This window comes from Macaca mulatta, chromosome 11 (genome assembly GCF_049350105.2).
Source record: "Macaca mulatta isolate MMU2019108-1 chromosome 11, T2T-MMU8v2.0, whole genome shotgun sequence".
NCBI lineage: Eukaryota > Metazoa > Chordata > Mammalia > Primates > Cercopithecidae > Macaca > Macaca mulatta.
The window spans coordinates 15,035,584-15,107,672 of record NC_133416.1 but is presented as its reverse complement, the minus strand read 5'-3'; the positions used below and the strand labels follow the sequence as shown (position 1 = coordinate 15,107,672).

The window sequence follows — 72,089 nt, the reverse complement described above, 5'->3', positions numbered from 1 at the left end:
TCTTTATTTAACAAATACTTAAGAAAGTTCTTGCTGATGTGCAAGGCACTCTTCTAAGCACAAACAGTCATTGAATCCTTATAAAAACCCTTTGAGGAAGGTTTTATTACCCACATTTTAGAGATGAAGAAACAGAGGCACAGAGAAGTTAGGGAACTTTCCCAAGGTCACACAGCTAGCAAATAGTAGAAATAGAACTTGGACCTATGAAGCTTGACCCCAAAGCCCATGCTCTTAACCACTGAGCTATGCTGCTTGCCTCCTCATATTATTTCAAACGATGTCAGCAGTCAATTTGGCTTCAAATTTCGTTCAACTGATGCTACTAGAAGATTGAATCAGCTTGCTTTGCTAAAACAGATCCCCAGAGAAATCTATATTTAATCTTAAATTATCCCTGTGGTCACATTCTGTACCCCCAAGTAACCCAGTAAGTAATTGCTGTTCTGTTTCCCTTGTGCTGTATAGATCTCTGTAGTAAAATGCTATGTTACTATGGTGACCAATTGATGTCTAAAGAAAAAGAAATCTAGAATTATGTCATGGGTTTTTTAAAAAATCGAACCTAGAAACACTCTTCCATCCTCAGAACCCAGCAAGGCCAACCTAAGCATGTTGTCTTTAAAAGCACCTACCTAGTTCTCAAAATAAAATAAATAGATTAAAAACTTCTAAAACTATGTATATAAACTGTAATATCAAACTGACTAGATTTATTGTTTTACAATGATATTATACCTTAAAATAAGGGAATAGGTTTCTTTTGCAAATTATTTTAGGTTTTTAAGGGTAAAAGAGGGGTTTGCTAATAACTTTTTTTAACTGCTAGAAATTTCTGAGATATAAAGATTTCCGTTTTTGATCTGTGTGGATTTCCTTCTGGCCTTTGATAATAAAAGATGACTGATCTGATTCCTATAAGCTATGGAAAAACTAAAAAGTTACTAGTTCCCTTCAGGGTTTCATTGCGCAGTACTTTAAAAAGTAATTGTGTCCTCCACAATATTGAACTTTAGTCTTTTAGCTTAAGCCTTTGATCCCTGCTGAAATCTACGTTTCCCTGGGACCAGTAACACTTTTATGCTATTATAGTCACATGAGTGAGCTTCTTGAGGGACGGTATCCTTTCCTCTTTGGATTTCTAGCACTTAATCACTAGGCCTGATTTATGGTGAGCTCTCAATATACTCTTGTGAATGAAGTCTGAGAAGACTCAAAACAATGACAGTATTCTGCTGGTGCCAATTTGGGAGTCCATGCCTGTTTCATTTTGCATGTATTTATAGGGAGGACAGTGAGGAGACACATGTGTAGTAAGAACTTGGTAACAGTCAAAATTATGCCTGAAGTTTATATAGTTAGACTGCCCCTGGAGCAGCAGCAAATTAGAGTTTAGAAAGTATACATAAATTATTTCCTGGAGATCACCATTCCCCCTGACATTTTTATTTACATTTAGAATGAAGTTCTGCTGATATTTTTATTCATATCTAGATGGAAGCACCCCAACAGTCTTATTTTCCTCTGATGCTTTGCGTGGTCCCATCTCCAAGTGTTGAAACAGTTCAACTCAGTTTGAGAGTGAATGTCTTGAGAAGTCAACTCCTGCCCCAGGCAATTCTCTCCTAATTCAGTCTGGCTCCCAGTGCTTAGAACTCTGTATAGAAAGCTCACAGGACTGCAGGACTCTTTCCTAGGGAACTCTGGGATCTTGAGGGTCAGTGTGGGTTAGGATCAGACTGCCTTTCCCAAACCATGGCATGACTGAAGAAGATTGTTCTGAATGAAGAAGATTGTCCTGGGGCATTTTGAAAGCTTGGTCAGGATTTAAATTCAAGTTAGCAAGATAGTAAGGCTTAAAATAGTCACCCTCCTGATAATATACACAAATATAACCCATGATTTTTCCATCTAATTAAATCATTAAGGGGTTATGGATAAGGTGTGGGTCCTTGAATTCTACAGCTCATGCTGCTCACCTCAAGCATTACCTGCTGAGCAAGCTGCACAAAAGAGACAACAGCCCTGATGGAAGCACAAACCAGCTGGCAAGTGCTACATGCCCCCACACATGCAGGGCTTCTCAGATAAGCAGGGCTAGCACACACATGAGGCATGGATCTGGAAGCCTAGCTGCGCTTCCTACGCATCCTTCTGGAATCTAAAAGGGGGCAACCTACTCAACCAGCTAAATGGGAGGATAGAACAGAGGGAGAGAAAGTGGAGAGGCTTCCCCTAGAGGAGAGGCCTTGCCAAGTATGATTTCAACCTAGAGGTGAAGGGTGAAAGCAGAAATAAGAAGAGGGACAATGAGCATGGGTGAAGAATATGAGAAAGTGATACCTGAGTCCTGCCTTTCAGACACAACAGCTTGCCTGCAAGTAAACCCTGCCAAATGAGTCAGGGCCTGCCAGGGGAATGATCAAATCCGTTCCTAGGGTGTATATAGGGAGGGGAGAGGAGAGCGAAGGACCAGAGTGTGGACACAGTTTCTTCTCTATCAGCCAAGGCAAAAAATTGGATGACATGGGAGTTGTGATCTCTGAGAGGATGGTTTAAAAAGGAAAAGGGAGGCTGAGTGCCATGACTCATGCCTGTAATCCCAGTACTTTGGGAGGCTAAGGCGGGAGGATTGCTTGAGCCCAGGAATTTGAGACCAGCCTAAACATAGGGAGACCTTAGGCCAGACATGGTTGCTCATGCCTGTAATACCAGCAGTTTGGGAGGCCGAGGCGGGCAGAACACTTAAGGTCAGGAGTTCTAGGCCATCCTGGCCAACATGCTGAAACCCCATCTCTACTAAAAATACAAAAATTAGCTGGGCATGGTGGCAGGTGCCTGTAATCCCAGCTACTCGGGAGGCTGAGGCAGGAGAATTGCTTGAACCCGGGAGGTGGAGGTTGCAGTGAGCTGAGATTGTGCCACTGCACTCCAGCCTGGGTGACAGAGCAAGACTCCGTCTCAAAAACAAAAACAAAACAAAACAAAACAAAAAAACAGGGAGATCTACAAAAATAGCTGGGTGTGGAGGCACGCACCTGTGGTCCCAGCTCCTCAGGAAGCTGAGGTGGGAAGATTGCATGGGCCTGGGAGGTTGAGGGTGCAGTGAGCGGTGATCGCTCCACTGCACTCCAACCTGGGTGACAAAGCAAGACCCTATCTCAAAAACCAAAAAATAAAAGGCAAAAGGGGAGTTACCATCATTAATATATTTCCCTGTTTGTAGAGTCATTTTCCCTTGACCAAACCTTTAAAGCAGTCATCTCCTGGAGCCTTTCATTCAGTATACTCTTCCAGACACTGCATGTCTGTCATGTTTAATTCTCATAGCAACTCTCTATGATATGCATTATTAGCCCCAATTTTCGCTGAGGAAACTGAAGCTCAAAGAGATTAACTTACCTGTTCAATGTCCACAGACGGCAGGTAGAGTCAGGATCTGAATCTAGGTCTTTTTAAATTCTGTGCTTTTTTTACTATATCGCAAGTAAAGTTCTTTTGTCTGCATTCTTTTAAAACATGTTTTTGGATATTAGATTAATACAAATATCATTCTAGAAAATTTGGAAAATATAAAGCAGTATAAAAAGATAATGACAATAAAAATCAGTCATGATCTTGCCACCTAGAAACAATCACTGTTAAAATTTTGGTGTATTCTCAATTTTTTTTCAATGCATATAATGATAACAAAAGCAAACATTTATTGAGCACTTGCTTTGTTCCAGACATTGTCCTTAGCTCCTTTCTTGTGTAATTTATTTTATTATCATAAAAAATCAATAAAATGAATATTGTTATTATTTATTCTAATTTTATTTTTTTATTTATTATTATTTTTTTTGAGACAGAGTCATGTTCTGTCGCCCAGGCTGGAGTGCAGTGGCACTATCTCAGCTCACTGCAAGCTCTGCCTCCCAGGTTCACACCATTCTCCTGCCTCAGCCTCCCAAGTAGCTGGGACTTCAGGTGCCCGCCACCACGCCCAGCTAATTTTTTGTATTTTTAGTAGAGATGGGGTTTTACTGTGTTATCCAGGATGGTCTCGATCTCCTGACCTTGTGATCCACCTGCCTTGGCCTCCCAAAGTGCTGGGATTACAGGCGTGAGCCACCATGTCCGGCCTTATTTATTCTAATTTTATTGTTGAAGACACTCAATAAGCACAAACATGTAAAATAATTTACCAACAGCTATACAGATTATAAGTGACTTGAACCCCAGGCAGGCTGACTCTAGACCAGGCTTTCTCAACCTTAGCACTGTTGGCATTTGGGGCCAGATAATTCTTTGTCATGGTGGGGGTCGGGGACTGTCCTTGTCATTGTAGTGTTTTGGGTTTGTTTGTTTTCCAGAGACAAGGTTTCACTCTGTCACCCAGTCTTGAGTGCAGTGGTACAATCGTGGCTCACTGCAGCCTAAAGCTCCTAGGCTCAAACTCCTAGGGCCCAACATGCCCTGTCTTCTGCGTGTTAGTTTTTTCCCTTTAGGTCTATGATGGTCCCACCTCAACCTTCCACGGAGCTGGAACTGTAAGCATGCACCACTATGCCCAGCTATTTTTTTTTTTTTTTGATAGAGACAGGGACTCACTATGTTGCCCAGGCTTGTCTTAAACTTCTGGCCTCAAGTGATCCTCCCACCCCAGCCTCCCAAAATCCCAAAGTGCTGGGATTACAAGCATGAGCCACTGTGCCCAACCCATTGTAGAATGTTTAGCAGCATCCGTGGCTTCTACCTACCGGGTGTCAGTAACACTTCCCTCTCCCAGATATGACAACCAAAAATGTCTCTAGACATTTCCAAATGTTCACTATGAGGCAGAATTATCTCTGATGGAGAACCACTAGTCTAGAACCTGTGCTCTCAGCCACTATACTGTATAGCCTCTTCATATTTAAAATGCACATAAAGAGCCAGACGCGGTGGCTTCTGCCTATAATCCCAGTAGTTTGGGAGGCCGAGGTGGGCAGATCACTCCAGGTCAGGAGTTTGAGAGCAGCCAGGGCAACATGGTGAAACCCCATCTCTACAAAAAATACAAAAGTTAGCTGGGCATGGTGGCATGCGCCTGTAATTCCAGTTACTCAGGAGGCTGATGCACAAGAATCTCTCCAACCCAGGTGGCAGGGGCTATAGTGAGTTGAGATGACACCACTGCACTCCAGCCTGGGTAACAGGGTGCAACTCTGTCTCAAAATAAAATATTAGGTTGGTGTAAAAGTAATTGCAGTTTTTGCCATTACTTTTCATTAGAAAAACTGCAATTATTTTTGCACCAACCCAATAAAGTGAAATAAAATGCACATAAAGTCATTTTGTTCTATATCCAAAGAGAGAAATAAATCTTCAAATTTGGGTGCAGGCCATGAAACTTTGCTGGAATGGCAGTGGCTTTATGGATCAAGAAAAGTAGTAGATTAGTAGATTCTTATTAAATGCTTATTAGTAGACTCGGAGAACTAGTTACAAGCTCACAGTTGCCCAGGAAAGAGAATAACTGCACTTTTCTCTCTGGTTCTCTGTGCCAAGCACCTTAGCCTTCAAGAATTTAGATTTCATGTGTACACTTGTGGCCTATCAGGACAGTGTATGTCAACAAAGGTGTCAAAATATATTGCTGTGTCTCAAACAGAGCATGTTGCAAATAACTGCTTACTAATAAATAATCATTGGTTTATTTTTTTAATTAATTCCAATAAATTTCAGGATATATACATAACAATGTTTTTTTCAGTATGATTTCTTAGATGGAGATTAAAGGGTTGGAATTACAGGTCGAGCTCCTAGAATTGCACATAATTCTGGATATATGGGGGTATATCACACATATGAACACATTTGTCATGTGCTCTGAAGAAGAAAGATTGAAAATTGCTTCATAAGTGATTTTTTTTTTTTTTTTGAGATGGAGTCTCGCTTTGTCACCCAGGGTGAAGTGCATTGGTGCGATCTTGGCTCACTGCAACCTCCACCTCCCAGCTTCAAGCAATTCTCCTGCCTCAGCCTCCTAAGTAGTTAGGATTACAGGCGCCCACCACCACGCCCAGCTAATTTTTGTATTTTTAGTAGAGACAGGGTTCACCATGTTGGTCAGGCTGGTCTCGAATTCCTGACCTCAGGTGATCCACTTGCCTCGGCCTCCCAAAGTGCTGGGATTACAGGTGTAAGCCACCCCGCCTAGCCAGCATAGGTGATTTGAATCAACCATTACTGATATGCAGAGAGAATTGAATTAAGAAGCACTGAGAAATGACCATTTATAAACTGTCTAAAAACAGATGGCACTGTATATATTATCCATGTGAAATATATGAAAATACATGTTCAGCCATGTTTTCATATAGTCACATAATTTGTCCATGAAAAAATACATGTTAATGCGATATTAAATTTAACATCTGCAGCCAGGCGCAGTGGTTTACGCCTGTAATCCCAGCACTTTGGGTGGCCAAGGCGGGTGGATCTCTTGAGGCCAGGAGTTCAAGACCAACCTGGCCAACATGGTGCAACGCAGAATTGAAAATTCTCAAATAATAGAGCAAATACACAAATATAAGTGGAAGACTTTCATTTTTCATTTTCCATGTCTACTAAAAATACAAAAATTAGCTGCACGTGGTGCACATGCCTGTAATCCCAGTTATTCGGGAGACTGAGGCACGAGAATCGCTTCAACCCAGGAGGCAGAGGTTGCAGTGAGCCAAGATCGCACTACTGCACTCCAGCCTGGGAGATAGAATGAGACTCTGTCTCAAAAAAAAAAACCAAAAACACAAAAACATCTGCTTTATAAACTTGAAGGTTGCTTTCTAGAAAACCCTGACTGAGGACAGTGGTACAGATCAAAATTTACCCGGAATGTTGATATGAATAAGATGTGAGACAGAAGGTGAATGCTCCTGAGAAACAATGCTTAGTAACTTCCTGCTCAGTGCTGATACTCGCTTCTTAACAAGTCCTTCACCTTTTCAAATAACTGTAAATCTCAACTACTTCATTGTTCTTTGCTTTGACTTTAATAAGTCTAGTCTTTGCCTCTTGATACTGAAGTCAGAACTTAGAAATGAAACCAAACATTCACCTCCAAAACAACTGGTTCCCTCTAACTCAACGAGCACACAGCAGGTGTTCAAAACATGTTTATTGTAATAAATTGAATTTAGTGAGGTGCAAATTCCTTGGTCAAATTGTTTTCTTCAGAATTTGAAAGACCTCATACTGGGAAGAATGGTGTAGAAAACTGACCAAGGACTCTCAGGGGTTCTAGAAATGTTTCTTTTCCCTGAGAGGCTTGGTATTAGATAGAATGGAAAGCAAACACAGGTGGCAGGTCCTCTTTGACCAGACCACTTCTTGCAAGGAATCTTCAGTAAGAAGTTGTTGACACATCTAGGATAGTTACTGTGAAGGCTGGGCTGGACCCTAGGGAAAATTCGTCTTTCCTTTGGAGACCCATGCTACTGATCTTTGATATCAAAAACTCTCAGTGCTGGGCCCCGGCAGCCCTAAACAACTTCCCTCTCCTCCCATCAAAATGCACTCTCAGTACAAGCTCTCTGCCAGATGAAAGTGGTCGGTTATAAATTAAATGAGCTCATCTCAGATAACAATGTCCACCTGTCACTTTTTGCTCATCGAGCTGAAATGACCTTAGAAATCACTAGGCCAACTCATGCATATTGTAGATATGGAAACAGGTTCAGGGAGATTGATGTACTTAAGGTCCTTATGCTGAAATAAAAATAAGACCGGTGTAAGGTGAGGTAGAAAGCACTTTAAGATTTTTGGTTTTCTAATATTTCAGATGCTAGTAGGGTAGAAGGTGATAGAATGGTATGAATTTTAGTACTCACATTCAATTATGTAAGAAATGCTATATTGAATTAGTTTTTATTGCTGCTGTAACAAGTTAACACAAATTTAGTGGCTTAAGATAACACTGTTTATTATCTCCCGATTCTGTAGGTCAGAAGTCTGGGTGGGTTTGGCTGAGTTCTCTGCTTAGAGTCTCCCAGGGCTAAAATCAAAATCTTAGCAGGACTGTGATCCTTTTTGGAGGCTCTGAGGTTGACTGCCCTCCCAGGCTGAGTTGGGTTGTTGGTAGAATCCAGTGCCTTGTGGTTGTAAGACTAAGATCCTATTTCCTTGATGGCTATCAGGTGGGAGCCATCATACCGCCTAGCGGCTTCATCAAGATCCTATTTCCTTGATGGCTGTCAGGTGGGAGCCATCATACCTCCTAGACGCCTCATCCTGGTCCCTCTATGTGGGCCCCTGCATCTCAGAGCCTGCAATAGCATGTCAATTCTTTCTCATGCTTGGAGTCTCTCTCTGACTTCTCCTGCTGCTGCCAGAGAAAGTTCTCTGTATTTAAGGGCTCATGTTGGGCCTACCTGGATAATCCAGGATAATCTCCCCACTTTAAGGTTCATAACCTTAATTATTACGCAGAATTCCTTTTGCTGTATAACATAACAAATTCACAGGTTCCAGGGATTAGGGCATGGATATCTTTGGGGAACCATTCTGCCTACTACTCGTATTATTTCCTTTAAATAATGGCAAGGCTCTATCCTACCAGGCTGATGGGAACATCAGTGGCAAACATTACTGAGACTCTCTCTTCCTCTTCCTAGGTCCTTTGGTTCTCACACAGAACAAAATCTATGGGGATGCTTTGTTCCTCTCAGCTCTACTTATCCCTCTTTCTCTCTAACCTGCTCCCCATGTGATAATTTAGGTGTTTTTGTCTACAAAAAAACCTCTGAATTGCGTCCAGGACAACACACCATCACAACAGTCCTAAGTCCAGGCCTCAAGGAGCCTAGAACATTGTTAAGGACCTGGAAAGTGACTGGGACCCAAGGCGGCAGTTGGCTAGACTCTCTTGTCATCTGTCAGCAGCAGGGGTCCTGGCGAGTCTACCTTAGATGAGCCATTCTTCATCATCTCTGCTGCTGCTTCCATTGCCTCCCCGACCCCAGCCCAGGGGAGGGTCCTTACCATGCTCTCTTATAGGAGCCTACTCTTTCATTGGACTTACTACAACTTAATACATTCATTTCTTCTTAGCTGTTTACTACTCTCCACCCCTCTACAACTAATTACACTATGGTCTTCATGAAGGTAGGGATACAGTTTTGTTTACCATTGTGTATCTAATTATTAACACAGCACATTCTGGAGCATAGTATGATCTTAGTGTATATTTATGGAGTGATGAATGAATTGATTCAAATGGGCACAGATTTTCAAAAGACATTTTTCCAAACGTACATATTCAGTAGCCAGCTGATATCTCTACATGGATATCTAGTGGGAATTTAACTTATCTAAAACGGTATTATTGATTTCAAGCTCCCTAAACTTTTTCTCTCTTGCTCTCAGGCTCTCAAAACTAGAAGTCATCCCCATCCCCTAACCCCATCACACATCAACTAATCTTGTTTCTGTCTCCATAATACTTTCAATGTTCATCTACTTTTCTCCACCTACACTGCCACCACCCTGGTCTAAGCCACCATCATCACTTACTTAGATTATTGTAATAGCATCTTATTTATTTAGAGACAGAGTCTCGCTCTGTCACCCAGGCTGGAGTGCAGTGGTGTGATCCTCGCTTACTGCAGCCTCAACCTCCTAGGCTCAGGCAGTTCTGCTGCCTCAGCCTCCCAAGTAGCTGGGAGCCTCCCACCATATCCAGCTAATTTTTATTTATTTATTTATTTATTTAGGTTTTGGTAGAGATAGGGTCTGACTATGTTTCCCAGGCTGTAATAGACTTTTTTTTTTTTTTTTTTTTTTTTTTTGAGACAAAGTCTAGCTGTCGCCGAGGCTGGAGTGCAGAGGTACGATCTCAGCTCACTGCAACCTCCACCTCCTGGGTTCAAGCAATTCTCCTGCCTCAGCCTTTCAAGTAACTGGGATTACAGGTGCCCACCACCATGTCGGGCTAAGTTTTATATATTTAGTAGAGACAGGATTTTGCCATGTTGCCCAGGCTGGTCTCAAACTCCTGACCTCAAGTGATCCACCTGCCTCGGCCTCCCAAAGTGCTGGGTGTAATAAATAGCCTGTTAACCATTCTCCCTGCTTCTACTCTTGGCCACCTACACAGCAACTAAAGTTGTATTTTTAAAACATAAATCTGAGTGAGGGGGTTAAAAAAATGTCATACTCATTTCACTCCTTTGCCTGAAACCTGCGATGGATTTTGTTTCAATATAATAAAACCATGCCCTACAATGCCCTGTGTAATCCTACCCTTGCCCACCTTTCCGGTTATATCAGGTATCATTTTCTTCGGCATTGATATGCTACAGCCACCTAACAAGCTCTTTCCTACACCAGGGTCTTTGCATTCATCACTTCTTCTGCTTGAATGTCATGGCGGGCTTCCTGTCATTGGGGTTTCAGATGCCCCAATGAGGGGCAGATTCTTTAGAGAACCTTTCTCTAACCGCTCCATCTAAAACCAGACCCTGTTTCAGTCAGGATGCTTTCAGAGGTGAGTAACAAAACTCAAAGTGGCTTAAGCCATAAAGACATTGATTGTATTTAGTAAATCTGGAGGTGAGTGTCCTAGCAGCACCACAGTGTCAGGGCACTGTGTCTCGGTGAGTCTCAGGACTTCCACTGACCTCAGAAGATACCACCCAGTGCCCTGACATCTTCATATGGCAGTTTACAGTGGTAAGAAGCAGAGAGGCAGCCAGGCCCATGAGAATACTCACCACACACCTCTTTCCTTTTTCCAAGGAAGAAACATTTTTCCGAGAACCTCCCAACCCCCTGCTGGGAGACTTTCTCTTGTCTCTGGCCAGAAGACGATTATATTGATGTGACCACACCTAGCTGAAAGGGATGGTGGGGAAATTATTATCTTACCTTTTTAGCCTCGTAAGTAAGGCAGGAGAGGGAGGAGTTGGGAATGGTCATTGGGTAACCAGCTAACCAGCCATCTGCCATTCCATTTCCCACCAATTCTTGGTCACCCATTCTGCTTTCTTTTTCTACATAGCACTAATCATTTCTGAATTACTGACATTTTTATTTGTTTAGCTGTTTATTATTTGTTTCCCATGTTAAAAGTAAGCACCATAAAAACAGGGATCTGGTCTGTCTGGTTATTATAACATCTGTGTCCCCAGCAATGAACACAACTCTGGCCATACTAAGTGATTTTTTAAAAAAATGGATAGATGTTATGATTGAATATGCCATCATAACAAAATGGTCACTTCTTAGGGTGAATTTTTTTTTTTTTTTTTTTTTTTTGAGATGGAATCTTTTCTGTTACCCAGGCTGGAGTGCAGTAGTGCAATCTTGGCTCACTGCAACCTCTACCTCCGGGGTTCAAGCAATTCTCCTGCCTCAGCCACCCAAATAATTGGGATTGTAGGCACCCACCACCACGTCTGGCTAATTTGTGTATTTTTAGTAGAGGTGGGGTTTCACCATGTTGGTCAGGCTGGTCTCAAACTCCTAACCTCAAGTGATTCACCCACCTTGGCCTCCCAAAGTGCTGGGATTATAGGCATGAGTTACCACACCCGGCCAGGGCGAAATTTTTTTGCACTTGTTTCTTTTACATTTTATCTTACCTTACAGATTTTGTGTGAATGTAGGGAGGTGGGGAAATTCAGTATTAAACCTGCAGCTGTATGCTGTATACAAGGAATTCTACTAAGCAGCAGTTGGGAAGAGAAATATTAGATAGTATTCTTTATACATCCATGGGGGTGATCACCCCCAAAGAGAGGCCAACATGACCTAACATTTTTTTCATGCAACATTGTTTGCAAAGAATTAGGGGAGGACTGCAGCCTATGGACAACATGTGGGGTAAAACTCAGGCTCCTTCCTGTTATATTCATTTGGGTAGGGTATCTACCCAGCGGTTATCCATTCCTTCACAAAACTGTCAAGGAGGTGAAGTTTATCTTCTTCAACTTCACCTTTCACCCTTCACCCAGCCCTTCTCATAATGACACCCCATCTTAATTCTCTCAGTTACTGATGGTCCTCATGGCTTTTGCTTTTGGCATCTCTTCTGTTCTCATTTTCTTTTCTTTCTTTTTTTTTTTTTGAGACGGAGTCTTGCTCTGTCGCCCAGGCTGGAGTGCAGTGGCCGGATCTTGGCTCACTACAAGCTCCGCCTCCCGGGTTTACGCCATTCTCCTGCCTCAGCCTCCCGAGTAGCTGGGACTACAGGTGCCCGCCACCTTGACCGGCTAATTTTTTGTATTTTTTAGTAGAGACAGGGTTTCACCGTGTTAGCCAAGATGGTCTCGATCTCCCGACCTCGTGATCCGCCCGTCTCGGCCTCCCAAAGTGCTGGGATTACAGGCTTGAGCCACCGCGCCCGGCCCTGTTCTCATTTTCACTAATCGTAGATTTCAGAGATAGAATGAATGGGTCTCAGAGATCACTACTCTACTGATAAAATGTAAAACCGAAAAAAAAAAGTACAACCAGTCTTTAAGAAACATTTATATTTTAATAGGGATCTTGACTTTAAAAAGGATGATGCTGTAATTGTGAGAGAGGGTGATATTTTTGAATTCATGTGAAGGATAAAGAAAGAGGCAAATGTGATAGGAGAGTAATAGTCCCTTAAATCTAGATAGGCAGAATTTCTGAGCCAGGAATGTTCATGGTTGTTTTAAGCTATTTTATGAAGTTAGAAGAAGCTGTTTTGAAAACAGCTCTGTTTAAAAAAAAATCATGTTACCATGAAAGCATATCCAGTTTCCAAACAAAAAGAAAATACACCCAGTCTGAGCTTGAGAAACTGCTTGATCCCAGTTAGGAAACAGTTCGAAAGGTACAGAGCTGGATTATTATGGAGGAATACTTATATATATATTGTATAAGAGGAGGAAAGGAAAAAGACCAGTAGAGAAAATTCCAGGCCTATAAGCTTGTGGCACCAGGAGTCTCAGGTGGTGGAAGCTCTGTTTTCATTGGCAGTGTGAAGTTCTTTTGCAGTTATTCAAAATATCTAATGGAAATAATTTTTTTTTTTTGAGGTGGAGTCTCACTCTTGTCTGGGTTGGAGTGCAGTGGTGCGATCTCAGCTCACTGCAACCTCTGCCTCCCAGGTTCAAGCAATTCTCCTGCCTCAGTCTCCCTAGTAGCTGGGATTACAGGCGCCAGCTGCCACACCCAGCTAATTGGTTTTTTTTTTTTGTATTTTTAGTAGAGATGGGGTTTCACCATGTTAGCCTGTCTGGTCTTGAACACCTGACCTCAGGTGATCTGCCCTCCTTGGCCTCCCAAAGTGCTGACATTATAGGCGTGAGCCACTATGCCCAGCCTCTAATGGAAATAATTTAAGCAGAATGGATTCTATGGGCTTTTGGAAAAGGCATATTCAGTCCAGTTGTATTACGTATTTTGATGTAGGAAATCTTAAAAAGTTTGATCTGGCCAACGTGTCACATAAAATCATCCCCAACTTGGAGAAAATGTGTTTATTTATTTGGGCCTCAACGATTTTCCCCTTAAAAATTCCCCTTGTAAATGATGATTAGGTACCCAGGCCCCTTCACAAAAGTCATTTACCCTTGATTATGTGACCAATGTTAGTATTATTACTATAGTATGTGATGTGTAATATGGTTACTAAAATTTGTTTGTCATATGGTTTGAAAGATTAATTTTTGAAGCAGTTGCTATATGCCAGACACAGAGCTAGGTGTTTTGTAGAACTATATCTAAAAATAACACCTGTTGCTTTCCTCATATCAGGCATATGTACATGTTTTTTTTTTTTTTTTTTTTTTTTTGAGACGGAGTCTCGCTCTGTCGCCCAGGCTGGAGTGCAGTGGCCAGATCTCAGCTCACTGCAAGCTCCGCCTCCCAGGTTCACGCCATTCTCCTGCCTCAGCCTCCGGAGTAGCTGGGACTACAGGTGCCCGCCACCTCGCCCGGCTAGTTTTTTGTATTTTTTAGTAGAGCCGGGGTTTCACCGTGTTAGCCAGGATGGTCTCGATCTCCTGACCTCGTGATCCACCCGTCTCGGCCTCCCAAAGTGCTGGGATTACAGGCTTGAGCCACCGCGCCCGGCCTCATATGTACATGTTTTAACTCATCTAAGTTCTGTGTATATTCTCTCATCTAATTATAATAATCAAATGAGATAGGAACTGACTATCCTTATTTTACAGATAAGAAAATTGGAGCTCAAGAGGGTTAGGTAACTTGGCCAAGGTCACCCAGCTAGGGAATGAGTGACAGGAATAGGATGCAACTGACTTCAAAGCCTACATACATATCTGCTTTGCAGTATGCCTACTGTGTGAGATTTAAAACATAGATTTTTTAGCAGAAGATTACATTCTGGGTGTAGGTTTGCCAGATTTAACAAATAAAAATATAGGACATCAGCAAAATGTTGCATGAGATATTGCATGGGACATACTTTTACTAAAAAATTATTTGTTATTTATCTGAAATTCACATTTACCTGGGCATCCTGTATTTTATCTAGCAACCTCATCTGAGTCGACACTGTAAGAACATGTCTCACCCTCTCTGGTTTTCCTGTTACCCCACCACAGTCATGCTGGTGGCTACCTAGCCTTATGTAGTTTTATAAGCCACTTAATGTTCATGTCAGAGTCTTATCTCAGCTGGGCATGGTGGTTCACACCCATAATCTCAGCGCTTTGGGAGGCCAAGGCAGGAGGACTGCTTGAGCCCAGGAGTTCAAGACCAGCCTGGGCAACATAGCAAGACCTCATCTCTATAAAACACACACAAGCACACATACACCAGAGTCTTATCTCAAGGCCACACAGCAAGAGAGCCACTTAGGAAGCTTCAGAAGAGCTTGTGTGGCCTCCTGAGCCATTTTTAAGTTCAGCAATGTGTGTAAGTTCAGGACTTAGAACAGGCTGCCCTGAAAGCCCTGCCCTACTGGAAGTGGTGTGCGGGTAAATGTTTAACAACTGGCTCTGCAGAGGGGGGAAAAGAAAACAAAACTTCAATTTTTGGTGTTTGCCATACTCCTACCATGGCTGATTCATGATATCAACATGATGTCTTTGAGCCTGAAGTGGGGAAGAAATGTATATACAGTTGGCTCAGGGCTCCCTATGTAAGCCAGTCCCAGCCCACTAGTGTTACAGGCATTCCCCATTTTCACATGTAAGCAAATCAAGCCTGGACAACAATGAAAGGTTTAAGATAAAATCTCCGTACCATGGTATTTCCTGAATTTAAACAACGAAAATTTATAAGATAATTTCCTAGTGGGATAATACAATTGATCAAATTTTTTCCTCACTTCGACTGAAATTGAAGTCTAGAATTCTGCTTTCATTCTGTTTAAAAGGCAACAGTTAATTATACATCATGTTGAAATTCCAATACTCTCACATTCTTTTTTCTGAAGAAAGGTTATTTCTCCAGGCCAGCATGTCTGCTGCACTTTTGATGCTAAGCTTCTGTGCGGTACATTGTGGAAGTGATCATTTTTTAAAACTGTTCACTATGTCACATATTTCTGAGATAGCATATTCAACAGATGCATCTGTGGATAGGCTCTAGGGAATAACTTTGTATTCCTCTGTTTGAATGAAGAGTCAAGAAAGACTTACCAATGTACATCCAGTTTGACTCTCTGAATTCAGCCCTCCGTGGTCTCACTGATCAGGAAACCCTGGTGGTAGTTAAGAGCAAGGGCTTTGGAGTGGCCACTTTCCAGCTGTATGACTTTGGAGAAGAACTTCAGTTTTTTTTTCATTTGTAAAACAAGGCCAGTAATTTTACCTACTTTGAAGGGTTACACATATAAAGTGCCGCACATAGTAAGCACAAAAACAAGTATTAATTCTTGGTTGTATGAATGCTATAACTACTGTCATGACTGTAATCTTACTGCTCATTAGTAAATAGCCATATGTGTCCATATAGGTCCAGCAGATACTTAGCATTCTACAAAAAATGTTTCTATTGTGTTTTTTTTTCAACCAAGTCATGTAAAACATCAACATTATAAAAATTCTTGTTTGACATTAAATTTTTAAACAAACCTCAAGAAATAAAAATGGTCTTTCTACCTTGTGAGAATATTTGTGAATCTTTATAATCACAAGAGGAGAAAAAGTTAGTTGTTAGGGTATTTTTAAGTCTAGAAATACCCCAACAACTAACTGAAAAACCTATCCAACAGTTAATGCAGAATTGTGAGGCAAAGTTTGTCGACTATGCCCCATTCCTCTCTGTGGTCCTCCACTCCCTCTTTTTAGCTTCCAGTCATTCATCCATCCATTCCATCCAACAAAGTATGATTTTCAAAAAGTTAGAATCATGACTTATACAAATATGGGATGAACATATGTTAAAGATTTATTAACATAATACCAAAGGAACCAATGAGATAATAAAGCTGGTTCCAAGAGCATTTGAAGAATGCATCTTTATAGGCATTTTTAAAAAAGAATTTCAGCATAAAATTGCTAGGTAAACACTAAACTGGCTAATGTCCTAGAGGGCAGTAAGTCCACAACCATTGGGGTTATTTTTTTCTGCTAGAAAGAAATCTACAAGTTAACATATAAATATTTTCACAGTGTCTGAGCTCTAGTTAAATATTAAATAGCAAAGTCAAGCACAGGTACATTCTCCCAGAGAATTAAATAATCCTTGGAGAGGTCCATTTAATAATGTCCCTGTATGACCTTAAAACAATATGTCCTTTTTTGCCTTATTTTCAAGTATTGGATAATTTTTACTAACATATCCACCCATTCATATATTCATTAAACCTTTTTTTTAATAGCTATATGCCCCAGGGATATAGAAGTAAAGACATAGTCCCGATCCTCAAGGAACTCATAACCTAATGGGGGAGACAAACATGCAAAATAAAAATTACAAAGCAAAGTGATAGGGTACATTCTCCTCCCAGGCGCCCCAGGATCCCATCATTACAGGGGTCCACCCAACCAGTCCCCAGTTCTTTTTTTTTTTTTTTTTTTAATTGAGATGCAGAGTCTTACTCTCGCCCAGGCTGGAGTGCAGTGGCATGGTCTCGGCTCATTGCAACCTCTGCCTCCCAGGTTCAAGCAATTCTCCTGCCTCGGCCTCCCATGTAGCTGGGACTACAGGCACGTGCTACCACGCCTGGCTAATTTATGTATTTTTAGTAGACGGGGTTTTGCCATGTTGGCCAAACTGGTCTTGAACTCCTGACCTCAGGTGATCCGCCTGCCTCGGCCACCCGGGTTACAGGTGTGAGCCACCATGCCTGGCCCCCAGTTCTGTACTATGACAACCCATCTACCTTTTTCCCCACTCGTGTATTAATCTTGAAGCCTGCGTGGATGAGAAGTAGATAATAGGATAAATGAATGATTCCTCTTTTAGATCATATACAGATAGAGATAAATAAGGGCCTTCAGTACCTCAGCCAAGGGAGTATGCCAAACGGTAGTCTCAGACCCGGCTGGGAAGGGATAGGTTGAACAGAAAAGAGGTGAAGAAGGCTTTCTTGTCCTAAAATTACTTCACATGGATAGCTCTGAAGAGAATTACTAATTAACCAGATCTTATATTTCAGAAACACCCCCTTGAAGATATATTTTTATCCAAATTAATGGAGCAGGGGAGGCCTTTTTGAAACTTTACTTTGAGACCCTTGAATTTAGTTATAATATGGCAGACCTTTTTTCTGGGAGGAAAGAGCAAGAACCTGTCTGAGGACACCTAAATTGCCTTCGCTTTCCCTGAGATGAGATATCTGTTTCATATAGCAGTTGACCTGGTAGCTTCAGTTTCACCTGCCCTGCTTTTATCAGGAGTCATGTTTTCCGCTATCACCATGGTCCCCACTGTTTCAGCTCCCTGACAATATATAATGATTTTCTATCTGCATTTAATTCTCCTAGCAGAGGCACACAGAGTAAGAGTCATTTATTTCAGCTCTCTGTCCTTACAGATCCAATTTAGTAAACATCTAATAAGCAATTATTAATGTAAAGAACTTCAGCGGAAGCTGTAGAGCACGGAGAAAAAGAATAGCATCCCCATCTCCCTACTGGAGTCCATAGTTTATTGGAGAAGACAGAAACATCGAGGTATTTCTAAAGCAGATATTCTTAATCTTGGCTACACATCAGGATCACCTGGGGAACTTTGAAACATCCAACACACAGGCTGTACTCCAGAGCAATTAAATTAAAATCCCTCAAGCTGGGACCCAGGCATCAATATGTTTTAAAGCTCCCTGGGAGACTCCAAAGTACTGTATGGCTAAGTTAGAGCAAAACAAACGGAAAATGCTGCAGTAAAGGACTAACAAGATGCTGTATGAACAAGGGTACCACAACCATTCTGGATATGCTAATGTTCTTACCCACTGTCTGACCGCATTTCTGCCCATGAATGCAGAAAATATAACCTCTCATTGTAACTAGAGGAAAAATTTAGGTCAGTTTGATTGTAGGGCATTTAGAAACTATGTACTCTGAGAGGCATGGTCTGAAGGAAACTATGTTTCTGAGGGGAAAAGGGCTCCAAAAAAGATCAACCCAGAAGAATGACCCCAAAATGAAATCCACATGCTCTCTCTCTCCCCTGGAATGTTTTATTCACTTGTCTTCCTGAAGAAGTCCTATTCATCCTCTAAGCTCCCAGCTCAAACTTCACCTCTTCTGTGAAGCCTTTGCTTTTCTTCCCCTTACCCAGGCATCCCTGTTTTTATCTTACTTAGCTCCTTGTACATAGTTCTGTTCTTAGCAGTTAATTATAATTATTATCAAATTGAGTTATAATTTGGCACACTGCTTGTTTTATGGGCCCTACGTATCTTTCTTTTCTTTATACCTAGCCCAGTTTCTCGGTTTGTTGAATGAATATTCAGAACGGCAGCAATTTTAGGTGCAGTGAGAACTCATGCCACCAGCAGAGGAAACCTAGACTCAGAAATTCCTCGGGCTCCCTCGTCCTGTTTCTGAGCATCGAGATCCTCTGCTTCCCAGTGGTCGGGCTGGGGAAATGGGCAGACATACTCATGGGTGTAAAGCAGCTGCAGCAAATGATGGATGGGCCTCCCGCCCCCAGGCTTTAGTTAAAGCGGTGAGCTTGAGTTTCATTTACAGAGTTTTGTTGTTAGAGGAAGAAAGAAACAGAAGGAAGGTCACAGGTTTTCAAGTGTGAGCATTAAGGAAAAGTGCCTGTGGACTCCTGTTTTATTCAGGCCACAGGCATCCCAGAAAAGTTAGAACAGTGTTCTGTCTGGGGAAATTGTTTGTCTGTTTTAGTTTATTTTTAAACTTTAAATCTTAAAAGATTTTTTTTTTTTAAGTTTCATAGGTTTTACACATATGAAGGCGAAAAGATGATTACAATCTTATATATATAAGGGTCATGCAGTCCAGATTTTCTAGGACAATGCTAATTTTAGATCTTATGTCCTGATTTTTTTTTTTTTTTTTTTTGGAGATGGCCTCTCACCCCATTGCCCAGCCTGGAGTACAATGGCGCGATCCTGGCTCACTGCAACCTCCATCTCCTGGGTTCAAGCGATTCTCCTGCCTCAGCCTCCTGAGTAGCTGGGACTACAGGCGCCTGCCACCACGCCTGGCTAATTTTTTGTATTTTTAGTAGAGATGGGGTTTCACGTGTTAGCCAGGTTGGTCTCGATCTTCTGACCTTGTGATCCGCCCACCTCAGCCTCCCAAAGTGCTGGGATTACAGGCGAGAGCCACCACACCTGGCCTTGATTTCTTATGTGGAAAGTATGGTTGCTGTTCTTACCATTGGCTATCATTTTCCCAGCATTCTTAAAGATCTTTTAGTGATCAGAATGTTTAATTATTTTGGCTTTCTGTGTGGCAAAAACACATTTAAAAAAATTTTTTTTAATTTTAATTATCTTACTTAAGCTTGCTTAAGTAAGGTTGCCTCATGGACAAAAAAGCCTAAAGATAACAGAACAGCATTGAGTATATTGCCTGGAGCACCAGACTTGTATTGAATGTGGCTTTTTGGTGAAGATGATATGTAGTAACACTTCTTTCTCTATCACAAATTAGTACAACCGCGGTGGCTCAAGCCTGTAATCCCAGCACTTTGGGAGGCCAAGACGGGCGGATCACGAGGTCAGGAGATCGAGACCATCCTGGCTAACCCGGTGAAACCCCGTCTCTACTAAAAATACAAAAAATTAGCCGGGCGTGGTGGCGGCGCCTGTAGTCCCAGCTACTCGGGAGGCTGAAGCAGGAGAATGGCGGGAACCCGGGAGGCGGAGCTTGCAGTGAGCCGAGATGGCGCCACTGCACTCCAGCCTGGGCGACAGAGCGAGACTCCGCCTCAAAAAAAAAAAAAAGAAAAAGAAAAAACAAGGGCCGGGTGCAGTTGCTACACCAGTAATCCCAGCACTTTGGGAGGCCGAGGCGGGCAAATCACTTGAAGTCAGAAGTTCAAGACCAGCCTGGCCAACATGGGGAAACCCGGTCTCTACTAAAAATACAAAAATTAGCCAGGCATGGTGGCGCACACCTGTAGTCCCAACTACTTGAGAGGCTGAGACACAAGAATCTCTCGAACCTGGGAGGTGGAGGTTGCATTGAGCAGAGATCATGCCACTGCACACCAGCCCAGGGGACAGAGTGAGACTCTGTCTCAAAAAAAAAAAAGAAAAAAAAAAGAAAAAATTAGTCATTAAGAATCGTCGTTTCATTATGAACTATTATTTAATCCTGGCTGTCACTTGAGAAATGTTTCTTTGTGAGGTGCAGACACAGGAGCCCACCAAGAAAGAAACTAGTGACCACTAGTAAAGCCTGTTGCTGGAGCCACATCCCCTGTGCCACAGGCCAGATGGAATCTCAGCAAAATGGTGGCAGTAACCCCACATGGGCTTTTACTTTTAGTGGACACATTCTTGAAAATATTAATGTTTATCCTTATCTCTTATGTTAATCACCATAATTGTTATGGTTATTATGGATTACATTGCTACTATTTCTCTTTTCGTTTCCTGGATTCAGACCAAATTGAACCTTTAAAATCTGTGAGCAAAATCACTTCAGTTTTAATTGAATGGCCCACAACTAGTTAATCTTTTTTGCCTGTTTAAAAAGTGTGACTTTTTTTCTCACTGAATAATACAAAAAGTATAAAATAAAGGCTAAACTTTAAAATATTCTTTTATATCTAAGAACTATAAGCTTTGTAAGCTTTTAAAAAGTGCTTAGTAATTTTAAGTTACTTTTTTTTTTTTGAGATAGGGTCTTGCTATGTTGCCCAGGCTGGATTCAAACTTCTGGGCCCAAGTGATCCTCCTGCCTCAGCCTTCTGAGTAGCTGGGACTATAGGTGTTCACCACTATGCTTAGCTAACAGTTACATTTTTTGTTGTTGTTGTTTTTAATCACCTGACTGCCACAAGGTCTCCCGTAACCTGGTTCCATTTCTTAGAGGACATCTTGTATGTTCTTCAGTCAATATTTTGTGAAACAACAACAACAGAATAGCATCAAAATATATGTCACTAGTAGGTGGCAAGCTATTAGTGCATGAACTGTGTCTTCTAGAAAAAGCAGCCTATTTTCACATGTCATTAAATTAGGAGCTATTTCTGGCTCATGTAGCAGTGTTGATTGCTCCATGTGTTACCATGATCCTTCTATGATGGAAAATCTACACTAAGTAAGGACAGCACCCTTCCCAGTAGCTAGCCAGTCTCTATTCACAGACTGCTGTTAGCTACTTCCATAGTCAAAATCTGTGTGTTTTCATCTGTCTAAACTTTCCTCTCTTGCAACCTCATGACAATTAGGAACTTCTCACATACTTGCCCAGAATGCCAGCAGATCTTCAGTTGGTGGTAACACCCTTAGTATGAGCCAGATTTGAGATTCCCTAATCCTCTGGGATCTCTGATGAGTACAGGGAAAAGGATATGTGTAGGAGTGGGGCTTGGTATTATGACTAAGGCTCAAGAGAAGGTGAGGCCAGAGAGAGCCTGAGCTGGGATCTGCTGAAACAGCTCCTAAAATGAAAACAAAATGGGGGCCAGGCTTTTTCTGGATAGTAGTTATGTTTTCCTGCCAATGCACAAGTCCTACTCATAGACAAATGACAACCAATCTAAATGTCAAATAAGATCATTCGCCTTCATAATCATAACCAACCTGTATGACACCTTTTTAACAGGAGGCCTCATTCTTCTTTTCCCCATCCAGAATTAAGAGGAAAAAAGTGAATATGGTTTTTGCTCACAGAATGGATAACAGCAAGCCACAGTTGATTATTCCTACACTTCTGGTACCACTCCAAAACCGCAGCTGCACTGCAGCAGCCACACCGCTGCCAAGCCAGTACCTGATGGAATTAGGTGAGGAGCACAGCTGGATGAGCAACCAAACACATCTGCACTATGGACTGAACCCCGGGGAAGTGGCCACAGCCAGCATCTTCTTTGGGACTCTGTGGTTGTTTTCTATCTTCGGCAATTCCCTGGTTTGTTTGGTCATCCACAGGAGTAGGAGGACTCAGTCTACCACCAACTACTTTGTGGTCTCCATGGCATGTGCTGACCTTCTCATTAGCGTTGCCAGCACGCCTTTCGTCCTGCTCCAGTTCACCACTGGAAGGTGGACACTTGGTAGTGCAATGTGCAAGATTGTGCGATATTTTCAGTATCTCACTCCAGGTGTCCAGATCTATGTTCTCCTCTCCATCTGCATAGACCGGTTCTACACCATCGTCTATCCTCTGAGCTTCAAGGTGTCCAGAGAAAAAGCCAAGAAAATGATCGCAGCATCGTGGATCTTTGATGCAGCCTTTGTGACCCCTGTGCTCTTTTTCTATGGCTCCAACTGGGACAGTCATTGTAACTATTTCCTCCCTTCCTCTTGGGAAGGCACTGCCTATACTGTCATCCACTTCTTGGTGGGCTTTGTGATTCCATCTGCCCTCATAATTTTATTTTACCAAAAGGTCATAAAATATATTTGGAGAATAGGCACAGATGGCCGAACAGTGAGGAGGACAATGAACATTGTCCCTCGGACAAAAGTGAAAACCATCAAGATGTTCCTCATTTTAAATCTGTTGTTTTTGCTCTCCTGGCTGCCTTTTCATGTAGCTCAGCTATGGCACCCACATGAACAAGACTATAAGAAAAGTTCCCTTGTTTTCACAGCTATCACATGGATATCCTTTAGTTCTTCAGCCTCTAAACCTACTCTGTATTCAATTTATAATGCCAATTTTCGGAGAGGGATGAAAGAGACTTTTTGCATGTCCTCTATGAAATGTTACCGAAGCAATGCCTATACTATCACAACGAGTTCAAGGATGGCCAAAAAAAACTATGTTGGCATTTCAGAAATCCCTTCCATGGCCAAAACTATTACCAAAGACTCAATCTATGACTCATTTGACAGAGAAGCCAAGGAAAAAAAGCTTGCTTGGCCCATTAACTCAAATCCACCAAATACTTTTGTTTAATTTCTCATTCTTTCAATTGTTATGCACCAGAGATTAAAAAGCTTTAATTATAAAAACAGAAGCTATTTACATATTTGTTTTCCCTCAACTTTCCAAGGGAAATGTTTTATTTTGTAAAATGCGTTCATTTGTTTATTGTAGTTTTTGTGGGTTTTATTTTACTTGCTTTTTATGTCTTAGGGAAAGCATTCACTTTGAGCTACAGCCAACGGTCCTTTTACTATTAATATATTAGTTACATGCATAAAAAAGAAATGCTTTCTTAACACTTATTTACTGTTGGTTCAAAAACATAAACCTAAGCCATACACACAGTCTTTGATTAATGATTCAATCTAGTTTTATTTTGTTTTGTTTTTCTCCTCCTTACTGAAGTTTTATAACTATGGGCTTCAGTTCCAAATGAAATCCTCATGTCACCTATCAGATTTATATTTCTTTCACTAGGCAACATTTATGATGAGTTAATAGTGTATAGGTTGTCACGTTACCTTCCTGCAAGTAACCACTAGCCAGATCTGCTATGGAAAGCACGTCATATATTGGAACTTGCTGGGAAGTCTTCTGTGGTTGGATTTTAATCAAGATTCTTAGGGGGGAAAAGCATAGAGTTGCCTAATTTCTCTTGCTCTTTCTCTTGTTTTTATCCTTCTAAGCAGCTGATGAAGCCTTGAAAAATGCAAAGTCAATGCAATGTTTTCCTGACATCTGTGCCCCATCTAGGCTGTGTCTAGGACATTTACCTCCCATTTTTGAGTTATATACAAGTAAATGCGCAGGTGCTGTTGCTAGCATATCTAAAAAATGCCAAAGACAGACATGACAGATGGCATTTCTCTGTACAGGCTCTGCCATTCAGGCCGAGACTTTCAGCTGCCCAGCCCTACCCCTATACACCAGGACACCAAGGGCAAGGACTGCCTTCCTCATTCTCCTAGAAACTTGAGGCCATTTCTCTAGCCAGAGCCTGGTCTCCCTCATCTCTCTCCAGGGCACAGCACCATACCCTGGCCAAACTCAAACTCTTCTTTGCCTGTGATAACTAGGGAATGTGTTTCCTCTGGTTCCCAGATCTCCATTATTTCAAATCGAGGACCAGCCAGCACATTTAAAAAATGTTTTTATTTAAACAATAAAGGGTTTAGAGACAAGACTAGTATGCATTTTCACGCCCTAGTTAACAAGAGCTGCAAATAATAACTCCAGTTGTTCAGCAATTTTACATGCATTATCTCCTTTATCCTCTCAACAATTCTCTGATATATTTATTATCATCCCTTTTATAGACGAGCAAACTGGAACTCAAAAGTTATGTGACCTGCCCAAGTTGGAATGTGACAGAGCTGGTATTCAAACTCAGGCCTCTAACCGCATGTCTGTCTGTCGCTCTTTCCTTGACATTTCGGATGTCTCCCTAGAGAACACGAGGGGCCAAACCCATCCAGGCCTTGAAGGGCTTCCTGACCACTGCCTTGGTAGAAGTCAAAGGTCTAAGAGAATTTAGCTGTTCTTTTTATTTTTATTTTTTATTTTTTGAGACGGAGTCTCACTCTGTTGTCCAGGCTGGAGTGCAATGGCGTGATCTTGGCTCACTGCAACCTCTGTCTCCCAAGTTCAAGTGATTCTCCTGCCTCAGCCTCCCAAGTAGCTGGGATTACAGGCACCTGCCACCACACCCAGCTAATTTTTGTATTTTTAATAGAGACGGGGTTTCACCATGTTGGCCAGGCTGGTCTCAAACTCCTGACCTTAGGAGATCTGCCTGCCTCGGCTTCCCAAAGTGCTGGGATTGCAGGCCTGAGCCACCGCGCCTGGCCTCTTTTTTATCTACAATTTTAAAAAATCAGCTGAATTTAAGATTCATTGGTGATTCTTAAAAAGGGTCTAGTTGAAATGTAATGAGCCGGTTCCTTGGCTGTAGATAGGTTCTTGGACTTGTGCTGCGGAATGTTTGCGATAAGGAGGGAAACCTGTACCTTCCTACCTCCCGGACACAAGGGAATGAGACAAGATTACGTTTTGATGTTTGGGACAAAGAATAACAAAATATTTAATCTACAGAACATTTACAGAGCTGATGTTTTTAAGTTGAGAGGCTTTGTTCAATCACAAATTCCAAAGATAGAAATAATATATCATGGCCGGGCGCGGTGGCTCAAGCCTGTAATCCCAGCACTTTGGGAGGCCGAGGCGGGTGGATCACGAGGTCAGGAGATCGAGACCGTCCTGGCTAACACAGTGAAACCCCGTCTCTACTAAAAAGTACAAAAAACTAGCCGGGCGAGGTGGCGGACGCCTGTAGTCCCAGCTACTTGGGGAGGCTGAGGCAGGAGAATGGCGTGAACCTGGGAGGCGGAGCTTGCAGTGAGCTGAGATCCAGCCACTGCACTCCAGCCTGGGCGACAGAGCAAGACTCCGTCTCAAAAAAAAAAAAAAAAAAGAAAAGAAATAATATATCATATTTTTCTTTCTCCCTTTTCCCCTCCTCCTCACATTCTTATCCCATCATCAAATGGCTCTAAAACAACAAAATGTGCCAGATATTTACCTCACTTAGCCCTTGAATTTCATGGTTCAGACTTGTTAAAATATAGGAGACCCCTGCCGTAGTTGTGCTGTTTGTCTTTTTATGTGAAATATTATGTTTTAGAGTTACAGTGTGAAAAGTTTAATTTGTTTCCATTTTATTTTTATGTATTTGTAGGTCTCAGTTTAAATGGAAAAGAATGACACTAGGTGATTTCTAAGCTCTATTGTGTCTAATGTTCTGGGAGTTTACTACAGTAGATGGATGTTCAGTGAGACAATGTCATACAAGCTCTTTTGTAAAGAGTTTTTTTTTTTTTTCTATTTAAAACAGAGTCTCGTTCCATTACCCAGGCTGGGGTGCAGTGGCACAATCTCAGCTCACTGCAACCTCTGTCTCCCAGGTTCAAGCGATTCTCGTGCCTCAGCCTCCCAAGCAGCTGGGACTACAGCTACCACACCCGGCTAATTTTTGTATTTTTAGTAGATATAGCGTTTTCCCATGTTGGCCAGGCTGGTCTCAAACTCCTGGCCTCAAGTGTTCCACCCGCCTCAGCATCCCAAAGTGCTGGGATTACAAGCATGAGCCACCGTCCCGGCCAGAAGGTATTTTTTAATCCCCCAAATAATGACAAATTAAGAGTATTAAGTCACATTCAAGAGAGCCCCAAAGTCGCATGACCTGTATTAATTCAGCTATGGTCTCTCAGGGTGTTGGTAATTCACCGTATTTTTGTTTAGCTTAATACTCAGCATTCCTGGTGTCTCTCTTGATCCTGAATTTGGAGGAGGCTTCACATAATGCACAGACTGATAAAAATTTGCGTAAGTCCCGCAACACAAGAACAGCCTTCACTACACCTCACATTTACTCCACAAGAACTAGAATTAAGCCACAGGGAGACAATGAGGTGCACCACAGACCCAGATTCATGTGGCCTCCAAACAGGAGTCCATGCAAGGCAACAGTGGGAAGCAGGCTTCAGAGTAGAGGCAGTTCTCCTACCTGGCTCCAGGGTCTCATAAACTGTGGGTGGGGAGGGAAGGGACAGGGATGCATCCTTAGAGTGGAATGTGAATTCTCTCTTTCTTCTCATCTTCATTGAATACATTAAGGTCCAGCCTACTGCTGAGTCAATAAGCACATCCTGCCCAGATGCACTTGCCTGTGAGCCTTTCTTCACAGGATTAGCCCCCATGCCCGGAGCTGATACCCTGGGCCAGACTTCTCCCTCAGAAATGACAATTTTATCCTCGGTGGAGGCCCATCTCCACCAAGCGTGTGGGGAGTGGAGTCGTTTGCCAGAGACTGCCGGCAATTTCACCTCTCCCCGTGGGCACAGACCCTCTTCTGCCCTTCCGTCCTTGCTGCCATTTGCACAAGCTCGCTTTGAAGCCACATAACCAAGCTCAGCTGGGAAGACCTGATCAGGATCCGCTTCCAGGTTGTGCTCCTCTAAAAACCATATGTAAAAGAAGCAAGGGATTAGACACTTTTAGAGCAGAAGGGACGTTGGGAGACCTAACCCAAGTCCTTCATTAGTTAGAAGCGGAAATTGAGACCAAGAGAGGTGAAGTTAGGGCTAACCTACAATGTCTCCTACCCACTAGTTCAACTTTCTTTCAATTTTGCCGTTTGGCTTGCTGTGGCATGATTGATTGATTGATTGATTGATTGATTGATTATTTGAGACGGAGTCTCACTCTGTCACCCAGGCTGGAGTGCAGTGGTGCAATCTTGGCTCACTGCAACCACCACCTCCTGGGTTCAAGCAATTCTTCTGCCTCAGCCTCCCAAGCAGCTGGGACTACAGGCATGCGTCACCACGCCCAGCTAATTTTTGTATTTTTAATAGAGACGGGGTTTCACCATATTGGCCAGGCTGGTCTCAAATTCCTGACCTCGTGATCCACACTCCTTGGCCTCCCAAAGTGCTGGGATTACAGGCGTCAGCCACCATGCCCGGCCGGATTCATTTATTTTTTAATACATTAGTTTTATTTATTCCTCAGCACTTTGGGAGGCCAGCGAGGCAGATCGCTTGAGCCCAGGAATTTGAGACCAGCCTGGGCAACATAATGAGACCCCTCATCTCTACGATTAGCCGCGTGTGGTGCGCGTGCCTGTAGTCCCAGCTACCCAGGAGGCTAAGGTTGCAGCTGAGATCTGCCACTGCACTCATCTTGGCTCACTGCAACCTCCATCTCCCAGGTTCAAGCAATTCTCCTGCCTCAGCCTCCTGAGTAGCTGGGTTAACAGGCCCCGTGCTACCACGCCCTGCAAATTTTTTTGTATTTTTAGTAGAGACGGGATTTCACCATGTTGGCCAGGCTGGATGTATTCGATTTTTAAAATCCGAACTGTGTGCAGGAGAGTATGAAAGGAATACATAAGCCTTCACTGTTCATTTAACCTGCTAATTCATCTGTGAAAATGATGACCTTAGAGTGCCGTAATTAGAGAACATTGGAAACAAACCGACTTCCTCTAACAGTTTTCCAGAATGGCCGCTTGATGGCACTGTGACTTGTGGGCAGAGCCCACTACCTCTTCACAATGCCTGTCACACGGGCGAATTCAGGGAAGTCCTCGTCTCATAGCAACAAGACAGGGAAAATTGCTGAGCACCCAGAAGCAGCTGTAGATTAAGTAATCAATCAGTGTGTTCAAAACACAAAGCATTTAAACACTGGAGGAAATGCCAAAATAATACCCTTTTCAGACATGAAATCACTAGTCAAAATATTGTTTTAAACCCATTTTACAAATGTGATCATTTTCAAAAAAACTCCATCAGACCACCAAGCTGGCATTAGTGCCACCCACACTTGGCCAGGCCCTGTCTTTTCCTTTTCCGCTCTTTTCATCACTGACTCAGAGAATTCATGGACTTTTTCATAGCAGTGTATCTAGAGTTTCCCTACAAGTGAATGTTCATATGCTGCTGGTAAGTAGGCAGTTCAATTTATTTTAAAGTCAGCCCCTACAATCTGGGCCATTCTGAACTTTTTTGCACAATTGAACGCTTCAAGAGCTCTATATTTTCTTTCTCAGAAGAAGCCTCTTTTATATATATATATATTTTATTTTTTAGTAGAGATGGAATTTCCCTTTGCCACCCAGGGTAGTCTTGAACTCCTGGCCTCAATGATCCTCCTGCTTTGGCCTCCCAAAGTGCTGAGATTACAGGTGTGAGCCACTGGCCTGGCCAGAAGAAGCCTCTTTAAAAGAATTGCTTTACAGACTCTCTGTGCACCCTAATTAAGTTCTATATGTAGGGTTATGCAATTTGGATTCACCAATAATTTGAAGAATGTATGAGTTTAGTTCCGCAGAAGAAAGATCTCCAACAAATGCTGGGCTCTGCAGTGAGGAGTTCACATGTATCTGGTTTGAGGATTATGATGCAGGTCTGGAGGTCTTGAAACATAGGCTGATTCCCAGCAGGCAGTCAGGAAGGCATTTCCAGTTGTTTACCCACAACCCCTAGATATAGGAGATTCAAACTCCTTGAGGGGAATTCCGAATGCATCCTCTCTATTCTGCTTCCCTGCAGTATCTTCCAAAGAACAGTCTCCTTTAAGAGACTACTGTACATTTGGCCAGTAGGACCCTGACTATGCTTGCTCGGGAAGGACAATAAGACCATAGCACAGACTGCTGGACAACAAAATAGTAGCTGTGAAGAGTTGCGTGGTGGGGAGGATGGCAGCACAACAGCTGAGAGGAACGGATGGGTCTCTGCCCATCAGTCAAGGGTCATTTCACTTCCATGCTATCTGGTTCTCTAGGCGATGCACTGCACTTGAATGACCCTTTACAAATCAGAAAAAAAAAATAGGTACAAAACTCCAGTGAGATAGCCAACCAGCACAGTTGTCCTTAGTTACAGAATAGTATAATGGTTATTTTCAAGGGCTCTGGAGTCAAACTTTCTGGGTCCAAGTCCAGGTTCTGCTTACCAGCTCTTTAAGGAAATTGTTCTCAGACCCCGCCTTCTCCATGATTAAAATGGAGGAAATAACAGTACTTACCCATATTAGGGTTCTCCAGAGAAATGGAACCAATAGGAAATATGCATAGATGATGGATGGATGGACAGTTACTTTTAGGAACTGGTTCATGCAATTTATGGGTGCTGCTGGCAAGGTTGAAATCTGTAGCGCAGGCCAGCAGGCAAGATTTGATGCTGCAGCCTTTGTTTGTTTGTTTGTTTGTTTTTTGGAGACAGGGTCTCACTTTGTCACCTAGACTGGCTGGAGGGCAGTGACACAATCTCAGCTCCCTGCAGTCTCAACCTCCCATGTTCAAATGATCCTCCTGCCTCTGCCCTCGAAATATAATAGCTGGGACTACAGTTGCACACCACCATGCCCAGCTAATTTGTCTTGTTTTGTTTTGGGGCCTTTTTTTTTTTTTTTTGGCAGCTTAAAACCACACACCTATATTATCTCATAGTTTCAGTGGGTGAGAAATCTGGACACAGCTTAACTGCTTAACAGTGAACCTTCTGATTCACAAGGCTGCAATCAAGGTGTCAACCAGGGTGGGGTCTCATCTGAAGGCTCAATTGAGATAGGATCTGCTTTCAAGCTCGTGTGGTTGTTATCAGAATTCAATTCATCAAGGGCCTCAAATCCTTGCTGGTTGTTGGCCCTCAACTCCTTGCACATGGGCCTCTCCAGTATGGCAGCTTGCTTCATAAAGCATCAAAGGAGAGGGGCTGCTATCAAGACAGAAGTTGCTATCTTATGTAGCCTAAGCATGGAAGTGACATTCCATCACCTTTCCCGTGTTCTGTTGGTCAGAAGCAAGTTAACAGCTCTTGCCCACACTTAAGGGGAGGGGCCAAACAAGGGTATGAATATCAGAGGCAGGTACACGGGGGGACATTTTAGAGACTGTCTACCACTACAAAATGACATGTGGTGGAAACTAAATCTGTCTCTTACCCTAGACTTTTCTCCCAGTACCTCTCTCTAGAGGTAAAGTGTATTGAGTTTTTTGTTGTTGTTGTTTTTGTTTGTTTGTTTTTTGAGATGGACTCTCGCTTTGTCGCCCAGACTGGAGTGCAGTGGGGCTATCTCAGCTCACTGCAACCTCCGCCTCCCTGGTTCAAGCGATTCTCCTCTTCAGCCTCCCAAGTAGCTGGGACTACAGGCACCCGCCACCACGCCTTGCTAATTTTTGTATTTTTAGTACAGACAGAGTTTCACCATGTTGGCCAGGATGGTCTTGATCTCTTGACCTCATGATCTACCTGCCTCGGCCTCCCAAAGTGTTGGAATTATAGGCATGAGCCACCATGCCAGACTTGTTTATTGAGTTTTTAAAAAGCATAAACCCTGGCCGGGTGTGGTGAGAACTGGCCAGGTACAGTGGCTCACTGTGGATCACACCTGTAATCCCAGCACCTTGGGAAGCCAAAGCAGGCAGATCACTTGAGCCCAGGAGTTTGAGACCAGCCTGGGCAACATGGCAAGACCCCATCTCTACAAAAAATACAAAAAAATTAGTTGGGTATGGTGGAGTATGCCTGTAGTCCCAGCTACTTGGGAGGCTGGGGTGGGAGGATCGCTTGAGCCTGGGAGGCAAAGGTTGCAGTGAGCTGAGATCATGTCACCGCACTCCAGCCTAGGCAACAGACCAGACCCTGTCTCAAAAGGAAAAAAAAAGAAGAATCAGCCTCTATAGCACTGAAGTATTTTGAAATATATTTATTTCATTCAGGCCATGAAAGGACCTAACGAACCATCCCAGCCCAATATTTGCATGTACCTCTTTGACAACTAGACTTTTGTATGCCATATTCATAGTCTCTTTCTGAAGAATGCTGAATAAACTCTATCACCTTCTGACTCTTTTGATTTCCATTTTATTTGTTCTGACCATCCTCCATCTAGTCATATATTCTCATAAAAGGGCAGAATTGGTTTGTACTTAATAAATTATATCACATTTAGGTGTGCTTTCTTGAGATTCTACCAAAGTCACCTTGATTGGAATTTAGGAAGTTCTCCCAAAGCTCAGTCATTTACTGATGATCTCTGGTTTATTCCATAGTTAACGGCATTCATTTGTTGTGGTAGACATTGTTAGTTGTACTTCCTAACAGCCACTCTACCTCTTTCCTTACTAACAGCACTAATTTTGTTCAGGTGTGAAGTAGCAATGAAGTGATGGTTTTAAGGGATTAACTGTGTTTAAGCCAATCATGGCAATTCCTTTCCCTCTTATCAGTGATTGGCTTACTGGTGCTCATATAGCCCAAACTTCTGACCAATGAGATGTAAAGATAAGTCTGTTAAGAGGGCATCTGGGAAAGGTTTTTCTCCCTGATAAGATGAAGTAGTGAGGCAGAAAAATAGGGTCTGAGGCAGGGAACATAAGGCTGATTCACACTTCAGCTATGACAGGAAATATCCTCTCCATAGGGCATACACTGAGTAAATGACTTTGTAAACTCACACAAACTCAGTAACAGGGTCTTTGAGCCCCTATGCACAGGCTGGCTCCCACACTGTGGAGTGTACTTTCATGTTCAGTAAAACCCTTCATTCCTTCCTTGTTTTGTTTGTGCATTTTGTCCAATTCTTTATTCAAAACGTCAAGAACCTGGAGACCCTCCACCGTTAACAGTAGCAAGAAAGAACTCCTTTTCCTCCTTAGACCATGGCTGTGAGAGTGATGCCTGGAGAGTGATGCCTGGAGCAGTCGTCTTACCACCATGAGTGGGTAAGCTGAGGGTGAAAGCCAATCTGCAGAGGATGGTGGACAAGGAAGGAAAGATTCTGGGTTTTTTTTTGTTTTGTTTTGTTTTGTTTTGTTTTGAGATGGAATCTTGCTCTGTCACCCAGGCTGGAGTGCAGGGGCGCGATCTCAGCTCACTGCAACCTCTGCCTCCCAGGTTCAAGCGATTCTCCTGCCTCAGCCTCCTGAGTAGCTGGGACTACAGGCACGCACCACCGCACCACCACGCCCGGCTAATTTTTTGTATTTTTAGTAGAGACGGGGTTTCCACATGTTAGCCAGGATGGTCTCGATTTCCTGACCTCGTGATCCACCTGCCTCGGCCTCCCAAAGTGCTGGGATGACAGGCATGAGCCACCGCGGCCGGCCGATTCTGGGTTTTTAATGACTTTTTTTTTTTTTTAAGTGAAAGCAAGTTTATTTAGGAAGGTAAAGAATAAAAGAATGAGCCGGGCACAGAGGCTCACGCCTATAATCCCAGCACTTTGGGAGGTCAAGGCGGGCGGATCCCTTGAGGTCAGGATTTCAAGACCAACCTGGCCAACATGGTAAAACCCCAGCTCTACTAAAAATACAAAAATTAGCTGGGCATGGTGGTGGGCACTTGTAATCCCAGCTACTTGGGAGGCCGAGGCATGAGAATCACTTGAACCCAGGAGGCAGAGGTTGCAGTGAGCTGAGGTTGCGCCACTGCACTCCAGCCTGGGCAACAGAGTGAGACTCTGTCTCAGGAAAAAAAAAAAAAAAAAAAAAAAGAATAAAAGAATGGCTACTCCATAGACAGAGCAGCCCAAGGGCTGCTGGTTGCCCATTTTTGTGGGTTTTTTCTTGATTATATGCTGAACAAGGGGTGGATCATTCATGTCTCCCCTTTTTAGACCATATAGGGTAACTTCCTGACTTTGCCATGACATTTGTAAACTGTTTAATGACATTGTTGAGCCACTGTAGTCCTCAGACTTATTATGTGAGATAGGTCTTTATTATTTATGTCAATTTTAGTTGTGGATTCTTTACTTGCAGCTGAAAGCTTCCTAACTGATATCCCATCCTTATACCATGTCAGTTATCCCATGATGTACAATTGGCTCATACACACTTGCAAGAGCCATCCTGAATTTTCGAAACCTTTGAGAGCTGGTTAAGAACACAGTAGCTTGAAACCAACTCTGGTGGGAATATTTCCACCCCAGAAATTGGCAAATACTACAAATTAGGCCTCCCCCCAACCAGGAGTCAGTTGTTAAACATCTATCAGTACACAACTGATTACGTTTTTTACTAAAAAAAAAAAAAAAAAGCTCCTAAAATGTCATGTTTACTTAAAATGATATTGGCACATATCAGACTTGTAGAGCCTTCTATTTTCATCTTACCTAATAACAAATGGATGAGGGGCCGGGCGCGGTGGCTCAAGCCTGTAATCCCAGCACTTTGGGAGGCCGAGACGGGTGGATCACAAGGTCAGGAGATCGAGACCATCCTGGCTAACCCGGTGAAACCCCGTCTCTACTAAAAAATACAAAAAACTAGCCGGGCGAGGTGGCAGGCGCCTGTAATCCCAGCTACTCGGAGGCTGAGGCAGGAGAATGGCGTAAACCCGGGAGGCGGAGCTTGCAGTGAGCTGAGATCCGGCCACAGCACTCCAGCCTGGGCGACAGAGCGAGACTCCGTCTCAAAAAAAAAAACAAACAAAAAAAACAAATGGATGAGTACATTTTAGCTTGATGTTTTGTGTCATCACATAATGATATGCCTAATGATCTGAAAGTATTAATTTCACTAAGACTGATCATTTAAAGGAAGTTGGGCATGGTAGCTCACACCTGTGATCCCAGCACTTTGGGAGGCTGAGGCAGGAGGATTGCTTGAGGCCAGGAGTTCAAGACCAGCCTGGGCAACATAGCAAAATATCTCTATAAAATTTTTTAAAAAATCAGCCAGTTATTCCCAGCATATCCATAATAGAAATTTAAAAAAAAAATTAGCTAGGTGTGTGGTGGCACACACCTGTAGTCCCAGCTACTTGGAAGGCAGAGGTTGGAGAATCACCTGAGCCCAGGAAGCAGAGGTTGTGGTGAGCTGAGATCATGCCACTGCACTCCAGCCTGAGTGACAGAGCAAAACCTTGTCTCAAAAATAGTAATAAAAATAAAGGAACTCTGTGATGAGTCCCATGTATTTGGAATCATCTTCCCCAATTTCCTACTTCAAATGTATCTATCTGGGTACCCCTCTATCATCTAAAATGAGTCATCATCTCCTGAGCCCAGATTTATTACAGTTTGTTTCTTACACTAGTCTGGGTTCTTCTGGTTTGTGCTAAAGACTCCCTTCTCCCCACTATTCCAGGAAGAGGACTGTTGCTACTACAGTCAGCTTTAAAGACATTTTATTGGTTATTGCTAGGTAGATTTCTTACTCTGCCTGGTTCAAAAGGCTCATGGGCACATGGATTTTTCTTTTTTTGTCTGGAGTGGTGAGAAGGTGAGGTTACTCCAACAAGGGAACAGGCATTGCCGACTTTCATCTTTGGTTTGGCCCCTGATATGATTTGGATCTGTGTCCCCACCAAATCTCATGTGAAATTGTAATCCCCAGTGCTGGAGATGGTGTCTGGTGGGAGGTGACTGGATCATGAGGGCAGAGTTGCACCATCCCCCCTTTGGTACTGTATAGTGTGAGTTCTTACAAGATCTGGTTATTAAAAATGTGTGTGGCATCTCCCCCACCCCTTTGGTCCTGCTCCTGCCATGTAAGATGCCTGCTCCCACTTTTTCCTGGGGCCTCCCCAAAAGCAGATGCTGCCATGCTTCCCATACAGCCTATGGAACCAAGAGCCAATTACACCTCTTTTCTTTATAAATTATCCAGTCTCAGGTATTTATTTATAGGAATGTGAGAACAGACTAATACAGAAAATTGGTACCAGAAGTGGGGTATTTCTATAAAGATACCTGAAAATGCGGAAGCGGCTTTGAAACTGGGTAATAGGCAGATGTTGGAAGAGTGTGGAGGGCTCAGAAGAAGACAGAAAGATTAGAAGATTTAGAACTTCCTAGAGACTCGTTAAATGGTTGTGACCAAAATGCTGATAGTGATATGGAACAGAGATGGCCAGGCTGATGACGTCTCAGACAGAGATGAGGAACTTAACTGAGAACTGGAGCAAAGATCATTTTTCCTATGCTTTAGCAATGAATTCGGAGGCATTGTGCCCCTGCCTTAGGTATATGTGGAACTTTGAATTTGATGATGATGATTTAGGGTATCTGGTGGAAGAAAATGTTTTTTTTTTTTTTTTTTTTGAGACAGAGTCTCGCTCTGTCACCCAGGCTGGAGTGCAGTGGCACGATATCGGCTCACTGCAAGCTCCACCTTCCGGATTCATGCCATTCTCCTGCCTCAGCCTCCCAAGTAGCTAGAACTACAGGCGCCCGCCAATTTATTCTATTTTTTAGAGATGGGGTTTCACCATGTTAGCCAGGATGGTCTCAATCTCTTGACCTCGTGATCTGCCCACCTCAGCCTCCAAAAGTGCTGGGATTACAGGCGTGAGCCACCATGCTCAGCCTTCTGGTGGAAGAAATTCTTAAGCAGCAAAGCATTCAAGATTTAGTCTTGCTGCTTCTAACAGCATATGCTCATGTGCATGAGCAAAGAAATGACATAAAACTGGAACTTATATTTAAAAGGGAAGCAAAGCATAAAAGTTTGGAAAATTTGTAGCCTGGCCATGTGGCAGAAAAGCAAAGCCCATTTTCAGGGCAGAAATTCAAGCTCGCTGCAGAAATTTACTTAGTAAAAAGCAGCCAATTGCTGATAGTCAAGACAATCAGGTTAAGCCCTCAAGACATTTCAGAGATCTAATAGACAGCCTCTCCCATCACAGGCCCAGAGGCCTAGGAGGATTGAATGGTTCCGTGGGCCAGGTCCAGGGCCCTGTTGCCCTGAATAGCCTCAGGACTCTGCTCCCTACATCCCAGCCACTCCACCTCCAGCCGTGGCTCAAAGGTGTCTGGATACAGCTCAAGCTGGTGCTTCAGAGGGTGCAAGCCATACGCCTTGGCAGCTTCCACATGGTGTTAAGCCTGCAGGTGCACAGGGTGCAAGAGCTGAGACTTGGGAGCCTCTGCCTAGATTTCAGAAGATGTATGGCAAAGCCTGGATGTGCAGGCAGAAGCCTGCTGCAGGGGCAGAGCCCTCATGGATAACCTGCTAGGGTACTGAGGAGGGAAAGTGTGGGATTGGAGCCCCCACAGGGAGTCCCCACTGAGGCACTGCCTGGTGGAACTGTGAGAAGAGAGCCACCATCCTCCATACCCTGGAATGGTAGAGCCACCAACAGCTTGCACCATACACCTAGAAAAGCCACTAGCACTTAACACCAGTCCATGAGGGCATCAATGGGGGCTGAACCACAGGGGCAGAGCTGCCTAAGGCTTTGGGAGCCCACCCCTTGCAACAGTGTGCCCTGGATGTGAGACATGGAGTCAAAGGAGATTTTGGAGCTTTAAGAGTTAATGACTGCCCTGCTGGGTTTCAGACTTGCATAGGGCCTGTAGCCCCTTTCTTTTGGTTGATTTCTCACTTTTGGAGTGGGAATATTTACCCAATACGTGTACCTCTTTTGTATCTTGGAAGTAACTTGTTTTTGATCGTACAGGCTCATAAGTGGAAGGGACTTGTGTTGTCTCAGATGAGACTTTGGACTGTGGACTTTTGAGTTAATGCTGGAATTATTTGAGACTTTGGGGGGCTACTGAGAGGGGGATGATTGTACTTTGCAATGTGAGAAGGACATAAGATTTGCAGGGGCCAGGGGCAGAATGATATGGCTTGGAACTGGTCCCCACCAAATCTCATATCAAAATGTAATCCCCAGTGTTGGGAGGTGGGGACTGGTGGGAAGTGACTGGATCATGAGGGTGGAGTTCCCATGAATGGTTTAGTACCATCCCCCTTTGGTACTGTATAGTGAGTGCTCACAAGATCTGGTTGTTTAAAATTGTGTGGTACCCCCTCATCCCTGGTCCCACTCCTGCCATGCAAGATGCCTGCTCTTGCTTTGTCTTCCATCATGACTGTAAGTTTCCTGAGGCCTCCCCAGTCATGCTTCCTGTACAGCCTGCAGAACCACATGTGAGCCAATCAAACCTCTTTTCTTTATAAATTACCCAGTCTCAAGTATTTCTTTATAGCAATGAGAGAATGGACTAATACAGCCCCTATATGAACTATCTTCCTCCTTCTGAAAAAAGACTTGGCTATCTTTTTGTTTTCTTTCTTCCTTACTTTTTTGATATTCTTTCTCTTCCTTTGTGGCAGATGAGGCCTGTCCTTGCTTGAGAAGGAGCAGGTTTAGAGGTATTTATTTATTGCCATAAGTCTTGTAGAAACTTTTCTTGTGATGCTGACAAGCATGGTCTCTGTTCCACTTAAGTGGTAACATCTGAAACTCAGAGTTGGCTTGGGACAGCCTTTGGCCTATTTCGTTCTGGACTATTCAAGCCCACCTAGCTTAGGCACAGGTGTTGTCACATCCACCCCATAGACTTGATTACACAAGAGGATAAACCTGGGCTCAGGTTTATAATATGCTTGCCAAGCACTGCTTTCCTTCTCAGGAAAGGGTTGCTGAGGCATGGTAAGATTGGATTGGGTTCTGTTGGATCATGGGAAAATTTTCCTGCCCAAATATTTATCTTACTGCAAAGTCAAAATGGCCTGTAAGCCTGAGTTCACTGTCCAGCTCTAGCCCTCCTCAATCCAGGAGTGTCTGGTGAACTGTATCACAACACAGTAGGTGAATTGGTTGTGCCTGCTTTTACCCTAAGGCTTAAGATTTCAGCTGATTCGGCTGGGCGTGTTGGCTCACACTTGTAATCCCAACACTTTGGGAGGCCAAGGCAGGCAGATCGCCTGATGTGAGGAGTTCAAGACCAGCCTGTCCAGCATGGTGAAACTCCATCTCCACTAAAAAGACAAAAAAATTAGCTGGGCGTGGGGGCACATGCCTGTAATCCCAGCTACCCAGGAGGCTGAGGCAGGAGAATCATTTGAACCCAGGAGGTGGAGGCTACAGTAAGCTGAGATGGCACCACTGCACTCCAGCCTGGGTGACAGAGCAAGACTCCATCTCAAAAATAATTCAGCTGATTCACTTCCTAGTCATTTCTAGAGTTGGACTGCATATTCTTTTGTGACCCATAACAGTTTCTGAGTCAGAACGACCATGTGTCTGTGAACCAATCTGAATTTGATACGGACATCTCCAAGCTGCCTAAAACTTTATATAGAGTTATTCTAGCTCTATGTGTCCTTTAATCATACACATTTTGGAACTCCAGTGTGCCTGCTCTGGGAAATGCAATGCTAGCCTACATTGGGCCTTTTTCAGTGGTGTGTTAGAAACTGACTGAGGGGGTGGGGGATCCACAATCTGCAGCAATTTCTAATTTCTATGATATAAATATTCCTACCATTGTCCATTAAAAGCTACCAACCTGATGTCACTGCACATCAAGTTGGGAAGAGATGCACACAATTGGTTCTCCTCTGGGGAGCCAGCAAAAGCCAGCCGCAACACCAGACGGCTCTGCACATTTTTAAAAAGGCACCCCCTGGTGGATAAATTAAGACAGGTATCCCCTTTGGGCAAATTAGAAAAAGACATCTCTTCTGGGGAGACATGTACACCTTAGTGAGAAGGCAGGAGCCCCTTCCTCCACACATAGCTTGTTGAGGGGAATGTGAACTAGATTTTTAGGTCCATTCGCCTCCTTAACTGCGTACTTTTGTGCAGTGCAAAATCAGCTCAACCTTACAAGGCAGTCCAGCCACTGATTCATGACCACCTCGTAGTTAAGTGAAATGGATGGAATAGAAGAGAGCCAAGTTACCAAGCAGTCTGAAAGCCTGCTTTATGCGGATAATTATAGGATGATATTGCCAGATGGAATATTAGTTGTTCTTAATGTTAGTCTAATCAAAAGAAGGCTATTATTGCTAAAAAGGGCCTCCAACTATACCATTCCAAGGACAGACATGATATAGCTAAGATGACTTGGGAAATGTGATATCTACAGTACTACATAGAGTCCAACTCACTAAATATATTGATCTTTAGTGATTTAAATCCTAACAATAGTCAAACACAGGCATAATGTGAATATTTAAATTTAATGTAGTTCTTTCCTATTTAACAAACAGTTTTCTGTAACTCCTATTTAGGCTACCAATTACCCTGTGAAAGTTATCCTCCCCCCTTTTTTACAGATGAGAAAGCAGGTTGAGAGATCAAATAATTCAAGGTGACTCAAAAAATAATTCAAGGTGACTCTTCTTTTAAAAACTAAGTATGTAATGGATAATATGCAACTGATTTCTTATGAAACATAACATTTATGTTTTTAGATTTTCTTTGCCTTTAACTCAAGGTAAGTCCAGTTTAAACCTGTACTTTTTGTAATTAGCCAAATCAAATGATCATAATTCAAAGATGCTAAAATAGAATGCTACACAGTGATGCTGATAAATACTGTCGATTAGCCAGCAAACAGTAATGTGAATTTGCTGCAGGACGATCATTCTGATTTAGATATAATAGAAAGATTTTAGATAAAATAGAAAACTTTTTAAAGAAATTCAACTATATCCTAAAACTTGACCTGGTCAAACTTATTCCATATTATATTCAGCTGCTCTAATATACAGCAGGTTGAAGATAAAATAATGACAGAATTTGACTGGTCTAAACATACAAATATATTTTCCCCCTTTCTTTCCTTGGGAAAATAAGAAAAAGAAAACATTACTCTGTTTACTCAGAAAGCAAGGAGAGCAGCACCTTCTCCTGGACTCTGTGACTGTCAGCCTTCTTGTCATCACAAGAAGGCGAGGGGTGCCAGGATTTCACTCTGCTGCTCCTTCACTGGAATGGGAAGGAAATGCTCCAGCTGTTTTAATCAGTGACATTTATTAACATGCTTCAAAAGTGACCAAAGTGTCCAGCCAGCACAATAGCCGAGGCAATCAACGTTCTCTTAGTGTGATCTCCTCCAAAATACCAAATAAATAGGTTTAGGAATAACCTCAAATAAATTGTAATTTAACTTCACCCAAAATTACACATCCTCTACCTGAGGATAAAGTCACTGCTCTTCCCTGCTCCTGTAAAGATACTAGCGGGAGGGGAGGAAGCTCAAATGACTCTGTAATTTAGAATTACAACCAGAGAAGAAATACTTCAAGCACAATAGAGACGTTCCATTGAAGAGCCACATTCATTTTGGAATGTTTGTTTTGAAAACAACTCTTCTGGAGGAATTCAAAAGGTACTGAACAAAGCAACATAAAGTAAATCTTGGGTTGTTCTGCAGAATAAACATATACAATTGAGTAGACCAGATGGCAAAAACATACCAATTACAATCTGAATGCTAAATTTAAAACCCTTACATTCTGAAGGCCTGAATATCAACAAATCTATTTATGTTTATGATCCTAAAAAGACATTAAATATTATTAAACCCCTAACTTCCAAAAAATAAGAGAGACCCAGCAAACTGGGCTAGTGGTATCTCAGTACATAGTCACACATGACTAGACTAGACTAGACTAGACTAGAGATCTGAGTTTGCAACCCAAGTACAAGAGGTCTTTAGAAGCTCAGGCTAAAGGGAGGCACTTTATTCAAATGCATGGCCTGAGAGAAGAGGGAAAGTACCTTGTAATCTTAAACTATGTGGTCCATCGCATGTTCTACCTCAAAGACAATCTAGACTACAGTATCTCCTCTTAAACTGCCAGTTCAGAACACAACGTATTTTATTTGGAAGCTAAGTATTTGCTTCACTCGAGTGAAGAATAATTTAGCAGCGACAGAGAACACAACTCCTGTTTTAACCATGGGAAAGAGAAGAGAGAGTGATAAAGTATCTCGCTGGGGAAATTAAAAGATTTCTGGGTCTGTCTGGGTTTATTATATTATGAGCTTGATTCTTCAACCGTCACTCCATTTGGTAGTCAGGAAGAAAGCACGTGTAGCTGCAAGGGGAACTGGAAAGAATTACCCTGCTCTTCTGCACCCCCAGCCAGGCCCACTAGCTGCAATGCTGTGCACAACTCCAGTTCCAATGCTTCCCTCCACAGTGGAGGCATAGCCAGGGCTGAACCAGATGCATGCCCACAGTGTGTTTCTGGCTCAGAGCCTGTCAGGAAATTCATGTCTGGGAAGAAACTAAGTGTTCTGATGATGGCTATGGTCAATAGATCTACCAGCAATTTGTCCCCTTTTTTGTTACAGATTTTAAGGCAGAAACTCAATCTCAGCAGCTAATTTCATCCTACTTTCTTCAGAAACATTCTCTGATTCAGTTGAGTACGCAAGAAAATGTGTGTGAACATTCACTCCTGTCCTCCCCACATACATATATAGACATACAATAAGAAACATACATACATATATACCCTAGGTTGTCAATGTATGCTGCTGAAATGCCTGAAAGGTTACTTTTCACTTAAAAATAAAATTTGATGAATTATTCTGCAAGTATGGATTTGGCCCTAGCAAATTTTTATAAATATAGTTTGAGAGGACAGCAACAAAGGTTTTAACTAGAAGCTGTCTTCAGGGTTTTCCTGATAGATTTTGTTAGTATGTATTTTATTTAAAACAGGCATATCCTTATGGATTATAAAAATAGAAATGTATATATTTGTTAATACATATTCACAGCTTATGCTGGAATGGCTCACAGGAGAAGTCATGGTTCATGCAGAGAATAAACATTACTCAAGTAAATAAAAATAAGATTAGGTCCATAAAGGCTGAGAACTTACAGTCAGTAATCAGCTCATTTGGTTTCTCTTTGTAGGGCAATCAAAAACATGAAAGGTGGTGATATAAACACACACAGACATACAATTACATCAATTACATGGAAAGAATATAAATTAACCAATAAAGCAATGTGGAGTTAAGGTGCAAAAATACAATCTTCATCCGTTTTCTCTACTCCTGTGTTTTCAAGCATCACAACATGTTAAATGTCGTGGGTGGCAACACCGACCAGACAGGTCTGAATGTTTGTAGATTTGCTAAGTATTGAAAGTTAAAGCCAGATCCTTTGAGATCTATGATCACACATTTTGGTAGAAACTGCAGATTTACAGAGATGACTACTGAGCAGTAGGTAGTAAATGGAGCCAAGAAGTACACTCTTGCCCATCCATCTTCCATTGGAATCAGAATATTGGCTTCAATCACTGACTCATCTTTATATAATCTTCACCCTGAAAAATAAAAGTTACCAATGTAAGAATGCTTTAAAAGTCAATAAAGTTTAATTAATCTGTTTTAAGATGCACAAAATTTTATTTTCAGTAAGGTTAATTTTAAAAAACACAGACTAAAAAAAAGCTGATTTGGCTTTTTTCCATTAATTTAATTTAGATGAAGGCAAATGTTTTGTTTTTCTAATTTTTAAACATTTCAGTAGCTTTTGGGGTAGAAGTGGTTTTTGGTTATGGGCGAAGTGTATAGTGGTGGAGTCTGAGATTTTAGTGCAGTTGTCAACCTACATGAAGACAAATGTTATCTCATCTAATAAAAGTTATCAAAAAGCCAATTTCTTCAATTTTGTAAAAAATATTTAAAACATAAAAAGTTTGTTCTGGCCGGGTGCGGTGGCTTACACCTGTAATCCTAGCCCTTTGGGAGGCCGAGGCAGGTGAATTACCTGAGGTCAGGAGTTCAAGACCAGCCTGGCCAACACGGTGAAACCCCGTCTCTACTAAAAATACAAAAAATTAGCTGGGTGCAGTGGCATGTACCTGTAACCCCAACTACTCGGGAGGCTGAGGCAGGAGAATCGCTTGAACCCAGGAGGCACAGGTTTCAGTAAGCCGAGATTGCGCCACTGCACTCCAGCCTGGGTGACAGAGCGAGACTTCGTCTCAAAAAAAAAAAAAAAGTTGTTCTGTGCTCCCAGAGGTTGACCTAAAAAAAAAAAAAATTAATTAAAAAAAAAGGTTTGCAACATTTCCTTATAGCTATTTAAAGTGCTCCCAGAGTAATAACAATAATGAAGAAATCAACATAGGACATATTCATTTTAAAGTCTCCAGTTCCTTCAACAAATGTTGCTTGGACAACTAGATACTCACATGCAACACATGGACTCCCACCTTACACCATATAGAAGAATTAATTCACAATGGATCAACCACCCAAATAAAAGAGTAAAAACCATAAAATTCTTAGAAAACATGAGGCAGGTAAATCTTCATAACTGTGGATTTGGCAATGGAGTCTTAGATATGACACCAAAAGCATGAGTAACAAAAGAATAAAAATCGATAAATTGGACTTCAACAAAATTAAAATATTTTGTGCATCAAAGAACACTATCAACAAAGTGAAAAGAAGCCTAGAGAAGGGGAAAAAATATCTGCAAATCATGTAACTGATAAAGGTTTTGCAACCACAGTAAAGAACTGTTACCACTCAACGACAAAACCTAATTAAAGATTAGCAAGGGACTTGGACATTTCTCCAAAGAATACATACAAATGGCCAACAAGCACATGAAAATATGTTCAACATCATTAGATATTAGGGAAATGCAAATAAAACACAATGAGATATCACTCCATACCCATTAGGATGGCTATAGTTTTAAAAAATGGAAAATAAGTATTGATGAGATGTGGACAAATTGGAACAGACATACATTGCTGGTGGGAATGTAAAATGTTTCAGGTACTATGGAAAACAGTTTGACTATTCCTCAAAAATTAAACATAGAATTGCCATATGACCCAGCAATTTGACTCCTAGTTGTATATACAAATGAATTCAAAACAGGTATGCAAACAAATACTGTACACACATGTTCAGAGCAGTACTATTCACAATATCCGAGAAGTAAAAACATATGTCCATCAATGGATAAACAACTGTATATATATGATTATTTGACCATAAACAGGAATTAAATACTGGTGATACACGCTACAATGTGGATGAACCTTGAAAACATTAGGCCGGGCGCGGTGGCTCAAGCCTGTAATCCAGCACTTTGGGAGGCCGAGACGGGCGGATCATGAGGTCAGGAGATCGAGACCATCCTGGCTAACCCCGTGAAACCCCGTCTCTACTAAAAAATATAAAAAAACTAGCCGGGCGAGGTGGTGGGCGCCTGCAGTCCCAGCTACTCGGGAGGCTGAGGCAGGAGAATGGCGTAAACCTGGGAGGCGGAGCTTGCAGTGAGCTGAGATCCGGCCACTGCACTCCAGCCTGGGTGACAGAGCGAGACTCCGTCTCAAAAAAAAAAAGAAAACATTATACTAGGTGACAGAAGCCAGACACAAAAAGTCACATACTGTATAGATTCCATGTATATAAAATATTAATATATAGAATAGGTAAATCCATAGAGACAGAAAGCAGATTCATGGTTGCAAGGGCTTGGCGGAAATGGGCAATGGGAATTAACTGGTTAATGGGTTCAGGATTATCTTTTGAGGTGATCAAATGTTTTGTAACTACATAGACGGGATGGTTGCACAACATTGTGAATGTACTAAATGGCTCTCAATTTTTATGTTAAGTGAATTTTACTTCAATTAAAACAATCCTTACAGTGATGGGCTACTGCACTAGGGAGCCTGGACTAGGTGAGGACGGGTTCTACCATTAAAGCTGTGTGACCTTGGGCACCTTACCCAGCCTTTTGCTATTTTTTTCATCTATAAAATAAGTATAATTCCTTAACACAATCATTGTAGGGAATATTTAAGATAAATATAAATGAAAGTACTTTGTAAACTGTAAATCGAAATACAAATAAAGGTAGTATTATTAACAAAAAGCTAGATTAGTGCCACTCCCATTTATGGACTAAGTCTATTAATAATAAAATTTTGATAAATTTATCAGTTGCTCTTTATAGACTCCATGTAAAACGCATTTTAATATTTAGAATCTGATGCCATTTCTTTTTTTTTTCTTTCTTTTTTTTTTTTTTTTTTTGAGACGAAGTCTTGCTCTGTTGCCCAGGCTGGAATACAATGGCATGATCTTAGCTTACTGCAACCTCCACTTCCCAGGTTAAAGCAATTCTTGTGCCTCAGACTCCTGAGTAGCTGGGATTACAAGCACACACCACTATGCTTAAGTTTTGTATTTTTAATAGAAATAGGGTTCACCATGCTGGCCAGGGTGGTCTCAAACTCCTGGCCTCAAGTGATCTGCCTGCCTCCGCCTCCCAAAGTGCTGGGACTACAGGCAGAAGCCACCACACCTGGCCAGAATCTAATGCCCTTTCACTTGCTTATTAGTGTATTAAAAATGGCATCAACATTTTATTTAAAGACATACTAAGAAAAGTGGTCAACAGAAACCCTACCTTGAGATACCCCTTTTTTTCCTCCTTTTGAGACAGGGTCTCACAATCATGGCTCACCGCAGTCTCAACCTCCCTGGGCTCAGGTGATCCTCCCACCTCAGCCTCTCGAATACCTGGGATTACAGGTGTGCACCACCATGTCCAGTGAATTTTTGTATTTTTTTGTAGAGATGGCGTTTTGCCATGTTGCCCTGGCTGGTCTTGAACTCCTGGGCTCAAGTGATCTGCCCACCTCAGCCTCCCAAAGTGCTAGGATTATAAGCATGAGCCACTGTGCGCAGCCAAGATACCCTCTTAAATATAAACTCTCCCATTGATTGTACTTACAGGAATTGCTATTAGCGTCTGTCTTCCCAGCCTTGGTATGCCTGCTTGAGTTCTGCTGAGATTTGTTCTGCTCTTCTCCAGTGAGTAAGGCCTTTATTTCAGAAGGGATTTTTCCTTGGTCCATTGCCATGCACCACTGCTTGTACTGAAATATGTAAAACATATTTAAATAAACCTTTACTCCTCAGAGTTCAGGAACCACTGGTAGAAATCCTAGACATAAGAACTCCCATGGCTAGAAGTCATGTTCGCTGCTGGGAAACCCACTTTCCATGGTATTACCTATTTATAAACTGAAGACATGTATGAGATCTGCCATCTTTCAGAAGAGGTGGAAAAACAGCTGCTGAATCGTCTTTGATGTATTGGAGTGTTGCTCAGATTTAAAAGGCCCCTGTGATTAAAAGGACATCTCCCCACAGTGGGCCACTAGTTAGAATTCATCTTTTATATATATATACACTTGTCACAGTATTATTTCTACTCCCAAAACAAAGAAAGAAATGTCAGTAATTTTCTTTCTCTCTTTAACAAGTAATCATTAAACGTCTACTATCTACCAGAGTGCATGCTAGGGACTTTGGGGGTATACAAAGACAAAGCTGACCAAAGATCCTGCCCTCAAGTGGCTTACACTGCAGAAAGTAAGAAATAATTGATAGCATGTCACATATTCAACATATCAAAAAAATCTACTGAATAGTATATATCTGGACAATATATGCAACACTGTTCATGTCCCTCTCTTCATGTTCCAACCTTGTTGTCTTACTTTCTAAAAACCTATGGAAGCCTGTCTCAGTTGTATAATGATCACAGTAATATCATCTCTCTCTTCTGTCACTTCCTTCCTCAACTCACAATAATGGAGTTTCAATTCTGTTTTATCTACTCTCTTTCACATTTTTACAGCCACTGTCCAACATCTGAATGGATGAGTGAATAAAACATGTAAAATAAATAAAGTCACTTGGCCAGGTGCGGTGACTCACGCCTGTAATCTCAGCACTTTGGGAGGCCAACGCAGGTGGATCACGAGGTCAGGAGATCGAGACCATCCTGGCTAACACAGTGAAACCCCGTCTCTACTAAAAATACAAAAAAAATTAGCTGGGCGTGGTGGCAGGCGCCTGTAGTCCCAGCTGCTTGGGAGGCTGACGCAGGAGAATGACGTGAACCCGGGAGGCGGAGCTTGTGGTGAGCCGAGATCGCGCCACTGCACCCCAGGCTGGGCAACAGAGCGAGACTCTGTCTCAAAAAAGTAAACTGTAAAAATTTAAAAAATAATAAATAAAGTCACTTAAACACGAATGGTTATGCCATGCACAGTTACACATTGTTATATTGCTTTGTCCACTTGCCAATATATTGTGAGTATCTTTCTACATCAGTAAATAGATGTGCATTGTGATTTTTACTGGCTACGAAGTAGTCCAATATATGAATGTAGTAACATTTATTTAACCAGTCCTTTATTGTTGTCCATCTGGGTTATTTTCCATTTTCTTCTCTCATAAACAGTTCCTCAGTGTGACAGTCATGTACACTCCGCTCCCACCAGCAGTGTATGAAGATGCCTATTTGCCCCCATCCTGGCTAACAGGTTAATAGTCTCTCCAATGTTTGCCAACTGGACAGGTGATAACTGGTATCTTCGTATTTTAATGTGTTATTTATTTGTTAGGGTGATTTTTTCATGTGTTTATTGACAATTTCTTACCATTTCCAGTTCCTCTCTGAGGGCACATATAGCTCTTTCTCGACTGGATACCAACTCTTCCAAATACTGATATCTCAGCTTTTTTCGGGCTCGGCATTCTCTCGCACTCTGGCGGCTCCTCTCAAGTTTCGCTTTCAAGTCAATTTTGGCTGGCTTCCGACCACGTTTACCGGGCTTCTTTACTTTGCCTCCAACCACCTTCAGCAAGCGAGAGAAGAAATAATTTTTCCCTTAGTTCTGTGTACAGAAAAGTGACTATGGCTGCATATTAGCAAAGAGAACATTTACAAACAAAACTTGAGTGAAGCCTATGGAACTAAGAAAGCATAATCCCATCAAATGCCTTCTGGGTCTTTGCCTCATAATTTATTTTCTGACACTTTTGAAACCATGAACGTGAAAGAAGAAACAATGTACATTTTTATTATTTATTTGATAATGAAGTTTAAATAGCTCACCAGTAAACTTTATAAACCATACGGAGATGGATAATAAAAAACTAAAAAATATCTAGTAAATATTTTGTTCATGAATTTTTTTTTTTTTTCCCAGACAGGGTCTCACTCTGTCACTCAGCCTGGAGTTCAGTGGCACAATCACAGCTAACTGCAGCCTCGACCTCCAGGGCTCAGGTGATCCTCCCACCTCAGCCTCCCCGGTCGCTATAATTATAGGCGTGAGCCACCATGCCTAGCTAATTTTTGTATTTTTGTTGTTGTTTTTAGAGATGGGGTTCCACCCATGTTGCCCAGGCTGGTCTCCAACTCCTGGGCTTAAGTGATCTATTTGCCTTGGCCTCCCAAAGTGCTAGGAGTAAGCCATGGTCCAGGCACCCTCTTTTTTTGTTTTTTGTTTTTTTGAGACAGGTTCTCGCTCACTCTGTTACCCAGGCTGGAGCACAGTGGCACCATCATAGCTCACTGCAGTCTTGAATTCCTGAGCTCAAGTGATCTTCTGCCTCAGCCTCCCTATTAGCTGGGTCTAGGTTTTTTTAAATGCCTGGCTAATTAAAAAAAAAAAAAAAATTGTTTTGTAGAGCTGGGGTCTTGCTATGTTGACCAGGCTGGTCTCAAACTCCTGGCCTCAAGCGATCCTCCTGCCTCAGCCTCTCAAAGTGCTGGGATTACAGGTGTGAGCCACTGTGCCTGGACTCATTAAGAAGTTTTTATTGCCTTGAGAAAATAATTCCAACAAAATACATTTAAAGAACTCAACATTCGAAACTGTAAGTTCATTATGATCTCAACATTATAAAACAATACATAGAAGAAAGGACGTAAACAAGGTCAATGAAGACTTCTCTGATAGGTGTAATTATAAATAGCTTTTCCTCACCTATATTTTTATGATTTTCAAATTAGATAATAAAATATGTGTATAAAATTATATATATAAAAATAAATATGTATCCTAAGGAATTTGGCTATAAATTCCTTCAACTTTGTTGAGCCCAAAGGAACACACAGAAGTCTCAACTGTCTCAGTAGATTTCTACCTGCTCCCACTGATGTCATAAAGCAACCTCTCAATATCCCTGTTACTCAGTTACCTGCCTAGGCACAATTATTAGGTGACTGGCAAAGTAATTTAATCTTCTTTGTTGTTTAGCTTTGAAACATTCCCCAGTTTTTATGCAAGATGCAACTATGTGGTAAAGATGATGACTTATTAAACACTTGAACCTGAACTTACACATCAAGTAAGTGTTCTTCAATGCAGTCACATTGAAAGGGGGTACATTTCATCAACTAAGTGTTCTTCAATGCAGTCACCTTGAAAGGGAGTACATTTTTTCCAATAATGCCACAATTCAAAGATTTTTTGGAAAGTAGTATTGGAGCCAGTTTTTATAAGTTTTATAAGGCATAACAATATGTTAGAGCTATACACTATTCTTTAAATTCCCAATCTGATTATCCACTTTCTTTATCTGACAAGGTTCTGAATGACTGATGTCTAGCTCTTTCTGAAAATTGCCCTCAAAGAATAAAAATTTTACACATTTAGTGTCCTGACAGGAATATTGCTAAGGCTTTAAAGGCAATTCTAAAAGAGAAGATGCAAAAATCAAACACTGGCAAATTATTAGAACAAATGTAGATGCCTTCCCAGGTAGCAAAACTCAAAGGGTCAATATCTGTTTGGATACAAAAACTTGGATTTGTTTGAAATACTATTAGTATCACATTCACAAAGCTAAGCACCCTAAAAAGATCAGATAATTACTAAGTCTGTTAGGTCAAGAAAACCAAGCTTTAAATGTGAATCAGCCACATTTACCAAACTCTGTCATATCATGATGGCCAACCATTGTATCTAGCATTTTGTGGGGTGGCTCTGAAATGAGGCAGATTACTCCAAGGCTCTGGGGAAAAACAAAATATGTCCTTTCCACCACCATCTTAAAAGCCAGGTGCAGAGGCCGGGCGCGGTGGCTCAAGCCTGTAATCCCAGCACTTTGGGAGGCCGAGACGGGCGGATCACAAGGTCAGGAGATCGAGACCATCCTGGCTAACATGGTGAAACCCCGTCTCTACTAAAAATACAAAAAACTAGCCGGGCGAGGTGGCGGGCGCCTGTAGTCCCAGCTACTCGGGAGGCTGAGGCAGGAGAATGGCGTAAACCCGGGAGGCGGAGCTTGCAGTGAGCTGAGATCCGGCCACTACACTCCAGCCTGGGCGACAGAGCGAGACTCCGTCTCAAAAAAAAAAAAAAAAAAAAAAAAAAGGCCAGGTGCCTCAGTACTACTTCCAAGTTAGTTTCAAGTTTTCAAAATCTGGTCTTTTAAAACTTTTCTCTTCTGCATCATCGTCATGTTTTTTATTTGTTTGTTTTGAGATGGAGTCTTGCTCTTGTCGCCCAGGCTGGAGTGCAATGGCGCGATCTCAGCTCACTGCAACCTCCTCCTCCCAGGTTCAAGCAATTCTCCTGCCTCAGCCTCCTGAGTAGCTGGGATTACAGGTGCCCACCTCAGGTGATCCACCGGGCCTGGCCCAATCGTCATGTTTTTATTACATTATAACAATATACATCTATCTGGGCACGGTGACTCACACCTGTAATCCCAGCACTTTGGGAGGACGAGGCAGGTGGATCACCTGAGGTCAGGAGTTCGAGACCAGCCTGGCCAGTATGGTGAAATCCCATCTCTACTAAAAATATAAAACTTAGCCGGGCATAATGGTGGGCACCTGTAATCCCAGTTACTTGGGAGGAGGCTGAGGCAGAAGAATCGCTTGAACCTGGGAGGCTGAGGTGGCAGTGGGCCAAGATCGGGCCACTGCACTCCAGGCTAGATGACAACAGCAAGACCCCAACTCAAAAAAAAAAAAAAACCAGCCAAGCGCAGTGGCTCACGCCTGTAATCCCAGCACTTTGGCAGGCCGAGGCGGGCAGATCACAAGGTCAGGAGATCGAGACCATCCTGGCTAACATGGTGAAACCCCGTCTCTACTAAAAATACAAAAAATTAGCCGGGTGTGGTGGCGGGCACCTATAGTCCCAGCAACTAGGGAGGCTGAGGCAGGAGAATGGCGTAAACCCGGGAGGCGGAGCTTGCAGTGAGAGGCGATCTCGCCACTGCACTCCAGCCTGGGGGACAGAGCGAGACTCTGTCTCAAAACAACAACAACAACAAAAAACCTATCTATCTATCTATCTATGAAACTTTCTTCAGAGCCAAATATTTGAAAGCAACTGCAGGATGACCTAGTGCATCCAAATATTACAATGGACTAAATTTAAAATTATCCTTATATCTCATCAATTGCATAATTTTAATAAAATATTTTGAAATCACCCTGCGTTAAAATAAAGTGTATTTACTACTGAATACACTTTTTGAAAAGCTTATATGTACTACATCGAGAACTCATGTCTACAGTGAAATAAATGAATAATGACATCTATTCTTTATGTAGTAAAATGAGTCATTAATCACACAACACTATAATCCAATACTTCATATATTGCTGTTTTTAATTAATTCAGGAGTAGCTGATTTTGAGAAGCCAGAAAGAGAACACAGTGTACTTCATGGACTTCACTGATTTTTGAAACAAATCTACCAATCATAAAAATATAAAATAAAAGCTATAACCCTTTGTTTAGTTTTCATGGTAGCAAAATATTTTAATTGGATCTGTGTTCTTCCATTTTTTTTTATTAGAAAGGCATAGTAAATAAATCTAAGGTTTCTGTATTTTATGTCATCTACTATAAAGTCACATTTAAAACATATAATCGGCCGGGCGCGGTGGCTCAAGCCTGTAATCCCAGCACTTTGGGAGGCCGAGACGGGCGGATCACGAGGTCAGGAGATCGAGACCATCCTGGCTAACACGGTGAAACCCCGTCTCTACTAAAAAATACAAAAAACTAGCCGGGTGAGGTGGCGGGCGCCTGTAGTCCCAGCTACTCGGGAGGCTGAGGCAGGAGAATGGCGTAAACCCGGGAGGCAGAGCTTGCAGTGAGCCGAGATCGCGCCACTGCACTCCAGCCTGGGTGACAGAGCCAGACTCCGTCTCAAAAAAAAATAAATAAATAAATAAATAAATAAAACATATAATCACCACTTCTCTAGCTTAACTTTTCCTCATTAATAAGCCGAATGTTTTGGCTTTTTGTAACAGCTAATGCCTAAAGTTCCAAGAGAGTCAAGTGTATCACAGGATTATTATAAATCTTAGCTATAACAATGTATATGAGACTACTTTGTAAAGAAAAAAATTATTTGGTAAAAGGAATTTGAGGAGATAAAAAAATAAAAGAGAAAAAAGTATCATACAAATGTAGGTTAGTACTAGTTGCCTTAACAACTGAACTTTATACATATCATAATCCATACAGACTGAGGAACAGATAGGGGAAGTTAATTAGAAACCAAGAACCAGCAGCTAAAACTGAAATCAAGCCCACTAATTCCTTAAATTAATTCCTGGGCCAAAAGACCATTCTTCACAATTCATAACGTTTTCAAAAACTCAAGGATAACCACATTGTTCCCTTGCTCTTTTGTGATACTTCTGTGAGGAAACATATTAATATGCACAAACAAAAGTACTGACTTTCATGTACCAACATAAACTCCAAAGAAAACTATGAAAATAACCCCACACATCCAGCTTTTTTTTCCTGTTCTAATTTCTTTTTTTTTTTTTTTTTTTTTTTGAGACAGAGTCTCGCTCTGTCGCCCAGGCTGGAGTGCAGTGGCCCCATCTCAGCTCACTGCAAGCTCCGCCTCCTGGGTCTACGCCATTCTCCTGCCTCAGCCTCCCGAGTAGCTGGGACTACAGGCGCCCGCCACCTCACCCGGCTAGTTTTTTGTATTTTTTTAGTAGAGACGGGGTTTCACCGTATTAGCCAGGCTGGTCTCGATCTCCTGACCTTGTGATCCGCCCGTCTCGGCCTCCCAAAGTGCTGGGATTACAGGCTTGAGCCACCGCGCCCGGCCTCTAATTTTATTTCTATTTACATAGAGTCAGATGCAAATTTAAACAGCTGGCTTTAAAACAGTATACCTCTTTACCCACTATCCATTTTATGTCTTTTTCCACCCTAGAGCACATTTGTGAGATGCAGACAGTGAGCCCGAGGGGAAACAATACCTGTCTCCCGACCTCCAACCACTTAGAAAAGAAACCTGCTAGCCAGTGATTTTTTCTTACCCTTCACAGAGAGCTTCTTTCACAAAGGTGGGCTATTAAAGATGTTAGACATCAGTAAGGTTTTTGAAATACTAAGTCTGTCTTCATTATATGTCAAAAGTGTTAAAGTCTACCGATTACAAGCAAGACTGAAGGTCCCAATTTTCCAACTCCCTGTTTTAAACACTTTCTCTTTTAAGACAAGCTAAAACTAAAGGTCATGACTTTTTCAAAGTAAGCACCTGGAACTGTGTCATATAATTCTTAGTACCTGGTAATCAGTATTTAATAAATGACAGTTAAAAAACAAAAGACATTCCTAAGTAACCAATGCGTCAAAGAGGATTGTGATTACGAGAGAAATTAGAAAAATACTTTAAGGAAAATAGATGGCAATTGTGATTACAAGGGAAATTAGAAAAATACTTTGAGATGAAAAAAAAAGGAAATACAACATACTAAAACTTAAGGGGTACAACTGGAGCATTCCTCAGAGGGAGCTGAACATACCTTTTTTTTTTTTTTTTTTTTAAAGAAGAAAGGTTTCAAATCAGTAATACAATCTTCCACCTTAAGAAACTAGCAAAAGAAGAGCAAATTAAACATAAAGCAAGTAGATGGAATGTAATAATAAATAGTAGGCAGAGCGGAATAAAATAGAGAATGGAAATACAACAGAGAAAAATCAATGAAACCAAAAGATGGTTCCTCAAAAGGATCAACAAAATTTACCAATCTTTAGCTAGACTGACCATTAGAGAAAGAGAAAACTCAAAAATACTAAAATGAGGACCCAAAGAGACACCATTACCAACATTACAGAAATAAAAGGGATACAAAGGATACTAGGAAAAATTGCATGCCAAAAAACTAGATAACCTAGATGAAATGGACAAATTCCTAGAAAGACACAAAGTAGCAAAACAGACTCAAGAAGAAATAGAAAATCTGAATTAGACCTATAGCAAATAACAAGATACAATTAGTAATAAAAAATTTTCTTTGATTAGTAATCAAAGAAAAGCCCAGGTTCACATGACTTCACTGATGAATTCTACCAAATATTTAAATAATCAACACTCACAAACTCTTCCAAAAAGTGGAATAGGAAAAAGCTTATTCCAACTTATTCCATGAGGCCAATAATATGTGCTTGAAACCAAAACCAAACAAAGATATCAGAAGAAAACTACAGAACACTATGGCCTTGTGAATTTATATGCAAAAAAACCTCAATAAAATACTAGAAGGTTGAATCTAGCAACATATAAAGAAGATTATACACCATGACTAAAAGGGATTTATCTCAAGAATAAAGGTTGGTTTGACATCTGAAAAATCAATTACTATAATACACTGTATCAACAGGAAAAAAAGGACAAAACTTGCATGTTTATCTCAATAGACAAAAAAAAGGAAAAGAAAAGAACTTGACAGAAATTCAACACCTTCACATGATAAAAACACTCAATAACCTAGAAATAGGAGGGAATTTCCCCAATTTGATAATGGATATCTACAAAAAACCCACAGCTAACATCTTACTAATGGTGGAACACTGAATGCTTTCCCCCAAAGATCATGAATACGGCCAACAATCTTGTCTTCTCTCAAGACAGTGTCACTTCTATTTAACACTGTACTACCGAGAAAAAGAAACAGAAAGCATTCAGGGAAAGGAAAGGAAAGGAAAAAGTAAAACTATGTCCTTGAAGATGACATGATTTTAAATATGGAAAATCTAATCCAAAAGAATTCTTGCCCCGCTGAAAAAACCTTTTAGAGCTACTACATGAGTAGAGCAAGGGTCCAGGATACATGATCACTATACAAAAATCAGTTGTGTTTCTACACACTATCAATGAACAATCTGAAAATGAAATTAAGAAAATGCCTCCACTTATAGTAGCCTAAAAAGAATACAATATTTAGGAATCAATTTAGCATAAAGCGTGCAAAATCTGTGCACTAAAAACCACAAAATATCATTAAAAGAAATTAAACATCTGATAAATGGAAAGGCAGCCCATGTTAGTGGGCTGGAAGATTTATTATTATTAAGAGAGTAATACTCTTCAAATTGATCTACAGTTTCAACAAAATTCCTATCAAAATCTCAGCTACCCTTTTGCTGAAATTGGCAGGCTAGTCCTAAAATTCACATGGAAATATAAGGGACCCAGAATAACCAAAACAATCTTTTTTTTTTTTTTTTTGAGACAGAGTCTCGCTCTGTCGCCCAGGCTGGAGTGCAGTGGCCAGATCACAGCTCACTGCAAGCTCCGTGTCCCGGGTTTACGCCATTGTCCTGCCTCAGCCTCCCGAGTAGCTGGGACTACAGGCGCCGGCCACCTCGCCCGGCTAGTTTTTTGTATTTTTTAGTAGAGACGGGGTTTCACCGTGTTAGCCAGGATGGTCTCGATCTCCTGACCTTGTGATCCGCCCGTCTCGGCCTCCCAAAGTGCTAGGATTACAGGCTTGAGCCACCGCGCCCGGCCCAACCAAAACAATCTTGAAAAAGACATAAACTGGAGGGCTCACACTTTCTGATTTCAGAATTTATTAGAAAGCTACAGTAATCAAGACAGTGCAATATTGGCACAAGGACAGACATACAGACCAATGGAAAAGCACAGAGAATCCAGAAATAAATCCTTACATTTATGGTCAATTGATTTTTGACAAGGTGCCAAAGCAATTCAATGGGGGAAAGAACAGTCTCTTCAATAAAGGGTGCTGGGACAGGTGGATAGCCACTTGCAAAATAATTAAGTTGGATCCCTACCTTGTACCATATACAAAAATGAAAAATTGAACAAGCTGAGTGCAGTGGTTCACACCTGTAATCCCAGCACTTTGGGAGGCTGAGGTGGGTGGATCACAATGTCAAGAGATTGAGAGTATCCTGGCCAACATGGTGAAACCCCATCTCTACTAAAAATAAAAAACAATTAGCTGGGCATGGTGGCGCACACCTGTAGGCCCAGGTACTCGGGAGGCTGAGGCAGGAGAATCACTTGAACCCGGGAGTCGGAGGTTGCAGTGAGCCGAGATTGCGCCACTGCACTACACCCTGGCAACAAAGTGAGAATCTGTCTCAAAAAAAAAAAAAAAAAGACAACCAATAACAAGTAGTGGTGCAGATGTGGAGAAAGTGAAATCCTCACACATTGCTGGTGGGAATGTAAAATGGTGCAGCCACATTGGAAAACATTCTGGCAGCTCCTCAAAAAGTTAAACATAAAGTTTATAATCTAGCAATTCCAGTCCTAGGTATATTCCAAAAAGAAATGAAAACATATGTCCACATTAGAACTTGTATATCAATGTTCACAGCACCATTATTCATGATACCTAAAAAGCAGAAACAACCCAAATGTCCATCAACTGATGAATAGATAACAAAATGTAGTATATCCATACAATGGAACATTATTCAGCTATAAAATGGAATGAAGTACAGACACATGGTACAACAATGATAGCCTTGAAAACATTACGCTAGGTGAAAGAAGACAAATACAAAAGGCCACATATTGTATTATTAATGAAGTCCACAGTTTACATTACGGTTCACTCTTGGTGTGGTATATTCTATATATTTTGATAAGCAGTATCATACAGAATAGTCTCACTGCCCTGAAAATCTCCTGTGTTCCATCTATTCCTCCTTCTTCCTCCGTCTCCTGAAACCCTGACAATCACTGAACTTTTTACTATCTCTATAGTTTTGCCTTTTCCAAAATGGCTCCTTTCACTTAGCAACATGCATTTAAGGCTCTTCCATGACTTCTCGTGGTTTGATAGCTTGTTCCTTTTTTTCTTTATTTTTATTTTTTTCTAAGAAACAAGGCCTTGCTATGTTGCCCAGGCTGGTCTCAGACTCTTGTTTTCAAGCTATCTTCCTGCCTCAGCCTCCCAAGTAGCTGGAACTACACGTGCACCTAGCAACTCATTTCTTTTTACTGCTAAATAGTATTCCACTGGAGGGATGTACCACAGTTTGTTATAAGAGTCTCTTCTTGGAGTGATGGAACTGTTCTGAATTAGATAGTGATGATCATTGCACAACTCTGTGAATATACTACAAATCACAGGATGAACAAATTAAAAGGTGAATTTTATGGTTTGTGAATTACCTTTCAACAAAGCTATTATTTTTTAAAAAGACATGGTTGCCTAGTGAACCTGAAAAAGCAAAAAGAATAGCTGCAAGGGAAGAATCAAGGTAGCACAGATACAGAAGCTTATGAGGAGAATGAGTATTCTGGAGGGGAGTGGTCAAGCATAAGGTTCTAACTCATGAGTTTTAAGGTTGAGAATTAAGATAAAACTGGATTTAATCATTGCTGATAATTCTAAAATTAACCATTACAGCAAAAGACAAAATAGAAACCAGTCTGCAAAGGCCTGAGGAAATTATGGATGGCCTAGGATTCACAGTCAACAAGTTTAACTTCCACAGAAACAGAATACATAATTATAGTTGCATGCTCTTTAGGAGTTAACTGGGGCTTCTTAAAATGAAGAAGTCTCTATTACCCACATTTAATCCTATTCCAAAGATTCTTGGACCATTTACTTCCCATTTTTCAGGACAAACAGAATAAAAACATAAATTCGGGGCTAAATCAGGGTGTGTGGTCATAAAGCGCTCATTATGAACAAGGCCTTGAATGAGGCCTACACGCTACCTCATGTTATTTCACACTACCTCAGATGAGGTAAGCAGTATTACCCTCATCTTTTTCAGGTAAAGAGGGGCACATTAATTCCTTTATTCAATGACCTTTATTAAATACTCACTTTGTCCCAAACACTGTAAAACTTTAGGGATAAATATAAAGCAATAGGACCCTTAACCTTCATGCATTTAGACTGGTGAAAAGCAGCAGATATGAAACAAACAGTAACACTGCAGACAGCAGAATATCAATGTAGACAAGAATGCTGGTGGTGGAGGGATGTGTATACACAGACATGGATATGTGATCTCTTCATTTCATAGATGACAAGATTTTAGTCCAGAGACTTCCATCAGAGCAGGGACTAGAACCCAAGTCCCCAGATTTGTATCATGGCAGCCTGTCAGAAGGTAATCACACATGCCTATTCCCATCCACATCCCAGACAGGACGCATTAACCTGATCATATAATTCCTTGAAAAAGCTCTAACACTGACAGGTGCATTAAATACACTGTTGTATTTATGATATATGGTTATTCATTTAATGCAACTCACTTTGATATTAGGCACTCAGTTAAGGGGTGTGCTGAGGAGGTTAACTAACAAACTTTTTCATGTTACACCTCATTGAAGTTTCCCTCTACTACTGTGATTCTCCATGCCCACCCACTAAAGTGATGCCATTGTATTCCTTTATAAACCTCTGATTTCTCTCTTCTTCACCATTCCTACTGATAGGGACAGGAGACAGAAAATTCTAGACAGAAAAGGGTGGGTCCCCGACAAAACCCATCCTCAAGCCGAAAAGCCTGAAATGACGGCCCAAAATGAGAACTTACATCCCTGTTTTCCCACTCAAATGTTGCCTTTTCCTAAGCCACCCATGGCCCTGCCACACCCCATCCTGTGCCTATAAAACCCCCAAACTCAGCCGGTAGACGAGACTACAACTAGATGTCAGAGAGCAGCAGCCTGACTTCAGAGGAATGGCTTGATGGCGTAACTTCAGAGAAGAGTCTGGCTGGAGACAGCTGGACTTCAAGGGAAGATTACTTACCAGTCCCATCCCCTTTTCAGTTCCCCCTCCTGCTGAGAACCACTTTCATCAGCAATAAAATCCCCCGCATTCACCATCCTTCAATTCATTTGTGTGACCTCATTTACCTGGACGATGGATAAGAGCATTTACCTGGACGATGGACAAGTGTAGAAACAAAAGGCCCTTTTCCCTTGCTGGTGGAGGGCAGTTGCCTCACAAGAAAAGGCAAAGGGTCCACTGAGCTATTAATGGTTGAGCCATCCACGGATGGCAGAGCTCAAAGAGCACTGTAACACTCCCTCTGGGGCTTCAGAAGTCTCAGGCACCCCTACCTGGATGCTGTCTTTGGGTCTGCAGAAAGTTCACTCCTGCCAGCACCAAAGCAGCTGGCCGATTCCAGTGCTCATTCACGCCAGTTCCCTCACTCGTTTGCTCACATGCTCCCTACTGCAAGGAGCTGAGAGTGGTGGGTTGAGTATATGAGGCACTCCTGTAGTGAGTCCTGCGAAAGGGTCCAGGAAATATCCTGCTTCACTGACACCCCAACACCAGTCAGGGCACTACTCACAGGTTGTTACAATAGGTGCCCAGTGCATCTCCCCACCATCTCCCCTTTTCCACCCCACTTCCCTAGTCAATCCATTTTGCAAGAGCTGCCAGATTAACCTTTCTTTTCAAGGGTGTTTTTCTTCACTGTAAAAAAGTAATACCTGATCATTATAGAAATAACAAATTTTCTCTAATGGCCCTGGCCATGTCACCCTCAAGTTCAAGAAGAGACCTCTGGGCCGGGCGCGGTGGCTCAAGCCTGTAATCCCAGCACTTTGGGAGGCCGAGACGGGCGGATCACGAGGTCAGGAGATCGAGACCATCCTGGCTAACACGGCGAAACCCCATCTCTACTAAAAACACAAAAAATTAGCCGGGCGAGGTGGCGGCGCCTGTGGTCCCAGCTACTCGGGAGGCTGAGGCAGGAGAATGGCGGGAACCCGGGAGGCGGAGCTTGCAGTGAGCTGAGATCTGGCCACTGCACTCCAGCCTGGGCCACAGAGCAAGACTCCGTCTCAAAAAAAAAAAAAAAAAAAAAAAAAGAAGAGACCTCTGGCTCAGCACTACTTACTAAGTCATCATATCCATTATACTCATTTCTTGGGGCTGCTGTAACAAATTACCACAAATGTGGTGGCTTAAACCCAGAAATTTATTCTCTGGCTCTGGAAGTCCAGACTGGGGCAGTCTGGCGGAGCTGCATTCCCTCTGCAGGCCATGGGGGAGAATCTATTCTTTGCCTCTTCAGCTTCTGGTGGCTGCCAGCATTCCTTGACTTGTGGCCACATCACTCCAATCTGCCTCAGTGGTCACACTGCTTCCTCATCTGTCCATCAAAGCTCCCTCTGCCTCAGTCTTAAAAGGATACTTGTCACTGGATTTAGGGCCCATCTAGATAATGGAGGATAAGCTCCTCCTCTCAAAATCCTTAATCACATCTTTTGCCATCCAAGGTAATATTCACTGTTTTACCATATAAGGTGATAACCACAGGTTCCAGGGATTCAGACACAGACATACTGTTTTAGGGGCCACCATTCAGCCCACTGCATCCAGGATTCCTGCACAAAGCCAGTTCTCTAGCAGGCACCCTCTGTATCAACTCAAGCCAGTCTCCCTAGAGACCACTAGCCTGAACTCCATCCCCTGCACTTCTAACTATACCTACATTTCTATTTTCCCTCTATCCTCCCACCATCCAAAAGGCCAAATCTTGTTTTGTTAAGATCAGCTCTAGCCCTCTTTCTCTGAAGCTCTCACTGACCACCACCCTCAATCCATAAGTCATTTTTCTTCAAAGTCCTGGAACACAGAGTTAATATCACACTGAATTTATATGCTTTGTTATATTGTTTTTTTAGTGGACTCACACATTTTTCTATCTCCCCAAGTAGTCTGAGCTCCTCAAGCACAGAAGCTATGTTTTCTACTCTTTTGCAATCCCACAGTGTCCAGCACAGAGCCAGGCATTTAAGAGATATTAAAAGATTGATAATTTAATGAATAAATGAAAAAGAAAAATCAGCGATATTTTGAAAGTGCTTCAAATTGATACAACTACCACCAACAACTTTAAAGCTGTTAAAAGGAAATGCCAGTTTCCCGCTCTCAGGGATGTGAAATCTGAAAACCAATTAAGAACTCTTCTTTTATCACCCTTTTTACACTTATTTACATCCTGATGCTCTAATTAAGGCGACTACTAAAAGTTTCCAGTTGTTAAAGTTAAGAGAACTACTGTATGTGGATGAAGAAGTACCAGGAGCCTCAGCCAAAAAGGAAAACAGGAGGGCCTGTTTTGTCTTTCTCTTAAAAACATAAAGAGAAAAGTTATCTCCCACGGATTAAAGAAAAATAAGATAAATATGAATGTGGCTAGCCACTGCTCTTTACCACTTTAAAGAAAAAAACAAAACAAGCAGTGGCATTTTCATTTGATGTTAAGGCTCCCATAACTTCCTTCACAGCTGTGGGTTAGGCTTCTTCTCTTTTTTTATTTGCCAGATCTACAGAAAGCAGCAAAGTCTACTCACATCTTCCTGCTATTACCTTTCTGCCAGTTTTTCTAGTCGACAGGAGAAAGATCAAGTAGGCATCTCTAGCCTGAGAGTTAACTTCTGCCTCTCCTCTCCCAACCCCATCCCTTCCCCCATCCCCTGCAACTGGTAAGTCCTCTTTTTAAAAGTCTCTCCACTCTTAGATGGCACAACAGCCCTGTCTTCTGGTTCTCTTACGTCACTGACCTCTCTTTTCAGTTTATTTTGCTGAGTCCTATTCTTCAGGAATCTTCTGATCACTTTAGAGTTTTCCAGGGCTCTCTTTAGCTCTCTATTCTCTCCACTCTTTATCCTTTCGGAATTTTAAGCACGCCGCATCAACTGCAACTTACACTGTAAAGTCTCTAATATGGTCTTCAGGCCTTTCTTCTGCACAATCTAACCAGACCGATGAGAATTCAAAAAAGACCAGGATTTATTGAACTCAGTATGTATTAAGTTCTTTTGGTATGGGATCATACATATACTACATTTAATTCTCACAATAACTCAGTAAGGTCCTTGTTAACACACCCAATCTGTATCTGAAGAAAGTAGTATCTGAAGAGATTAAATAATCTGTCCAAAATCACAACAGTTTGAAAGGGTGAAAATGAGATTTGAACTCAAGTCATATGCTAAAACCCATGTTCTTTCATAATTGGACCATCTGCCTCTGGTCTTGTCCCAGTTCCTACATTTTCACCCTAATCTGTTCTCCATATAGGCATTGGCATTTTTCTTCAAAAACACAAATCTGATTTTGTCACTTCTGCTTTAAAACCCTTCAATGGCTCCCCAACATCTATGGCCTTGGTTTTCAAACCTCATTACACATAAGAGCCACTCAACTGGGAAGCCACTCACAAAATTCCCAGACCCTATCCCAAAAGAATCTGATTCACCAGGTCTCTTCAACTCTGAAAAATACTGACCCAAATTTCTCAGCCTTGTTTACCAGGCATATTGTAATTTGGTCCCTGCTTATCTTTCATCCTCATCTCTGACCACACCTCTACTTGTGCTTTATGCTGTAGTTCAGGGTTAATAAATTACCACCCTGCTGGCAACCCAAATACAGCCTACTGCCAGTTTTTTTTTTCTTTTTTTTTGAGACAGAGTTTTGCTTTTGTTGCCCAGGCTAGAGTGCAATGGTGCGATCTCGACTCACTGCAGCCTCCGCCTTCTGGGTTCAAGCAATTCTCCTGCCTCAGCCTCCCGAGTGGCTGGGATTACAGGCATGCACCACCACGTCCGGCTAATTTTACATTTTTAGTAGAGACGGGGTTTCTCCATGTTGGTCAGGCTGGTCTCGAACTCCTGACCTCTGGTGATCTGCCCACCTTGGCCTCCCAAAATGCTGGCTCACGCCTGTACATGAGCCACTGTGCCCGGCCCAGTTTTTGAAAATAAAGTTTTACTGGAACACAGCCACGCCCATTCATTATATTCTGCTTATGGTTGCTTTCATGATACAATGGCAGAGTGGAACAATTCCAACAGAGACCATATGGTGTGCACGGCCCTTTACAGAAAGTCTGTCGATCCTTCTCTAGCTGTACCAAAATACTTACTGTACTGTGCAAGATGCTTTAGTACACGATATTCCATCTTTCCTGTTTTGGAGGGGACTCCAGTTCTTTAAAGATTCATTCCTACTCTGTAAACCCATGTCTGACATACTTCGACAGTTAAGCATCCACTCTTAGTGCCCCAAAAGAACTTTGCCTCTGTTGCCCTCATTTTCTACCTCACCATATCGTAATTACTTTTCTGTCTGCCTCACCCAATAAAATGTTCCCTGAGAACAGTTACAAACTCTTAATCATCTTTGCAACTCCAATGCCTAGCACAATGCCTCATACATATTAGGTGTCCAACAAATGTTGGATGAATTAATAAATAAACTTTCCTGAAAATCTTAGAGGATAAAACATTCTAAATAAGGTTATTTAAACTTAGATTAAATTTAGATTAAGGTTATTTAAACTTAGATTTCAACTAGTTTCTGTGGTATTTAAATTACTCCTTGGTTTCTGAATTATCTGTAGAGGTACTCAAGTTGAAATGTGCATGTAACCTAGACAAAGAAAGGCAGCCGGGCCTGGTGGCTCACGTCTGTAATCTCAGCACTTTGGGAGGACGAGATGGGCAGATTGCTTGAGCTCGGGAGTTTGAAACCAGCCTGGACAACACAGGCTGTCTCTACCAAAAATTTTTTTAAATTAATCAAGAGTGGTGGCAGGCGCCTGTGGTCCCAGCTATTCCAGAGGCTGAAGTGGGAGGATCACTTGAGCCAGGGAGGTGGAGGCTGCGGTGAACCATGATTGCACCACTGTGCCCATCCCGGGCGACAGAGTGAGACCGTTTCCAAAAAAAAAAAAGAAAAGAAAAGAAAGAAAGCACATAAGCACATTAATGTCTACTGTCAGAGATTTGTTTAATAGATGACATGGCTCTTTTGTCTTGGTCTTCTAGAAAGTGTTGATGTGAGTAAGAGGACAGGAAAAGCAGAAAATGTCTGGGCTATAAGGCACGGCCCAAGGAAGGTAGCTCCAACTGCACCGGAGGATGGTTAAGGAGCCAAAGAATATATGTGAGAATGTTGAGGAGATTTTTTTGCCAAATTAAAAATTTTTTTGAGAACCAGCACTACTCAGAACTGAAAAGAATCAGAAGACTTTGGCAGAGGAAGGGGGTTAAAAGGGTAAGGAAAGTGCAAGAAACCTCATTTCCAGATAATCACGTAGAACACAAAGTAGAAAAGAAGTGTGGAGGGAAATGGCAACCCATATTGGCACGCTGCAGCCATCAGCCAGCCCACTCCTGCATCAGTCCCTCAACTGGATCTAGACACCTTAGGATATTTCAATTTATTCTTGTGTTCATTCAATAAACATAAAGTCCAACATAAAATAAAAATGAGAACTTTCTATCTATGATCAAAGCCTCTGAAAATAACACATTTCTATTTTCTAATTGAATGTAGCAGGTCAAGGGAGAACAAACTTTCTTTTTTTTTTTTTTGAGACAGAGTCCAGCTCCATTGCCCAGGCTGGAGTGCAGTGGCACAATCTTGGCTCACAGCAACCTCCACCTCCTGGGCTTATGCAATTCTCGTGCCTCAGCCTCCCTCCTGAGTAGCTGGGATTACAGCTGCATACCACCACACCTGGATAATTTTTGTATTTTTTGAAGAGATGGGGTTTCACCATGTTGCCCATGCTGATCTTGAACTCCTGAACTCAATTCACCCACCTCAGTCTCTCAAAGTGCTGGAATTACAGGCATGAGCCACCACACCTGGCCAAGGAGAAGAGATTTTCATAAAAACAAGTACTTTTTCCTAGTGGTAAACATGGAGGTGGCCTCAGGAGACTGCCTTTCTCACACTATCTAACAGTTAATGACAGAGCTTAAGTTCATTTTATGTCCCACCCCACTGCCCCTGTCTCATCTGGGGCACAGCCTGGAGCAAAGGGTAGTATAGGTGCTACAAATCTTATACAACAGCATATACTTAGGAATTACTAAAATGAGCATCTCAGGGACCTACTGCACTGTGCAAAGGCCCAAGGAATCACTGTTAGGTAATATAATAATGGTAACGTGTTTTGAGAGCCTACTATGTTTTAGAGTCTGTACTAGAGCTTTAAATGTATCATCCCTAATCCTCACCAAAACCTCACCTATTGGCCACATTTAACAGATAAGGATATGGAAGCTCAAAAAAGTAAATAAATTAGCCAAGATTTTTTCCTTCCCAACAAGCCTAGTAGGAGATCTACTCAGTTAGCAATTGAGCTCTGCTACTTCACACTTTCCTAAACCCCACTTTGAGATGCCCAATCTATCTCTTGCTTTATTTCTCTCATTTGCCATGGTAAGTACGTGCTGGCTGGTTTGCTCAGCTGGAGCACACTGATTAATAAAGCCTGAGTACATCAGGGCAATCTCCTTCATGTCACCCTGATCCAATTCAATTCAATCTCTATTAATGAGTACTTTATGCTGTATTAGGCACACTGCTAGAAACTTGGGAGGCAAAGCTGTTCCCCATTCAAATTTGTCCTGCTCTCACTCCAGCCGGCTAGATGGCAGAGTGTGGAGAACTCTCAGCAAATTCATTTATCACCACTGGTAAAAACAACTCAGAATACAAAATCTTTATAAAGGGAGGTCCTCACATCATCATCATCATCATCATGTTTCCTGACCTACTCAGTCAAATACTACCTCTCTATAACTGCTGTTCCTGCCTACTCTGTCCTCTTCCTGTTGCCCTGGTCTTGCTGTCAGCCAGTTTGTCATCCTTTATGCTCTCACTGGCACAGCCACCACACTTCCAAACCCCAATCCTCATCTTCCCTTACACTGAGGAAAATGGAACCAGAGACTGTGACTCATACAGAATGTGAGGGAAAAGTATGTTTTGTGTGTATGTCTGTATATACTAGGAGGACAGTACAATTTTGTGGGATTATAACTAGGGCACAGAAAAGGCAGGGCTGGGAGCTGCCAAAGCCTTACATAAGGACAGTTTCACAGTGCCTGACTGTTGAAGGAGAGTCCAGTATTGTACATGACATGTAAATATTACTCATCTACAACTACAACATGAATTCGAAGTGCAAGTAGAGTACTCCAGAGGCACTCTCCATCCAGAGACATTTAAAATGAATTTTCTTTTTGATACTCACTAAGGTTTTTAAAGCTGCTAGTTTCTAAGTACTTATAAAAACAATGAATTAATAAAGAGTGAGAATCGAATTCATTGTGCTTACCTGTGTATCCTTTAGGAAGTAATTCACGGATAGCTTACCCTCAAATTTTAACTTCACTCTCTTAGGCTAAACAATAACATTTTGAACCTTCCTTCACCCCACCAGATTGCTGGTTTTAGAAATAACCTTTATGTGATCTTACAGCTAAGTAAAATAGCCCAGAATCCTATGTATTTTTCTTGGACTTATTTGAAATTATTGAAGACCTTCAGTAAGCTGTTAAATGTTGCAAAGGTCTGAAAAGGAAAAAACTGAAAACCAGAAAGAATACATTCTGAATCTCAAGTTAGGAAAAATAAAGAACAATACATTCTTCTACCATCCTTAAACACCCATAACATTAGTATTATTTTCTGGACAAGATAATGGACACAGCATTAAGATTTAATTTAAAAATTAACACTGAAAGATCAAGCTAGCAAAGACTTTTATGATATATTATTTCTGCCTTTTGGCTGGAACTGCCATCTTCCAGTAATTCACCAAAATGATGAACACAAACGGAAAGAGAAAAGGCACCAACAGATGTTCTCCAGGCCTTTTAGAACACATGGAGTTGTTCCTTTGGCCACATACATGGAAACCTACAAGAAAGGTGATATTGTAGCCGGGCGCAGTGGCTCACACCTGTAATCCCAGTACTTTGGGAGGCCGACACGGGTAGATCACGAGGTCAGGAGATCAAGACCATCCTGGCCAACAAAGTGAAGTCCCAGCTCTACTAAAAATACAAAAATTAGCTGGGCATAGTGGCACATGCCTGTAATCCCAGCTACTCGGCAGGCTGAGGCAGGAGAATTGCTTGAAACAGGGAGTCAGAGGTTGCAATGAGCCAAGATTGTACCACTGCACTCCAGCCTGGTGACAGAGCGAGACTGCGTCTCAAAGAAAAAAAAAAAAAAAGAAGGATGATATTGTAGACATCAATGGAATGGGCACTGTTTAATAAGGAATGGCCTACACAGATCACCTGAAGTGAGGAGTTCCAGACCAGCCTGGCCAACATGATGAAACCCCGTCTCTGCTAAAACATGCAAAAAGTTGGCCAGGTGCAATGGCTCACGCCTGTAATCTCAGCACTTTGGGAGGCCAAGGTGGGTGGATCACTTGAGGCCACAAGTTCGAGACCAGCCTGGCCAACATGGCAAAACCCTGTCTCTAATAAAAATACAAAAATTAATCAGTTGTGGTGGCATGCACCTGTAATCCCAGCTACTCAGGAGGCTGAGGCAGGAGAATCACTTGAACCCTGGAGGCAGAGTTTACAGTGAGCCAAGATTGCACTACTGCATCAAGCCTGGGCAACAGAGCAAGACCCTGTCTCAAAAAAAAAATTAGCCTGGCATGGTGGCCCATGCCTGTAGTCACACCTACTAGCGAGGCTAGGGCAGGAGAATAGCTTGAACCCAGGAGGCAGAGATTGCAGTGAGCTAAGATCATGCCACTGCACTCCAGCCTGGGAACAGAGACTCCATCTCAAAAAAAAAAAAAAAAAAAAAAGGAATGCCCTACAAATCTTACTATGGCAAAACTGGAAGAGTCTACAATGTTACCCAGCATTCTGTTGGCACTGTTGTAAACAAAAAAAGAAAAGATTCTTGCCAAGAGAATTAATGTGTGTATTGAGCATATTAAGTACTCTTAAGAGCTGACAGCTTCCAGAAACATGTGAAGGAAAATGATCAGAAAAAGAAGCCAGTGAGACCCTCATCTCTGCAAAAAATTAGCTGGGCGTGGATGTGAATTCCTGTAGTCCCAGTCACTTGGGAGGCTGAGGTGGAGGACTGCTTTGAGCCCAGGAGTTCAAGGCTGCAGTGAGCTGTGATCACAGCAACGCACTCCAGCCTGGGCAACAGTGCAAAACCCTATCTCAAAAAAAAAAAAAGTAAACTAAAAAAGAAAGGTACCTGAGTTCAATTGAAGCACCAGTCTGCTCCACCAGTGAAAAAGAGCCTGAGCTACTGGAACTTATTCCCTATGAATTCATGGCATAATAGGGGTAAAAAAGACGAAAGGTATAAAAACATTTCTCTTCATTGAGTAGAAGTGTGATGTCCTGGCTGGGCGCGGTGGCTTATACCTGTATTCCTGGCACTTCGGGAGGCCAAGGTGGGTGGATCACATGAGGTCCCTCAGGAGTTTGAGACCAGCCTTACCAACATGGTGAAACCCTGTCTCTACTAAAAATAAAAATTTAGCTGGGTGTGGTGGCACACGCCTGCAGTCCCAGCTACTCAGGAGGCTGAGGCAGGAGATTTGCTTGAACTCAGGAGGCGGAGGATGCAGTGAGCCGAGAGCGTGTCACTGCACTCCAGCCTGGGCCACAGAGCGAGACTCCGTCTCAAAAAAAAAGAAGTGTGATGTCCCCTCCCCAAAGAAATACTCAAAGCAAAAAAAAAAAAAAAAAAAAAAATTACTTGCTGATTTTTCTGGAAAGCTTTCAGAACGCTCCCCTTCTGTCTTGGAAATACCACTTCCCCAATATCATACCCCACGAATGTTACTATGGCAAAACTGGAAGAGTCTACAATGTTATCCCGCATTCTGTTGGCACTGTTGTAAACGAACAAGGGCAAGATTCTTGTCAAGGGAATTAATGTGTGTACTGAGCATACTAAGCACTGTAAGAGCCGATAGCTTCCTGAAACGTGCCCCACTTCTGTCTTGGAAATACCACTTCCTATTAAGTGGGATTTACTACTTCACAAGCAATCCGTTCCTCTAGGTGAGTCCCAATTCCAGAGTACTGCACTGGGTTTTCCCTTCCATCTGTCACTTCCTCACAGCCTTCTACATGAAGAGGAAGAGAAAACAAGAAAGAAAGAATAAAACAAGGAACACAGAGAAGTTGGAAATTTTTTGAATCTCTCTGAGGATATGTGAAACACAAACTGCAGCAGCAGCAAAAAAAAGACACCCAAAGGACAAGCTATCATAAAGAGTATGCCAGAGACTGTGAAACAGAAGACGCTGAGAAGCACAAAGGATGGCTTTTACTTTAAAAACTGGCAGATTTTAGAAGTCTGATTCCTTAAAATAAGAAAGTCCAATTCCAAAGCAACCTGAAACATCAATAAGCAAATCCCTGAGCATCCCTATCTTCAGGAAATAAAACTGAACAACACTAATGTGGGTAGAGGTAAAGACAGAAAGGCGGCCAGGCGCGGTGGCTCACGCCTGTAATCCCAGCACTTTGGGAGGCCAAGGCGGGCGGATCACCTGAGGTTGGGAGTTCGAGACCAGCCCGACCAACATGAAGAAACTCTGTCTCTACTAAAAATACAAAATTAGCCGGGTGTGGTGGTGCATGCCTGTAATCCCAGCTACTCGGGAGGCTGAGGCAGGAGAATCATTTGAACCCGGGAGGCAGGAGAAAAGCTTGAGCTCCGGAGGCGGAGGTTGTGGTGGGCCGAGATCGCGCCATTTCACTCCAGCCTGGGCAACCAGAGCAAAACTCCGTCTCAATAAATAAAGACAGAAAGGCTATACATAAACTATTTGGATTAACCAATAATGAACGTTATCTATTATCTTACAATCATAAAGTAAGTGATTTGGACAAGGAAACTGGATGGTGATGGGATACTAAGGTTAACAAAAGAAAAATCACTATTTTTTAGAGAAGGCTTTCTAGACGAGGTTAAACTCCAGACTGGCCAAACAGCAACAGGAGTTTAGCAGTGTTCCAACCAACCGCAGGAAAATAGCTCAGAGGGGGAGTGAACTGATTATATGAATGGTGCATTGAGTAAGGGAGCCTGAGAGAAGAAAGGGGAATCGTCAAGGGGAATAAGACTGGTTCAGAGTGCACTAAAGTCTCCAAACTGGAGAGAAGGTAGGAGGCAGCAAAAGAGTGCAAGAAGAAAAAGTACAGTCGTTTCTTCACTTATCTCGACAGGCAAGTTAAGGACTAGGGGTTGCACTACCTGGAAAGCTAGCAAACAGGGTTGCCCTGGGAGTGAAAATTTTCCAGAGAGGGCCCTTCCTGGAAAAAAGCAGCCCCGGTGTTCCCTCATTTCCTGGCTGGGTACCATCGGGCAGTGACTGGAGAGGCGCAGGTATGTTTTAGGCAGGTGTCTCTTGGGTGTTGGCGTGGACTACATAGCAGAGGTTCAGCCGCGGGACTAGCATTGAGCGACAAGCAGGCGGCGGCGCGTGCAAACCACAAGACTTACCTTACTGTCATCCATCTCGGCAGACAGGCTGGCCTGACCGGGCACTCCCTCCCGGAGCCCTCCCCCGGCTCAGCCGGCCTGGCCCGGCCCCCGCCCCGAGGAAGAAGGGGATATGGTTCTGGCTGCCTCCTCCTCTCGCCTAACAGTTCGCTTCCCTGATGCCACAGTCACGGGGACTAGGGCCCAGTTCAGGAATGGCAGAGCGGACCCTGGAGGCGGCCCCAAACGCCTCCCTTCGCCGCCGCCGCCTCCTCCTCCCCCTCCATGACAGTCTCTGGGTGTTTACAGACGCTCTGGAGAGCCGCCGAGACCGGAGAGTGGGCGGGAGCGCCACACGCGGAATGGCCCCTTCGGCTGCCGTAGCACCGCGGCATTCTGGGAATTGTGGTTTTTCTTATCACAGTCTCTGCGCTGCTGACTGGAAAAAAAACTACAATGTCCACATAGCCTCATTCATGGGCAGCTGTTTTCCTTTTGCCTACTAGCTAACGCTGAGGAGGCGGGGCCGGGCTGGAGGCCCAAAGTGCGCCTGACCTGATGTTTTGGCTCCTTAGTGCCAGGGCCTGGAATGGCAGGGAGGGGAGTTTGGAGCTCTGCGGAGGCAGCCCGGAAGGTGGGGTGCCGGAAGCAGGCCCTCCTCTGGGACGCTGAGGAAACCGTAAAGATTCTTTATTTTAAAAAAACGAAAAAGAAAAACTAAGAATGTAAAATAGTGCAGCTACTTTGGGAAGAAATTTGGCAGTTCCTCAGAATATTGGCCACGCCCATACCCAAGGGAAATTAAAACGAATGACTACACAAAAACTTCTACATAAATGTTCTTTCCTAGCAGCATTATTCATAATAGTCAAAAAGTGGAAACAATGCAGATGTCTATTACTGAATGAATGGATAAACCAGTGTGGACTATACAAATAAAGAAATACTGGCCCAGGGGCGGTGGGTCACGCCTGTAATCCCAGCACT

The 72,089-nt window shown here is 42.3% G+C and overlaps 2 protein-coding genes across 2 annotated transcripts in view; one reads left to right on the top strand and one right to left on the bottom strand.

Moving 5' to 3' along the window:
• GPR19 (G protein-coupled receptor 19) overlaps positions 1-23,527 on the top strand; it is a 24,377-nt gene extending 850 nt beyond the window's left edge. Inside the window, exon 2 of the mRNA XM_028829268.2 lies at positions 22,202-23,527. Coding sequence (XP_028685101.2) covers positions 22,224-23,471 — 1,248 coding nt within the window. The 5' untranslated portion in view covers positions 22,202-22,223 and the 3' untranslated portion in view covers positions 23,472-23,527. The remainder of the gene's footprint in view (positions 1-22,201) is intronic.
• A 19,098-nt stretch (positions 23,528-42,625) lies between these two features.
• On the bottom strand, positions 42,626-71,380 carry CREBL2 (cAMP responsive element binding protein like 2). The gene is made up of 4 exons (NM_001261237.1): positions 71,124-71,380; positions 48,208-48,405; positions 46,488-46,632; positions 42,626-43,044 (listed from the first exon to the last, which is right to left on the bottom strand). Exons 1-4 carry the CDS (start codon positions 71,136-71,138, stop codon positions 43,040-43,042), a joined length of 363 nt encoding a protein of 120 aa, NP_001248166.1. The 5' UTR covers positions 71,139-71,380; the 3' UTR covers positions 42,626-43,039.
• Between the last annotated feature and the right edge of the window lie 709 nt (positions 71,381-72,089).

Coding starts and splice junctions, on each gene's coding strand:
- CREBL2 (NM_001261237.1), bottom strand. Junction 46,633..48,207: donor TCAGAGAGGAACTGGAAATG/GTAAGAAATTGT, acceptor TACATATTTCAG/TACAAGCAGTGGTGCATGGC.